The sequence below is a fragment of the Pinus tabuliformis genome, chromosome X, assembly GCF_031772625.1.
Source record: "Pinus tabuliformis cultivar Carrire ecotype Pingquan chromosome X, CPIR1, whole genome shotgun sequence".
Lineage (NCBI taxonomy): Eukaryota > Viridiplantae > Streptophyta > Pinopsida > Pinales > Pinaceae > Pinus > Pinus tabuliformis.
The window spans coordinates 251,944,092-252,016,180 of NC_142308.1; the positions used below are offsets into that span (position 1 = coordinate 251,944,092).

Consider the following 72,089-nt stretch of genomic DNA (forward strand, 5'->3'; position numbering starts at 1 on the left):
AGATGGGTTTTCTAATCTTCAAGGTGGCTTTCATCAGAAAATCTAAATGCATGAGTGGCTAAAGTGTTGAGAACACCCAAATTTTGAGCAGGGAAATGATGGGACTGAGCATGAAGATACTACTTCGTGTGAGTTTTTTTTTGAAAGACTTGGTGTGAAAATGATCCATCGACCTTCTTTGAAATAAGGATGCCAGGAAAAGGCAGGATCCCATTGATTTCACATTCCATAGTAAGCCTTATGGAGCTAGACTGATTATTAAGATGCTGGAGAAAGAGATCAAACTTATCTTGACCATGAGGCCAGATGATGTAGGTTTCATCCACAAATATCTTCCAAAGCTTTGGTTTGTATTAAGTTGAGGACAAAGGTTTGGATTCAAATTCCTCGATGAACATATTAGCTACAATAGGGGAAAGGGGGGAGCCCATGGAAACACCACACGTTTGTTCATATAATTCCCCTTCAAAGCCGAAGAAAGTAGAGGTAAGACAAATCTCAACCAATTTAGTAGTATCAAGATTCGTGATACAATTGATGACCTCAATGGTCTCATTGATGGGGATATTATTGTAAAGGGATACTATGTATAAACTCACAAGAAAATATCCAGGTTCAAACCTTATACCCTTTAACTCATTGACAAACGATGAAGAGTCTTTGACAAAGGAATTTGTAAGGCCAACAAGGGGTTTTAGATTTTGGGCTAGATACTTTGCCAGAAGATAGGCTGACCCTCCTATAGCGTTGATAATGGGTCTTAGGGGAGCCCCCTGCTTATGGATCTTGGGAAGACCATAGATCCTGGGAGTGATAGGGTTATTCTCGATGAGTTTATGGCTCAAGGAGCTAACAATGCTATTGGATTTTATTACTAGAGCCACATTTGTAGAGATCTTCTTTAAGGGATTTTTATTGAGTTTTCTATAGTTCCGTTGTTACAAAGGTGGTCCAACATTTTTTTTCGGCAATCTTCCTTTTCTAAGATAACCATAGCTCCACATTTGTCTACTTTGAGAATAAAAATGTCCTTGTTATTGTTCAAAGATTTGAGGGCATTGAATTCAAGATTTCTAATGTTTCTCTTAGGGGGCTTTGCCTTTCTAAGGACAACTTCATAGTCTTGTTTGATGATATCCTTAGTGTTGTCTGGTAAACCCCTAATTCAAAATTTGATGTCACAAATAATATCATGAACATGAAATTTTCTAGGAGCAAGGGCGAAATTTAATCCTTTCTCCAGAAGGCTGAAGACAGGAGGGTCAAAAACAGAAGCTAGAAAGATTAACCACCCTATTATTACAAGAAGAGGTATAAAACTTATTATCATTATTATTATTACCATTAGTATTATTATTATTAATAACTACATTATTATTATTATTATTATCAACAATTTTATTATTATTGTTATTATTATAGTAATCTTTACTATTATTATGATTAATGTTAATGTTATTACTAAGAGGACCGTAATCTAAGAGGGGCATATTGGACCTCAATGACCAACAATCAACTGTGGGATTACCAAGGGGGTTAATACCATGGTTTATCCCGGTGAATCCTCCCCCCTAGTTGAAGAAACCATCACTCGCTAAAGAATGGAATGAGGGGTTCATAGGGAAATGAATAATGGAGGAAGGGTAACAATTCAGGTGGAGGAATGAGTCAAATGACTGAGCCGAACGATCAAAACAAGGAGGGTAAGTAGAGGATTGCGTATCAGCATCAGTAGATATGCTGGAGGGAAGAGGGATCTAAGGAATGGTAACAACGATGGAATCTGAGTGAGGATGAGAGGGAAAGGTTAAGGAAATATCCCCGAAACATGAAGAGCTCAAACAAGAGACTTCTCGAGAGGTAGCCGCGCTGGAGAAATCTATCTTCCAAATGTGAATAGAAGAGAGAGGAGGTATAATAAGCGAAGACATGGAATACGTAGCATCTATGCAACCATCATCAAATCTTGAAATATCATTGCGTCTCGGTTGACATAGAAAATATGAAACCACTTTTTCGTTCATTGGGGAAGACCAAGATCCAGTGTTTGGAAGAGCGATGTTGTTGAACCATGAACGAAGCACATATAATTGACTGCCATCGACTCTACTACATGATGAATAACCTGAAAAATCTGAAAGACTCCCAGGAGAAGAGGATCTTTTTTCAAGCTTGAGAAACTTTATGGATTTCTTATTCTTCCAAATTTCTTCAAGGTGAAGAGAATTTAAACATGAACAATCTTCGATCCTCGCCCAAAGAGTTGTGGACATCACATGATAAAGCTACAGGTTAAAGAGAACAACTTTCGGGAAAGAAAATCAAGACCTTTTCTAACCCTGTAAATCTCAGACCAAACTAGGGCTAAACTCGCATTTAAAAATACATGATAGTTTCTGGAATTATTAAGCCAATGTTTGATTTGAGAAAACGAAGGAACGATAGATGAATCTCTACATCGTTTAAGGAATGACATATCTGAATTCATCTTGGGAACTTGCAAGCGCACCCTTTCAAATAGATGAACCTTTATCGCAATGACCCTCCTGTGCAGGGTTGTAATAATTAAATTTAGGCTTTTGCGATCCATATAATGAAAAGTAAGAAAAAAACGGTAAAAATCACATCATAAGAGTTTTGTCGATGCGTTTCGAACCATCTAGCGTGGTTCATCGTCAGGAAAATATGAAGAACCAGATCTTGGCATCAAGTTAAATAGATGAAAATAATTTTTTTTAGCCATTATAATATAACAATTAGATTTGACTTAATATAAGGAAATAATTGTTAGAATATAGATGTTAATATTGAATTAAGGAAAATAATTAATGAAAAGGAAAATTTTAATGATATGAATATCGAAAAAAATTAAAATATTTAGGTCAAACCTAAAAAATGAAACCAATAAAACAATTAATAAAATCAATATAATAATATAATAAAATAAAAAGAATATTTACGTAAAAGTTAAATAATCAAAACAATTATTTCTAAAAACTTAAAAATAAATAAAAATAATAAATGGTCAATCTTAAATAAAAATATTTTGGTCAAACCTAAATAATCAAAACACTAAAATAAAAATAATTTTTGAGTCAAACTTAGATAATCGAAACAATTAATTCTAAAAACGTAAAAATAAAGAAAAATAATAAATGGTCAAACTTAAAAAAGAAGATAATAATAATAATAAATTAATTAAATTAGATAAATAACTAGATAAATAAACCAATAAAGAAGAAAATAAAGTAATTAATCGTTTATTAGTAGTCAAGATAAAAATACAAATAAATAATAAAAAAATTAAGAAATCAGAAATCTCTCTCTCTCTCTCTTTATATATATATGAAATAAATAAAAACTTAAGAAGAAATAACAGGGATCCAACAACTGCTAATTTTGCAGCCATCGTCTCTATTCAGATTGCTTGACCTCCTTTCAATCTCTATAGCTTCCCTAAACTTACAGTGATGGAAATTATCTATCTTAGCAATGACTCGGGTGTCTTCAAAGAAAATGTGGTGTTTTGTCTTTTCTGCATGTTCTACTAATACTGAGGAGCGGGTCCTCCCATGTTTGATGTCTTCTGCATGTTCTTGAATCCTCTGATTTATTGAGTGGTTAGTTTCACCAACATAGGGTGTCCCGCATGAACAAGGGATTACATAAACACCTTTCATATTCTTAGGGTCCACTGGGTCTTTTACATATATTAGGGAACTTTGAATGGTGTTAAGGGGCTCAAAGGTTGAGGGAACCTTGTTCTTTCTTAGGATCCTTGCAATCTTGTCAATGGTCCCTTATATAAAAGGAAGGTGTACCCCAGAAAACCGATCATTGGGTTTTTTTTTAATCTTGGAACCCTTGCCAACTTTAAGGAAAGCCTTAAGACATTGGAGCTTATTATAACCATTATTTTTGAAAACCTTGAGGAGATGGGTTTTCTCATATTCAAGGTGACTTTCATCAGAAACTATAAATGCATGAGTGGCTAAAATGTTGAGAACACCCAACTTTTGAGCAAGGAAATGATGGGACTTAGCGTGAAGATACTGCTTCGTGTCAGCTTTATTCTGAAAGACATGGTTTGAGAATGATCCATTGTCCTTCTTTGAAATAAGGATGTCAGGAAAGGCAAGATCCCATTGATTTCACATTCCATATTAAACTTTATGGAGCTAGACTGATTATTAAGATGCTCGAGAAATAGATCCAACTTATCCCGACCATGAAGCCATATGACGCAGGTGTCATCCACAAATATCTTACAAATATTTGATTTGTATTGAGTTGAGGAAAAATATTTGGATTCAAAGTCCTCCATGAATATATTAGCTATAACAAGAGAAAGGTGGGAGCCCATGGAAACACCACATGTTTGTTCATAGAATTCCCCTTCAAAGCTGAAGAAAGTAGAGGTAAGACAAATATCAACCAATTTAGCAGTATTAGGATCCATGATGCAGTTGATGACCTCAATGGCCTCATTGATGGGGATATTAATGTAAAGGGAGACCACATTGAAACTCACAAGAAAATCTCCAAGGTCAAACCTTATACCCTTTAACTCATTGACAAACAATGAAGAGTCTTTCACAAAGGACTCTGTAAGGACAAGAAGTGGTTTTAGCTTTTGGGTTAAATAGTTTACTAGAAGATATGTTGGACCTCATATAGTGTTTAAAATGGGTCTCTGGGGAAGACCATAGTTCCTGGGAGTGATAGGGTTACTCTCAATGAGTTTATGGCTCAAGGAGCTAACATGCTACTGGATTTTATAGCTAAAGCCACTTTTTTAGAGATATTCTTTAAGGGATTATTATTGAGTTTTTTGTAGCTTCCACTATTACAAAGGTGGTCCAACATTTTTCTCTGGTAATCTTCCTTATCTAAGATAACCACAACTCCACCCTTGTCTGCTTTGAGAATAACAATGTCCTTGTTATTGTTCAAATATTTGAGGGCATCGAATTCAAGCTTGCTAATGTTGCTCTTAGGGGGATTTTCCTTTCTAAGGAAAACTACATAATCTTGTCTGATGATATCCTTAGTGTTGTCTGGTAAACCCCTAATCCCAAATTCAATGTCACAAATAATCTCATCAACATGAATTTTTCTAGGAGCAAGGGAAAAATTTAATCCTTTCTCTAGAAGACTGAAGACAAGAGGGTCAAAAGAGAAGCTAGAAAGATTAACCACCCTATTATTACAAGAAGAGGGATAAAACTTATTATCATTATTATTATTACCATTAATATTATTATTTTTTTTTTCTAGTTTAAGACTAACCTAAGTACCCACGGGGGATTTGAACCAGTGACCTATCGCAAGGAGTGCCTTAACAGCGCACCCATTCACCGTCAATCCAAAGCCCCGTGGGCACCATTAATATTATTATTAATAATAACTACATCTTCATTATTATTATTATTATTATTATTAATATTAGTATCAATATTATTATTATTATTATTAACAACAACCATATTATTATTATTAACAATATTAGTATTATTGTTATTATCAACAATTTTATTATTATTGTTTTTTCCCCTGAGAAGAATCGTAATTTTCTATTATATGTGGAAAATTACATGCTATAGATGCCTGTGGCATATGCTGTATGTGTGACCGTAGTCATCAAAAAATATATAAGTCTGTACATGATTACCCATTTAGGGTGGACCTTCAAAGTTCAGTAAAAGTTATACAAAAAATTTACAAAATTTCAAAATTGCTTTGCTATAGATTTTCTGCTAGGTTATGCATCATATAATCTATGATAAAATTAGGGCTTGTCGGCCCATTGCTGCATCTAATCTATATATGGCCTATGGTAGTACTGATAGGCCTCTTCCTGTCTTTGTTCCTGAATCAGCCATTCACCCCTAGGTTGATGCGCTACCTCTTTTGAAAGCTGATCTGCAATTTTGTTGCGCTCCCTGTAAATATGAATACATGTAATCTGATCAAATTGTGGTTTTAAAAATAATGCATCATCCAAAATGTTCTTGAGTGAATGTACATGACATGCAGATGTCCAATTGAACCAATTGATAAAAATATTAGAATCCCCAAAGATCTGAATGTGTCTATAGTTATGATTCAATGCAAAATATAATAGATGACGAAGCGAGATTGATCCGGATTTAAACAGGAACACAACAAATTATATAGATAACTGTAAACACAGAGATGTAGCGGAAATAATACTTCATTTCATTAATGTAAAATACTGAAATATGCTTACAAACAGGAATGGAAATAAACCAGCTAGGGCGATGGTAGTTTATTTTTGAGAAGAGATGTGGTGGCTACATGCCTCTAAACTGTCTTACAATGAGGCTCAAGGGCCTTTTTATTATTGAACAATAAGAGCAAACCCCAAACAACCAAAACCCTAACCCGAGGAGATGTAACACCAAGAGTTTATGGGCCCCATTGGGGTGAGTTGGACAGCCAACTTCCCAAGGTCGCGACTTGGTCATATTATCTCCATTTGATGCACATGATAGGCCGTTGGAAAGATCTCTCCGAGGACTACGACAGAAAAGACGATTTTTTTATAAAAAATCGCTATCGGTAGATTTCCCAAAAAACGTTGTTTAGGGCCTCAAAACGGCTCCGGAAGTTTAGGACCCAAAAAACTGCTAAAAATAGTAAACTGTGCTATAATTAGGAAACTGAAAAACTGAAAGAAGCAATGGTGGGGGTCCAAGTGGAATTAGAAAGTGGCCACCGATATCCACCTGGATCATTCCTCCCTCGTTAGGAAGTAATGGTCCCCATTGCGTTGAGTTCCTCCATGAGATGAGGGAACTTTTGCTGAACTTGGTCCCTGGTGAGCCACTTGCCCTGGTGAAGGAGTTGGCCTGCTTTGATAACTCGATACAGTTGGATATTCTGCTGGCAAGTGTGCTTGATTTATGTGTCCATAATTCGATCAGTTGCAGCTTGTTCCATGCAATCTGGATTTAACTCTGTGGGTGTGAGCTGTTCTGCAATGTCGGATGTGTCTAGTAATGGTGGAAAGTATGGTTGAAGGCGGTCCACATTGAACACTGGGTGCAGGCCAAGGAATGGGGGAATGCTGAGATCAAATGCATTCTCTCCCACAACCTTGGTAATGGTGTAAGGACCATATCAGAGTGGTCTGAGTTTTCGATAGGCTCTGGTAAGGCGTTCCTTTTGCAAATGCAACCAGACTTTTTCGCCCACCTGAAACTTGTGTGGCACTTGATGTTGATCATGTCACTGCTTGTTCTTGGCATTTGATTTCTCCAGAATGTCATGGACTTGATGGTGAATATGTTGGATGTGCTAAATGAAGCTGTTTTCCTTATCTGTTTCGGACTGGACGTGAGCCGAATCTGCGTGAGTAGCTACAAATGGTGTGGCCACATCAATGGGACATAGTGGCTGGAATCCCAAGCCCACCTAAAAAGGGCTGTGGCCAGTCGAGCTGTGGAGAGCCCGGTTGCAGCTGTGTTGAACATAGGGGAGGCTGTTGTCCCATGTGCGTGGATGCTTTGAGTTTTACATGCACAAAATGTGTACGATCATCCCGTTGACAATCTCTGTCTGGCCATCAGTTTAAGGATGGAAGGCTATGGACTTAGTGAGTTTGGTGTCCAGCATCGACCATGGACTGGACCAAAATGTACTGAGGAACTTACTGTCCCGATCTAAGATGATATACTATGGGATCCCAAAGTGTACCCACACTCGTTCAAAGAAGAGTTTAGCAGTGGCTTCTGCTGTGATATCCTTCTTGCAGGCCGCCATAATGGCCATCTTCGAGAACCTGTCGACGACCACAAAAACATAGTCATTTCCATGCTTAGTGGAAGGAAGGCCTGACATGTAATCCATGGAGATGGATTCCCAAGGTCGACTAAGGGTAGGCAGTGGGGCATAGAGGCCTTGCTTCTTGATGGTTGGTTTGGCAATGGCGCAAGCAGTGCATGATCTGATGTACTTCCTGACATCCTATCAAAGATTCGGCCAATAGAAATACCTTTACATTACTGCCATCGTTTTTTTGACCTCGAAATGCCCAACAACCCAACTGTAGTGTGCTTCCCAAATCATCTTGGCACGCTCACTTGAAGGAACACAAAGGTGACCCAGGTGGCATAACAGGTCATCCTGGAGGTGAAAATCAGGAACATGCTGACCCTCCAAGAGTGTCTGGTATGTGTGGCCAAATTCCTGGTCGCTTTTGTAGAGCAGTGGCCAGTCAGAAGTCTCCTGCCCACAAGAGTTGAGCACGGTGGTTAATGCCGTGATCAGTGGTCGATTGAGGCAATCTGCAACATTATTGGTGCTGCCCTTCCTATACTTCATATTCAAATGGAACTGTTGTAGGTATGTGGACCACTTCTGATAGCGACCATTCTGTAATTTCCCTTGGGTCTGTATGAACTACAGGGGTCGGTGGTCTGTGTGGATGACCGTTTCCTTCCCCAAAATGTAATGCTTCCATTGTCAGCAGGGCTGCACAATGGATTACATCTCTTTGTCATAAGTGGGATACTTTCAGACTGTGTCTGAAAGTGTCTCATTGTGATATGCCATTGGATGCCCATGTTGAGTAAGGGCTGCCCCAGTAGCATAGTCAGATGCATCTGTCTCGACCTCAAATGGTTGTTGCAAGTCTGGTAATGCAAGAACTAGTGCCGAGCAGAGGCAATCTTTCAACTCTGTGAATGCCTTCTGTTGAGATTCGGACCAAAAGAATTTTTCTTTCGCTCCTCCCTTGGTGACTTGACTCAAGGGCCAAGTGATATGAGAAAATCCCAACATGAACCTACGGTAGAAGTTGGCAAGGCCTAGAAAGCTGCAAAGCTCTATCAGAGTGGTTGGAGATGGCCAATCCCGAATGACTTGGATCTTGGCTAGATCCACATGCACCCCCTGTTCATCAATAATGTATCCCAGATATTGAATCTGGGTCATGCCAAAAGTGCATTTCTCCAAATTGGCACATAACTTGTGTTGCTGCAATGTTTGGAGAACCTGTCGGATGTGGTGGAGGTGCTCTTCCAAACTCTGGTTGAAGATCAGGATGTCATCCAAGTATACCACTACAAATGAGTTGGTGAATCACCACAAGATGTCATCCATTAGCCTCATGAAGGTTGCAGGAGCATTCGTCAATCCGAAAGGCATAACCAACCATTAGAAAAGGCCCTCCTTGGCTTTGAAAGCAGTCTTCCACACATCGGAGGGTTCGATTGGTACCTGGTGATATCCTGACTTCAAATAAATCTTGCTGAAATATTTCCCCCCCTTCAGTTGGTCCAAGAGGTCATCAATCCGTGGGATTGGGTACCTATTACGGACAGTGAACTTTTTCAGCACCCGATAGTCAATATAGAGTCTCGAAGTCCCATCCTTCGTCTGTACCAACACGATCGGGCTCCCACAGGGCGATGAACTCGGACGGATGTGACCTTTTTGCAGCATAAAAATCGTCAGCGTTTTCTTCATTACTTTTCATAAATCAAAATATGATAATAGTGGGAAAATTTATTTCAATAGATTGCTATTGGAGTATGCCCTGGAGGGAACCTTGAATTTCATAGCTTGGAGGGACATGATGGAAGTTGTACTCAATGATAATGGAGTGTTGGAATACACTAAAACTGACACTCGACAACCAATAACATCAGATGCACATTGGTTTTCCCAGTGGAATAATAATACCACAAAATCCAGGAGGATCATCCTAGAGGGTGTGAGAGACCACATAGTCTCGAATTTACATGGAAAGGAGATTCTATTTTCTCTGTGGAAGACCCTCACTGAATTATTCGAAAATAGTAATGATGCCAGGAAATTGGCTTTGAGGGAAAATCTCAGATACATCCTCATGCAAAAATGAGAAACCATTCCACAGTACCTCTAGGTTTAATTAGTGTCAAGATGAGCTTGGAGGACTTTGATAAAATATTCCCTCTTCAAAACTAGTGAGCCTAGCCCTCCTAGGCCTTCCAAAATCCTAGCACAACTAATAGGACCCTGTAAATGAAAGGGATAAATTTCCAAACTGGGAGAGATTGTGGTCTGATTTGGTGCAGGAATAAATTCGACGAAACACTAGAGATGGAGTAACATACAAATTTGAGGAGGAAGATAATTTTTCCTTGGTTATGAAGGGCAAGAAGGCCCAAAGAAAACTAGAGACTAGCCAAAATACACCCAAAATAATGGCAAGAAGAAGGACTTGCGCAAGATAAAATGTTTTCACTGCCATGAAGTTAGGCACTATTCAACAAAGTGTCTGCACAAGAAGTCTAACAAGGAGTAGGAGGTGAAGCACTTGCCTCAGAATTCAAATTAGACTTCACCTTGATTGCATGCATGGCCAACACTTTAATGGAGAGTGTGTGGTATCTAGATTCAAGTGCCTCGTTCCATATGAAAAGATGCAAATAATTCTTTAGTAGCTTAGAGGAGAAGGATCTCTACATGCACATAGAACTTGGGGATGATGGTCGGTATAGTACCAAACGAATTGGTACTGTAACCCTTAAGAGGAAGTCAGGTTCCCATATTCATCTGAAAGATGCTATATATGTACATGGACTGAAGAAGAACCTGATCTCTATAGATGTATTTGTGGATCCAGGCTATGACTATGATGTTGTTTTAAATAAGGGGAAAGCCTTTCTTAGAGATGTATCTACCGAGGAATTGAAACATATTAGAGTTTGAGTGAATAATATCTACAAACTTGAGGTGGAATCTTGTGCTGCACTGAGTAGCAAGGAAAGAGAAGTGCAGAGTTAGGATGTAGGAGAACTCTGACATAGGCACATGGGACAGTTACACCATGGAGCCTTAAAAATCATGTAGAAGATCACCACTGGTATCCCGAAATTCACCCATGACCAACATGATGTCTGCAAGGGATGCATATTGGGGAAATATGTGAAATCCACCTTCCATGGATGAGATAGCAGAGATGGAGCAATCTTGGAGTGAGTCCACTTTGATGTATGTGGACCATTTTCTATAGCCTCTACAAAAAAACATAGGTGTTATGTTATTTTTGTCGATTATTTTTCTAGAAAATGTTGTATCTTCTTCATGTGGAAGAAGGATGAAGTTTTCTAAAAATTTGTTGAATTCAAAGCATTGGTTGAAAAGGAAACTGGTAAAAAACTAAAAGACATGAGAAGTGAAAATGGAGGAGAATTTGTTTCTAACACCTTCAAGGAATTTTGTGCTAAAGAGGGGAAGAAAAAAAGAAAAGTGGGAGCAACAAGAGCCATGCTGCATGATCAGGGGTTACCATTACATCTGTGGACAAAAGCATGTATCACCACCATTTATTTATAGAATGAGAGCCCTCATAGAATACTTGGCATGATCACACCCGAAGAAGATTTCTCTGGGAGGAAGCCAGATGTATCTCATTTTTGAATTTTTGGAGCTATTATGTATTTTCATGTCTCCAAGGATAACAAGAAGAAACTTGATCCGACAACTGAGATCAGAATATTTTTAGGATACATAGAGGCACCACATAGTTATAGGGTGTATTTTCCCTCACTCAGGGTGACGGTAGTGAGGAGATATGTCAAATTTGATGAGGAGAAGGCTATGAGATTCTCTCTAGAGCAAGATTTGAGTATCCCATCAGAGGAGGAGCTTATAGCTCCAAAGGAGGAGCCTCATGCAGAGCTTTAGGAGGTTGTGGAGTAGCCACATGTAGAGGAGAAAACAAGAGGCTGAGTGGAGGCATCCACTCAACCAGAATCTTCCAAAGAGGAGAGGGAGAGAACCAAAGAAGCTGACAGATTGATACAGGATGTATGGGAGCATGTGGGAGCTCCTTTATCTTAGTGCAGGAACAGGAGTTCACTAGACAAATACACAAGGTATATGTCTCTCATGACAAAACTCATTGAGACAAAGCCTTCTTCATTTGAGGAAGAAGTTTCTCAACCAGTGTGGGTTGATGCCATGGTGGAGGAGTATGAATCCAACATGAATAAAAATGTATGGGAGGTGGTGCCGAGGCCAAAGAAAAAGTCAATGGTTGGTTCCATATGGATCTACAAAGTGAAGAATACATCTAATGGGAGCATCAAGAAGTAAAAGACAAAATTTGTGGACAAAGGCTTCTCACAGGTAGAGAGAGTGGACTATGAGGAAACATTTTTCCCAGTGGAAAGATATTCCTCGATTAGGACCATTCTAGCATTGGTTGCGTAGATGGGGTGGAAGATCCACCAGATGGATGTGAAGACCTCCTTTCTCAATGGTATTATTGAGGAGGAAATTTGCATAGAGAAACTAGAGGGATTTGAGACACATGATAGGGAGACACATGTGTGTATACTCAGTAGATCCTTGAATGGTCTCAAATAGGCGCCCCAAGCATGGTATACTCAGATCGACACATATCTTAGTGTATTAGGCTTCACCAAAAGTGAAGCAGATGCCAACCTCTATCACATAGTGGTAGATGGAAAGTTTCTTATCTTGGTACTGTATGTTGATGACTTGATACATACAAGGGATGAGCAATTAATCCACTCTTGCAAGGAGGCCCTTGCAAGAGAATTTAAGATGAAATACATGGGCTTGATGCATTACTTCCTTGGGATGGAAGTATGGTAGGGTGATGGTGAGATATTTGTGAGTTAGGGGAAGTATGCCTCTGAAATACTTCAGATATTTCACATGGAGAACTTCAAGCCTATGGACACACCTCTAGCTAAAAATTGGAGGAATGAGAGTGCTTCTTCAGGAGAGACAATAGATGCTATCATCTATAGACAACTTGTGGGATCCTTGATGTATTTGGTGAACGCAAGGCCCGACATATGCTATGTAGTTAATCAGTTATGGGAGCAAAGCATGTGTTGACGTACCTCAGAGGTACAACTGCCTTATGGGTTGTGGTATAGGAGGACAAAGGGAGTGAAGCTCCAAGGCTTCACCGATGCAGATTGGGCAAGGAGTCCATTAGATAGGAAAAGTAAGTTAGGTGCTATTTTCGGTGTTGGGTCTTCAGCTATTTCCCAGTATAGAAGGAAACAAAGTTCTATGGCACAAAGCTCAACAAAGGTTGAATACATGTCTGCAAGTCAAGCAACATGTGAGGCCATATGGATGAGGAAAATACTTGTGGGTATTTTCAGTCAGTAGATGGATCCAACAGTGGTTTATTGTGATAATCAGAGTTGTATCAAAATTTTTGAGAATCCAATATTTCATGGCAAGCTCAAGCACATTGATAACATGTACCATCACTTGCGGGATTATGTGCTGAGGAGAATTATGATGCTCCAATACATTCCAATTGAGGATAAGGATGCAGATATCTTGACAAAGGCATTGTCAAGAGAAGAATTTGAATTCTGTAGGTGTAGGATAGGGGTGGTGCAAAATAACCTTTTTTCTAAGAGGAAGTGTTACAAATTGTAGCAAGAAAGGCTAAATTTAACTTATGCCTTAGTCAAATTTAGTAATTCAATTTTCCACATTAGCAGGATGACTTGGATTGTAGTTAACTTGTGTGGCATGGATTTGTCTACTAGTTTACTCAGTAAATTCAAGTTATAGGCTAGAAGTAGAGTTGTGCATGTAGTGATTGCTAAAATTTAGCAATATAGTTCAGTTATTTTCAATTTGACTCAGTTAACTGAGCTCAAGTACCTAGTTGAGTCAATTGAAGGTCAGTTGAGTAGTAGAACTGTTGTTAACTTAGTGATCTCTCAGTTAAACTAGTCAATCAGCTAAAAATATCCCAGACATGCATGGAATTAGAATTTCCTAATTAAAGTGGTGGAAAAGGCACATTGTAATTATTAATTGTATACTAGTTGAGTGTACAAGCTTGGAAGTTAAGTATGTGAATCATTCCTTGGGAACTACATAAGAGAATAGGAGGATATTCCTATCTCTTAGGTGCTAATTTCCTTAGGAATTGTGCAAGGAAATAGGAGCAAGTTGGGGCCTAAATTGGCTAAGTTTTTGCCAGAGCAGGACAATCAACAGGAGAACATGTTTACAGTGTAGGGTGTGCTTCAATATTGAAGCAAGACACTGTAATAGTTTCTCATTCTCATCAAATTAATGAAAAGCGATGACGAAGTTTTTCCCAGTTGGATTCCTTTGTAAATAATTGTGTTTTTGTGGTGGTTTAATGGTTGCACGTGTTTCTAAATTGTGATTTCCATTATGCAAAATAGTAGAGGAAATTTGTACTCTCTTGTCTTTAGTTCGAATTCATCAGTAGTAGAAAATTTCTATTAATTTCTACAACAACTCACCCTTTTTCCTCGTTTATGGTATACAAGCCATATTAGCCCCTCACACATTTCTCCTTTCTTTGCAACTGTCCCAAATTTTCCAAGAAGTTAAGTCATCAACTATGGAAAATAAAATCAATGATTTATTAAAATTTGAAGAAGAGAGACAAAAAGCTAAAAACAAGTTAAATCAACATCAACAACTAGTAAATCAATGGTTGGATAACAAGTATTTTTTTGACAATGATTTTGAAGTTGGTGACCTAGTTCTAAAATGGGATAAGGCCCATGAGGACAAAGGGGAACACACCAAGATCTATCAGAATTTATGGGTGGGACCCTTCATTATTATAAAAGGGATTAGACCCAACGTATTTCAACTGTAGACTTTGGAATGTCAACCTGAGTTTCTCACAGTCAATGGGAAACTTCTAAAAAGATACTTTTCATCATCTCCTTTGAGAGACTATTGTACATATTCCACTTAAACTTTTATTTGATTTTGTATGTTTGCGTTTTCTCTTTTTCTTTTCTTCAATATGTTTTCCTTGGTTTGGATTCCTTTTGATACTACACTTTCTATTTTATTCCATAGTAAAATCTACTTGATTTTTTTTTTAAAGGAAACTTTTTTAGATCATTTATTAACTCGTGTTAACTACTAAAACAATTCTTCCAATTTGATCTTAATAAACAATTCTTTTGTTCAAGATAACTTCAAATGAGGTCTCAATTGTAGAAATTCTCTTAGCCCACTATTATTGAGGAAGAATTCATGTTTAGAAAAAAAATATCATTTTTTAGATCATTATTAATCCAAAGTTGGAGAGGTAAATGTTTCATGCCATCTTTTTCTCTTAAGGATCAGATTTTCCTCCCTATCTATTAAGTGATCCATTTAAGGGTTAAATCTAATAAGAGTATATTTTATTAGAAAATGATTAACTAGAAGGTAGGAGGTCTCATTACATGCTAAAATACTATGATCATGGGTCCTAACAAAAATGACATTACCCGTGCTGGTCACCAAGCTAGAGTAATGGATTTTGGTCCTAGGCTGAAAGATAAGAGGTCTCATCACAAGACGCCTTGTTCGCTTTTGTTAGTTCATGTGAATGGCATTGTCACCATATGGTTACCAAGCCAGGACAACAATTTTTAGTTAATTGCAAAGAATTTTTTAAGTAAAGTAAATATTTATAATAGCTCTAAATCTATATATAATATATGGTTAAACGATACCCCTACCAAGGCTATGCACACCTACTAACAGTCGTGGCCCTATCTATGGTATTAAAGTTATGATTACACCTACTTTCACAATTTTCTATTTATCTTTCTCAATTTGTTTTCTTTAAATAATTCTTCTGAAAAATTAAGTGGTTTTATTCTAATTTTTGTATTTTTCTGATTCTGTCTAATGAAGATAATGATGGACATTTATATTATTTTTAATGCTAAACTAAAGATACTATTCCTCAGCATGTTGTGCATGTCTATATTACATATGACTTTTATACCTTTCATTTTCTGATTTCAGGAAGAGAAAATTGGGTTGACCCAGCAAGTCACCAATTGTTGGCAGGACAACCTACTCCCTTTTATTTTGAAAAAATAAAGGGCCCATCCATGAATTTTTTTTCTAATTTTTTTGTTTTGATTTGATTGGATTGGTATTGGATTGATTTATGCATATTTTCCTTTAATCATCATTTTGATCTCTATGTCGAATTCAAATTTTGTTCATGGTGTGTGTAATATTATATGGCCCATTCTTTCATTCATCAGTAGTGTAAGGATTATCTCCTTTCATTGTTATGATCAATGTAATTTATTATTGCTCCTAATAACAAGAAAATGTTTAAGTTTAAGGGCCACTATAGAATCAAATATTTTGTAGTAGCCCTAATTAAGTTTGTAATGATAATAGGATAATTTGATAAACTATCATATTGACTCTTATGTTAATCCTTTTATCTTCATATGATGTGTGATTTTAAATATTTTAATGTTTGAATCAATGGTGATAACCTAAGGTATATACCCTATATTGGTGGTGTTGTATGTTTTTAAGCATTTCACATACATCATTTATCAGTTCAATCATGTCATGTCCACCGATTAATGGTCCATTGATATCAAATTAAGTATAGGATTTTTGGCGATTTGTTTCATGGATTCACACTTATGGCAAACATTGGTTGCAAGTGACGTGTTATGTTATGATGCCTATTCATTGACTAATCTAGAATAGTCAGTATTGAGTGTTAATCTATGGCAATGCCAACGATCATATGACTTGTTATCCTATTACCACCCCTCATTTCTCATATCCCAAGGTCATTATGGCCTTGACTTGAGCTAGTACTTGACAATTTTTGAATTAAATGCTAAGGTTTTTTGAGAGTGTTCTCCAAAAAACCTCATTTTTTCCATTCTTGTTTTGGTACCGAAGGTTTTGCAACTTAGAGTTTGTATGCTTGTTCTTTTGCGTCTCCCCACACCCTATTTCACTATGTTTCTATCTTTTTTTCGCAACATGCCACTTGTAGTGTGAATCGAGCTCATTGGGGCAGATTTTATTGAAGCTAATGATGAATTTATGGCTTTGTTAATCCAAGTTGGATGGTGGGAATTTTTACAGTTGTTTCATGGACACAAAATACAAAGTAGTTAAAGCTTTCGCTACCTCTTTTAATGGGAGGAGAGCCCATGTGGGTGACTTGGAAATTAAAATCAACATATAATTCATAGCAACAACCACAAACCTTCCTCTAGAAGGTCTAATAATGTCACAGTTCGAAATGTTCCATGGAGGAAGCTTCTCGCTATAAAGGACTATGAGTAACATGTCAAATATGCTTGTATCGTCTTTGAAACCTAAATGACATGATTTGTTGCACTTAATTCGTCAATATATAACCTGTGATGGGCGATATAGAGTAGTGTTTATGTATTATATCATTATTTTAATGGTTTTCCTAGTCCAAAATCTCAACTTACCCTATTATTTGATGAAGAGTTTAATGAAAATTTCACGGGCCTATCAAGCTGACCACAAGAACCTTGAAACTTACTTGTTCCACCATAGTTTGATTTAAACATAATTTGCCTCAATTGGGGGATAAATGGGATTATTTTATTGCTTGTAATGACTATGATAAGCCTATATCAATTATCCTTGCTCAATATTTTGCTACAATGGCCCCTGACCCCTCTCCTTTCAATTCAACTCCATCTCTTGTTGATGAAATCTGACAATACAAATGTGAGGCATATGTCCAAGCATCAGAGTCACCTTGTCCATATGATAGTTAGGTTGAAGTTTCGAAAAATTTAAACTCCCTTCGTGTTACCAGAAGTGTGGCAAAGGCCCACAATTTCAAACCTTCCATAGAGTCTCCTCGACCCAAACCAAAGTCTACCTAGCCTGAACAAGAATAGGAAATTGGTTAAATAAATGACTCTAAACAAAATATCGTTAAGACAAAGCAACTTCAAAGGAGAATTTCTCAATCCAGAAGGACTAGGCATAAAGTCCCCCTGTGGATGTTCCCTTGGTTGATTTAGAAACCAATCCTAAAGGATCATCGAAAAAGAACAAGCCCCAATCTATGGGAGCTCCTCGTTATCACAAAAACATGGTCGAATGTGATAATTCTTCCATGGGTACTTCTCATTCATATGAACTTATTACCAATATGTATTGGCAAAAAAAATAAATGGTTATAATTTCTCATTTGGAATATCAGATCAGTCAATTACTATATTAAAATAATCAGCTGGGGGCCTCATTCCAAGTGAAGAATAAATATAAAGAACAAAATTCATCTAGTGTTGAGGGTAAAACTCAGTCAAAGGACACTCACATTGTGATTAAATCTCTCAATCTAAAATTCACTATTTCCTCAGAATTAAAGGGATCTGATGCAGATAAATAGTGAATTTATTTTGATCTATACATGTGAAGTGTTTCAGGTATGCTTTGTTTCAATCAATCCTCATTTTAGTATTATTATGATATTGAATAATTTTAGTTTTTCTCTGTGATATGTCTTCCACATATGGAAGATAGTCGTCTTGAAATTCACAACCCAGGATACTCTCAATCACCATCTGCCTTCTTTTAGCTGCGTAAGGGAACTCTGTCTTCCACCTGTTTTCATTTCGACTTTATCATTCAATTGAGAGGCCTAGAAAGAAACAATTTTGTTTTATTTTTAGAGTTGACTGTTAAAAAGACAATTCTTAGTATTATTCTAATGTCAAAGGGATGAAGGCCTTTGCATATATAGCCTAAAATATAATGAAAAGAGGGGGGGAGTTTCTGGACAAAGAAATGCTGGCAAAATTTTGACTGTGGGATATTGTTAATACAAGTTCATCGATTTGATTGTATTCAGTTTGGTTCTTTACTTTTATTTTCCATGGTCATGTGAATATCTTATTTATTCTCCTATTATTTACTTTCGAGATCTAGAATATAAATGTTGATTGCCTGATGATTTTATTCCTAAAGCCAACAATTGTCCTTATTGCATTTCTTTTTTGGTGAAGCATTATTTTGATTTATAATTGTTTCATTTGATTGATATTCTTCTTTAGTCACTCATGTCCTAAGAAGTGGTATTGATATAGACATTAGTTCAATTTGAATCTCTGTGGGTGTTTTCCGGATACTGAAGTTGACAAAAAATGTCATTTCCTATTTAAAAATTGATAGTAATGTTGCAGCTGTAGATGATTGTCTCATTCATACCATTACCTTAGCTATAAATTTTATTGATTGTTTTCATAAGGCCAATGATTAAAGTATATGAATTTAAAAGATATCATTTACAATTTTCCCTTTTATCTATCTTGGCCAAGTAATAATTAACATTATATATTAGTTATTATTTGCATTTTCTTCTTGATGTAATACCGAAAGAAAACGTAGTTGATCTGTGTTTGTCTATGAGAATAAGGAATCTATTTTTTACATTTACTTATTCTTTTGTTATTTTCACTAAGAATTAGTTATAGTTCAAGTTATAATTGCATTTAGGAACAAAATTTGATTTTATTTCATAAACATTGTTTGCAAAGTTTATCGATTGTGCATCTTTCCTTTGATCCAGTTACGTTATGCTCTGGCCTAATTGATTTGTAGTAACATAAATTTGTACATTTTGTATCATATCTTGACTCTGTAGCAGTAGTTATTGTACTGTATTTATTAATTCTATGTTCTAAATGAAATATATAAATTAGAGTTATTGTATTGTATTTCTTAATTCTATTTTATAAATGAAATATATAAATTAGAATTACTTAGTATATCATAGTTCATTAATAGTGAAACATATAGTCATTTTCTTTCATACTCATATTCAATTTAGGCTGTTTGATTCCCATTATTCCATTTGTATAGATAACTTCATAATATAATTGTATTTTATTTTAATCATTATTTAGCGTAGAATTATTTTAGATTAGTATAGCATAACCATGGTTTAGATTAGGATTAGCTTTCCAAGGATTCACTTCTTCGCAAGAGTAGAGGATCCAAGGCCAACATAGTCTATAAAACCATCGACGGTAGCCATACCAAATAGCTTGGGCTTTTAAAGAGACTTGGTATGGGCTATTCCTCCCTTATTAACTTAAGTGTACAACACTCGTGCTAACATGATCATATAAAAAACCCTTTAATTCTCTATCCAAGTTGAGAAACATGATTTAACACCATGAAAATGTAAGACTACCCAAGATACACAAGAATTGATCCCATAAATGTGTTCTTTTGGTGTATGGTGCACGATCATTTATGGGCCAACATCTAGGAAAGTGGAATTTGATGAGGGTTTTTTGGCATGAGATGAAACAAAATGATGATAGTGATAGAAATGTTGGGATGGTTATACATAATGACATAAAAGGAAGGTGGGTGAGGGATTAACTAGATAGGTGATGAGAACAATTGAGTTTGAGTGTGGGTTACAAAGAATGAGAGATTGAGTTCCTAGGTCATGGAAGATCACAATCCCATGGCTCTGATACCACAGATAGAAAAAACCCAAATGGAGATAAGCATGTGACCTATTTCATTAATATGAGTGTTGACCTTTGGATTTATATAGACTTATGCAGGAACACAAAATAATACATATATAAGCATAAACAAAGAGATGCAACACAAATAAAACTTCATTTCATTAATATCAAATAACTGAAATATGCGTACATACAAAATGTAAATAAACTAGCTCGAGCGATGGTAACTTATCTCTGAGAAGAGATGTGCTGGCTACATGCCTCTAAACTGTGTTATAATGAGATTCGAAGGCCTATTTATTATTGAGAAATAATGGAAAACAATAAAAATAAAAAAACCTGATCCTAAGAGAAGAAGCGCCAAAACTATGGGCCCCGTTGGGGTAATTGGTACATCAACTTCCTGGGGTTGTAACTTTGGCATACGATCTCTATTTTACCCACACGATACCTCGTTAGAAATATATATCCAAGCATTATAACATTAACCTATACATTTCCATGTATATTCATGTTTTCCCATTAAAAAAATCATCGTTTAGGGCCTCAAAATGCCTCTGGAAGATTAGGACCCAAAAAACTGCGAAAAATAGTAAAATGTGCTATAATTACGGAAACTAAAAGAAATAATGGTACAATGGTGGGGATCCAAGTGGAATAGGCAGGTGACCACCAATATCCACTTGGATGAATCATCCCCCCTTAGGAAGAAATGAACCACATTGTGTTGGGTGCCTCCATGAGATGGGGAAACTTTTGCTTAACTTGGTCCCTAGTGAGCCACTTGCCTTGGTGCAGGAGATGGCCAACTTTGATAACCCGATACAATTGGATATTTTGTTGGAGAGTATTATTGATCTGTGTGTCCATGATATGATCAATGGTGGCTTGTTCCATATAGTCTGGGTTTAGCTCTGTTGGTGTGAGTTGTTCTGCAATGTTAGATGTGTCCAATAATGATGGAAAGTATGACCGAAGGTAGTCCACATTGAACACTGGGCACAGGCCAAGGAATGGGGGAATGTTGAGCTCAAAATAATTGTATCCAAAAATCTTGGTAATGGTGTAAGGCCCATATCAGAGTGGTATGAGCTTTCGATGGGCTCCGGTAAGGCATTTTTTCTGCAAATGCAACCAAACTTTGTCACCCAAATGAAACTTGTGTGGCACTCGATGTTAATCATGTTGTTGCTTGTACTTGTAATTTTACTTCTCCAAGATGTCGTGAACCTACTGAAGGATGTGCTGGATGCATTCAATAAATCTGGTTACTTTATCAGCCTCAGACAATACATGTGTGGATTTTGTCTATGTAGTCGCATGAGGCATGGAAACATCAATCAAACAAAATGGTTGAGATACTAGACCCACTTGAAAGGGATTGCGACCAATCGATTTATGGAGAGATATGTTATAACTGTGCTTCACATAGGGAAGGATCTCATCCCAGGTTCGTGGATTCTTGGAGTTGTACATGCAGAGTATGTGCACTATCATCTTGTTGACGACCTTTGTTTGGCCATCAGTCTGGGATGGAATGTAGTCGACCTGGTGAGCTTGGTATCCAATAATGTCCAAAGGATTGAATAGAATGTGCTCAGGAACTTGTTATTCCAATCTGATATAATGGTTTGCGGGATCCCAAAATGTACCCACACTTGTTCAAAGAAGATTTTGACAACGTCCTTTGATGTGATACTCTTCTTGCAAACCGCCAGTATAACCATCTTAGAAAATCTATCCACGACCACAAATAAGTAGTCATTACCATGCTTGGTATAAGGGAGACCAGAAAAATAGTCCATGGAGATGGATTCCAAAGGTTGGAAGGGAGTAGGAAGAGGAGTGTACATATCTTGCTTCATCATAGTTTACTTAGCGATGGCGCAGGTAGTGCGAGATCTGATATATTTCACAACATCTTGTTGGAGTTTTGGCCCATAAAAGTACTTTTTTAGTATGGCCACAATTTTATCCACACCAAAGTGTCATGTGGCCCAACTGTAGCGCACTTCCAAAATCAGATTGTAACACTCACTTGAAGGAACACAAAGGTGGCCCAGGTAGCATAATAATGCATCTTGGAGGTGGAAATCAGGATCTTTCTTGCCATCCACTAGCATCTGGTATGTGGAGGTGAAATCTGGATAATTTTTGTACAGTTTCCATCATCCACAGGTCTCATGGCCACAAGAATTGAGAATAATAGTGAATGCTACAACTAGGGGTTGACTGAGGCAGTCTGTAACATGATTGGTGCTTCCCTTTTTGTATTTAATGTTCAAGTGGAATTGTTGCAGACATGTAGACCACTTTTTATGGCGATCGTTCTGTAACTTCCATTGTGTATGTATAAATTGAAGAGGTTGGTGATCAATGTGGATGACCGTCTCCTTCCCTAGACTGTAATGCTTCCATTGTTGGAAAGCCTACATGATGGAATACATCTATTTATCATAGGTGGGGTACTTCCAAATTGTATAGGAAAGTGTCTCATTATGATAGGCCACTGGATGCTCGTGGCGGGTGAGGATTGCAATAGGATAGTCAGAGGTGTCTGTCTCAATTTCAAATGGCTGTTGTAGGTCTGGCAATGTGAGTATCGGTGTAGAGCAAAGGCGACGCTTCAACTCAACGTACGACTTCTATTTGGACTCAGACCATGAAAAATTTTCTTTTTCTTTTCCCTTGGTAATCTAACTCAAAGGCTTAGTGATATGTTATAATCCCAACTCGAACCTCTGATAAAAATTTGCAAGGCCCAAAAAGCTATGAAGATCTATTATAGTGTTCGGGGCTGGCCAATCCCGAATGACTTGGATCTTAGTCAGCTCCACATGCACACCTTTCTTATCTATGATGTAATCCATATATTGGACTTGACTCGTGCCAAAGGTGCATTTCTCCAAGTTGGCACATAGTTTGTGTTGCTGTAGGGTTTGAAGGACGTGCCGAATGTGTTGCAAGTGTTCTTCCCAACTCTTGTTGAAGATGAGGATATTGTCCAGATAAACAACCATGAATGAGTTGGCGAAGGGCCACAAGATGTCATCCATTAGCATCATAAATGTAGTAGGGCATTTGTTAACCCGAAGGGAATAACCAACCATTCAAAAAGGCCTTCCTTGGATTTGAAGGCAGTCTTCCATACATCTGTGGGCTCTATTGGAACCTAGTGATAACCAGACTTCAGATCAATCATGTTGAAATAATTTTTTCCCTTGAGTTGGTCCAGAAGGTCATCAATCTGTGGGATTGTATACCTGTTCCTGACAGTGATCTTGTTTAGTGCCCAATAATCAATGCATAGCCTCCAGGTCCCGTCCTTCCTCTCTACAAGTATAATTGGGCTCCCACAAGGTGAGGAACTTGGTCAGATGTGCCCTTTTTGCAGCAACTCATGGATTTGCCGCTTTATCTCTTAATTTTCTAGAATGGAGCAGCGATATATCAACTTGTTGGGTAGACTTGCTGTAGGAGTTAGATCAATCGAATGATTGACCTGACAGTCCAAGGGTACCCTTGTGGGTAAGGTGAATATGTCCCTGTATTCTACCATGACCTTATCCACTTGCTTCTGCTGCATGGAGGAACCCTTCCCCGGGGCCATGGATGTGGCCACGATTTGCCCCTTACTTTGAGAGTGAGTCAGAAAGAAACAAATTTCCCAGTCTAGGAGATGATCTTACTACATTGCTTAACAGAGATCAAGGAGATGGCAATAGGCGGGGATACCTCCGGTTTCCTGTATAACTTATTGCCCAAATAAATAATAACAATGTGAGGTCCTGACTCATACCAAACATGATGCTTCCACAAGTATGGTTGACCTAATAATACATTACAAACTTCAAGAGGAGAAACATCACACAATACCTCATTTATGAAGGGCTTGATGCCGTAGGGAAGGCGTCACTTCTGTTTAATGTTAAGGTCTCATCTTTGGTGAAGCCACTCGATGGTGTATGGCTGTGAGTGTGGTGTGGTTGGTATGCCCAACTGCTTCACGAAATCTACTGAAATAAGATTATTTTGGCTCAGGCTGTCGAAAATGAATTGCAACGACGAACCATTCACCCACATTTGTGAGTGGAAGAGACACTCCCCATCCTATGGATATTCGGGCTCAATATTCTGGATCTTGGTGGTGGAAAAAATGGTGCTGGGATGTGCATCAATAATATGATTTCCTTTTTCATTCCCCTTGTCGGTTTTTGAATTAGATTCGAAACATGCATATGACTCTAAAGGCTTCATTTTAGCCACCAGTGATTGCTTGGCTCGACACTCACTTGTGTTGTGAGTGGGGCTCTTATAGAACTCACACCACCTTCTTGTGTCCTTTTTTTCTTTTGTGGTGTTGTTAATTACTTGTGGCTTCAACGGTTATCCTTGGTCATCCCACCTTGGCTTTGTCCTTTGTTCTGCGGCTTGGAGGTGCCTTTCCCTTGCTTCAGATTCATAGATCCAAAGTCTCACTTATTCTATTTAAACTTCTACTCGATCTTGATAGCGTATCGGTAGGCGACGCCAACCAAGGAGATGCCCAAGAACTCCATCTCGTCCTGGATGTATTTGTGTAGAAAAATATGATACTTGAGTACTAGATCCCACTTAGAATCCTTGATACCTAACTTCGTGCGAAGGGTACGAAAATATTTGTGAACCCTGACACATCTTGGTACCTTCCTTGGCGCAGTGTGGTCCACTTTATGTAGTTATCTTCATAGCTCCTGATAGGGTAATCTTCTTCTTGATGGCATATCGAAAAGAGTTCCAAGTGTGTGCGACTAAAAACTATGAGGGTTACCTCTCATCCTTATGCTCATAGTAGGTTTCCCACTAGTCCTTGACGTGGGGGGAAACTTTTAGGAGTGCAGGAGTAATCTTTTCCCTACTAGAAAAATCATGAACTGAAAAATACTCTTCCAATAGATTTAACCATCTATTTACGACATCTGCATCTATCTGACCTTCAAATATGGGAATGTCAAATTTGACTTGTACCTTTAAGGGAGTGGTGCCTCCAGAGTGGTTACCAGATAAAGATGTGGTGCCTGTGCGCATATGCCGAAGGATATGGGCAAATTTGTCCATCATCACATTCCTCTCTTGCTCGACGACTTCTTCGAGCAATATTTTTATCTCTTGCTCCCTTGTCTTTCTTTTCTTCTGCCATGGGAGCCTGTTAGGGTTTACAAGTCTGGTCTTGCAAAGGTTCAACCAATTCGAGCCCTAACTCCTTATACCTTGACCTCATTGGGGATACGCAAAGAAAAACAGAGAAAGAGTAGACTTTCTCTGAAACCACTGATCCAGACTTATGTAGGAATGAAACATAATGCATATAGAAACATAAACAAAAAGATGCAGAATAAATAAAAATTCATTTAATTAATATCAAAGAACTAAAATATGCTTACATAGAAAATGGAAATAAACTAGCTCGGGCGATGGTAGCTTATCTCTGAGAAGAGATGTCGTCGCTACATGCCTTTGAAATGTGTTACAATGAGGCTAGAAGACCTATTTATTATTGATAAATAATGGAAAACCATAAACATCCAAAAATATAACCCTAGGAGATGAAGCACCAAAGTTATGGGCCCCATGGGGGTAAATTGGTACATCAACTTCCCGGGGTCGTAACTTTGGCATATGATCTCTGCTTGATGTGCACGATACTATGTTAGAAATACTATCCGAGGAATATAACTTTCAACTACAAACATAATTTGAAGACTCATGTTTTCCTGTTTTCCAAAAAACCTTCGTTTAGGGCCACAAAATGGCTCCAAAATTTCAGGACTCGAAAGACTGCTAGAAATAGTAAACTGTGCTACAAATACGAAAATTGAAAGAAATAATGGTAGAATGCTAGGGGTTCAAGTGGAATAGGCGGGTCGTCACTAATATCCACCTGGATCATTCCTCCCCCTTTAGGAAGAAATGGACCCCATTGCGTTGGGTGCCTCCATGAGACGGGGAAACTTCTGCTGAACTTGGTCGCTCGTGAGCCATTTGCCTTGGTGCAGGCACTGGCCAACTTTGACAACCTGATACAGTTGAATCATATGTTGGTGAGTGTTCTTGATCTACGTGTCCATGATTCGATCAATTTTTATTTGTTCTATGAAGTTTGGGTTTAGATTTGTTGGTGTGATTTTTTCTATAATGTCTGATGTGTCCAGTAATGGTGGAAAGTATCGTCGAAGGCTGTCCACATTGAGCACTGGGTGCATGCCAAGGAACGGGGGAATTCTGGGCTCAAAATAATTGTCTCCCATACCCTTAGTAATGGTGTAAGACCCATATCGGAGTGGTCTGAGCTTCCGATGAGCTCCTGTAAGGCGTTATTTATGTAAATACAACCAAGCTTTGTCGCCCACCTGAGACTTGTGTGGCACCCGATGTTGATCTTGTCATTGCTTGTTACTGGAATTGGATTTCTCCAAGATGTCGTGAACCTACTAGAAGATGTGTTGGATGCATTCAATAAATATGGTTTCTTTATCATCCTCAAACAATACATGTGGGTATTTTGTTTGTGTAGTCGCATCAGGCATGGCAACATCAATCAGACACAGTGGTTGAAATCCTAGAGCCACTTGAAAGGGAATGCAACCAGTCGAGCTATGGAGAGCTCTGTTATAACTATGCTGCACATAGGGAAGACTCTCATCCCAGTTTCTTGGATGCTTGAAGTTGTACATACAGAGTATGTGTACTATCATCTTGTTGACGACCTCTGTCTGGCCATCAGTTTGTCTCAATTTCAAATTGTTGTTGCAGGGCTGGAAATGTGAGTACTGGTGCAGAGTAGAGGTGGTGCATCAACTCAACGAATGCCTTCTGTTGGGACTCAGACTAGGAAATTTTTTCTTTCACTTCACCCTTGGTAATTTGACTCAAAGGCCAAGTGATACGGGAGAATCCCAACACGAACCTCCGATAAAAAATTGCAAGGCCCAAAAAGTTGCGAAGTTCTGTTAGAGTGGTCGGGGCTGACCAATCTCGAATGAATTGGGTCTTAGTCAGATACACATGCACGCCTCGCTAATATATGATGTAACCCAGATATTGGACCTGGCTCATGGCAAAGGTGGATTTATCCAAGTTGGCACAAAATTTGTACTGCCGCACAGTTTGAAAGACCTGTTGAATGTGCTGCAAGTGTTCTTCCCAACTCTTGTTGAAGATGAGGATGCTGTCTAGATAAAGAATCATGAAAGAGTTGGTGAAGAGCCACAAGATGTCATCCATTAGCCTCCTAAAATTAGTAGGGGAACTTGTCAACCCAAAGGGCATAACCAACCATTCAAAAGGCCTTCCTTGGATGTGAAGGCGGTCTTCCATACATCTGTGGGCTCTATTGGAACCTGGTGATATCCAGAGTTCAGATCGGTCTTGCTGAAATACTTGGCCCTTGTTAAACACACATGGGTAGCAAGAGAGATATGAAAGATAAAACATGCAGTACAATTTTTATTAACAAATTATTTACATTTATAGTACAATATCTGACCGTTGGGTTCCACATCCCAAGGTCTCTTGGACTCCTTTTGTCCATTTGGCTTCCACACTAACCCATTGAGGATTAGGTGTCCAACATTCCCCCCCTTAATCCGAAGGGTTATGTATGAGTCCAAGAAGAGAGCTGTAATACAAAATGTGCAAAAATGCATGGTAGCACTAGGCTGAATGTGCTCTATGAAATGTTGGTATAAAGGGCGGTGGTTTAAGGATGACCACCAACACTGGAACGCTTAGTGCAGTTCCCGGAACTCTTCCAAAATTGGCAAGAAGCTGAAGTCTTCTGCGAGAGGAAGTGCTTCTATAGTTTTGAAGAGAGAAACCTTCAACCAATAAAGGGAGGTCTCACCTCACATAAAAGGGAGAACTTCAACCTGAAAAGGGAAGTCTCAACCTGTGATGGTTTAAGGATGACCAACAACTCTGGAATGCTTAATGCAATTCCTGGAACTCTTCCAAAACTGGCAAGAAGCTGGAGTCTTCTGCTAGAGGAAGTGTTCTCAATTGTGTTCCTGGAATTCTTCCAAAACTGGCAAGAAGCTAAAGTCTTCTGCTAGAGGAAGTGTCCTAGATTGCCAACTGAAGGCATGTTCACAGGCATCTTTGTCTCTGGCTACAACTCTGAAACTGGTGTGGCAGATTGTGGCTCAGGCTCGCTTGATGTGACTTTGAAGCTTGTAGATGACCATCATTTCCCCCCCTGTCAGATACAAGGTGAGATGATGGAGGAAACTCAACTGCAAGACTGTTCAATATTCTGGAACAAGTTCTGACATGTGTTTGGAATATCTTCTTGGCTGTTGATGCCCATTGCCAAGAAGCGATCCATCCAAGATGAATCTTTGTTCTTGCAGGATGTTTGTTTCTGAAGCATCTATGTGAAGAATGACTGGTTTTATGGTAGTGCTTACATGGATGAAGATCAAAACAGTGATCTTTCAGTGACCGAGTTGGCATTTTACAATCTGTTGTTGTTGTTGCTGTGGAAGAGGGGCAGAATCTGGAACAGCTGGAGGTGAACTGTCATGAGGAGCAGGTGAACTGTCATGAATGAATCCATCACTCTGAAACTAAATATGCTTGGAGTAGTCTGGAATATGAAAGGACAAGTCCTTTTCATATCCAAGACCAGTTCTGTGCTTGTTGTGGACAAGCTGTTCCCAAGGTCTGATGATGGGCTTGGGAAGTGCAGACTGAGTTTCTGCATCTGCATGTACAATTGCTACTTTATTGGGTACTGGATCTGAATGAACTTGAACAATATTGACTTGCTGTTTAAGGGAGTCTGCTTCATTGTTCTGAATAGAAACAGGTTCAGAATGACTCCTTCGTTTTAATTCTTCTTTCTGTAGCTGTGTTTCAAGCTGCAAAAAATCAATTTTCTCTTGTGCATATTGTAGACATGTCTGAATTTCTGAGAGAGAGCCTTTTTTGATTTGGAATGTTTCATGATTAGAGGAATGTATCAGAGTTTTTAAGAACTCTAATATTTTAGTAATTCGAGGCATATTCTTCATTGTCAAAATTACACCCCTTTAAAAGACTGATTACAACTATGACCCAATGAGTAAAAGTAACACCCACTCACAGTACAAAGACACAGAAAAATCCTTTGTAAATGTGCAGCAAATGAATCAAGGAACATAAACTATAATGAGTTTTAAATACAGTTCCACAACTGGGGCAGCAACAACTGCAAACTTGCTTGGATCCTTCAAATACTCCTTCCCTTTTGAATCAGAAATGATGGCTAACAGAACACCATGTCATGGGCATTTAATATCAATGCATACCCATCACAAGTTATAAAGCTGCACTAACTATATTCCATATTACATATAATTTCATTGCATCGAATGTGTATGCACAATATTCAATAGATGCACATACACTATGATCAGTGACTCCAACGCTCAACCTCCAAAAGAGAACGCACAACAGAATTATTTTAATGCATTTTACATGGAAATCAATTAACACATCACCATAAATTGAAGTAGGATTTGAATGCACAGTGAAGGATCTCCCAACCAGACTTCTGCCCAATAGTGTTTTTGACTCCTTCAAAATATACTATTACTCATCAACGTCCATTTTCTCTTGATTGTTTCCTGTTCAGGTAGTCTTCTCGGTCCATAACTCTGGTTGATGATAACATTGAGATGACTACAAGAAACTGTAGCTTTTAAAAACCAGGGAAAATTCCCATTTTATCTCGAATAATTGAATATCATTCACTTATCTCATCCAGCCTCTCCGCAGTGGAATTCTCTTCAACAATCCGAAACTTGCTCTTTCAGATTTGATGAAACAAATTAAAATGCAACTTTCTAACCATAAAAGCTTGTGAAAATTTTTACAATTGCTAAAAAAGTCATGGCATAGATTATGTAAACTTATCATTGAACGAACACGAGGGATCCAACGGAGTTCCCAAGTTTTGTGAAAGAACTAGGCCTGACCAGGCAGAAAGATGCCCGCCAACGACTTCCCATTGAAGAAAATTGGAGGGGCAACAACAGCGAATATGCAGAAGCTAATATGAAACAGGTAACATAGGAAAAACCAGCTAAACCTCAAAGCACTTTCATTACTCATGGCACGGTATAGAGGTTTGTACCCTATCTCATTGGGTTACCTGGACGAGCCGAGGCTTCTCTTTTCTGGGGGAGGAGCTCTTGATATCCGTTCCAGGTCAAATACATCATCAAAAGATCAGATTTCTTTCACCAGGCCGTGCGAGGTCGTCCTTTTCCAGAACAAATCTTTCTAGAATCGCATTAATGGAAGGCGTTCTGGACATGGATAAGGGCTTTATCACCTCCTTGGATAACTCTTATGCTTGCTCATCCAACGTGGCTTTGAGCACGGCAAATTGACTGTAATTAGCGTTTGTGATCACAAACAAACTCCTGTCGGACGGAGGAGACGAAATCAAGAATATTGCCGTCTATTCTCTTCAGATCCGCAACGATATGGCCAGAAAATCCCGGTAATCTTCCGCATCATCTTCACAGGGAGGAGGATTCAAATCTGGCAACATTTTCCGCTCCTGTCGCTCCGGGCTTCTCCATTCCTTGTAAAGCTTGAGATCAAAACCACTTTCCTGCAAGGGTTTCACATCAGACGGGAAATCTTCGCCAGAATTAGCATCATTGTCCACTACTACAGACGACGACGAATCGCAGTCGCTGTGGCACGGAGCGGCATCAAACCCAAACTGCTATACAGGATTGTTTGGCCAATCCTGCACTTCAGAAACCCTGCTTCGCCTGTATTTCTTATAGATATCGTTGCCAGTCCGCAAAGCGTCTTTAGCCCCTCTATTCCGATGAGTTCTAGTGCTAATTTCGACCAACTTTGTTCCCCTGCCGTTCAAATTGAAAGCTTTCTTTGAATCGTCCTGATTTCTTGGACCGCTCGAAGACTCCACGGTGCTGCTATGGCTTGTACTCTGATCGTCGTAGGGAACGATGAAATTTGTCTTCTTATTCTCATTCTTGACGAAAGAATTGATTCATTGGATCGTGCACCAGCCAGGCTGCAGAGGCGGATATCAAGGCTTCTTTGGCGAGCGTGGATTGTAACAGTCAAGATGTACGCATGTTTCACAACACGCAGGTTTCACAACTCAAGATGTACGCATGGAGACCACGCATAAGGAATTCAACGAAGGCTTGGCTAGCAATCCTTCAACGGCAATACGCACCCTTTCAGTTTCCCTGAACAGCTAGAACAAGGCGGAATGGTCGCTGGGAATGCGTAAGCCTTGGCAGATTGGAGCCAACAATTTGGAATATGGACAGACCAGTGTCAGACCAGCGTTATGAATAGATACGTTATGGCCAGAGGCAGCGCTGGTGCGCCAGGGAGCATTATGTCAGGACAGATGCGTTAGTTTATAGGTCAGTACACAGATCTTAGACCAACCACTCTGCAGGGAAAAATCGAGTATTAATTATCACGCATAGAAACGATGGGTCAAAGATGGCAATGCAGGTATTCACCTGCCGCTCTGAGCGTTTTCATGCCAGGCTGAGAATGGCAGCAAAATAATAAATGGCAGCACTGAAATGCATACAAATGCCACAAAACTAGTGGCTCACACAAGATTTTAGCAGGTCAGGAAGGTACCTGCTCTGATACCATGTTAAACACACATGGGTAGAAAGAGAGATATGAAAGATAAAACATGCAGTACAATTTTTATTAACAAATGATTTACATTTATAGTACAATATCTGACCGTTGGGTTCCACATCCCAAGGTCTCTTGGACTCCTTTTGTCCATTCGGCTTCCACACTAACCCATTGAGGATTAGGTGTCAAACAACCCCCTTGAGTTGGTCCATCAGGTCATCAAATTGTGGGATTGGATACCTATTCCTGACAGTGATTTTTTTTAGTTCTCGATATTTATTGTAGATTCTCCAGGTCCCATCCTTTTTTTGTTTAAGTACAATTAGGTTCCCACAAGGCGAAGAACTTGGTCGAATATTCCATTTTTGTAACAACTCGTGGATTTTCCACTTGATCTATTCATTTATTAAAATGGATCGGTGATATATTGACCTATTGGGTAGAGGTTCCCCAGGAGTAAGATCGATCAAATGCTTGAAATAATAGTGCAAGGGTACCCTTGTGGGCGAGGAGAAGTTATACCTATATTCTTCCATGACCTTAATCACCTGCTTCTGCTAACCCTTCTCAGGGGCCATGGATGTGGCCACGATATTCACCTTACTTTGAGAGTAAATCCAAAAGAAAACAAATTTCCCAGTCTGAGAGATGATCTTACTGCATTGGTTAGTAGATATCAAAGAGATGGTGGCAGGTGGGGCTACCTATAATATCATGTATAAATTATTGCCCAAAGAAATAATAACATTGCGAGGCCTTAACTCATACATAGCACGACGCTTCCACAAGTATGGTTGGCCTAATAATACATCACAAACTGCAAGAGGAGAAACATCATGAAATACCTCATCTATGAAGGGCTTGATGTTATAGGGAAGGTGACACTGCTAACTCACACGTAGATCTCATCCTTGGTGAAGCCACCCGATGGTGTATGATTGTGCGTGTGGTGTGGTTGCTAGGCCCAACAACTTCATGAACTCTACTAAAATGAGTTACTTTTGACTCTCATTTTTGATAATGAATGGAAGTGGTGAACCCTTCACCCACATCTTTGAGTGGAAGAGGCGCTCCCCCTCCTCTGAATCTTCAATATTCTAGATCTAGTGGTGGAAATGATGGTGTTTGGCTCCACATTAATAATCTGCTTCCATTTGTCATTTCCCTTATCCACTTCTGACTCAAAGTTGAAACATGCATCTGACTCTGAATCCCTCAGCTCAGCCACCAGTGTCTACTTGGCTCGACACTGAATTGTGTTGTGAGTGGGGCTCTTATGGAACTCACACCACTTTCTTGTGTCCTTCTTTGTCTTTGTGGTGTTGTTCTTTTCTTGCAGCTTTGACGAGTTGTCTTAGGTAACCCCATCTTGGCTTTTTCCTTTATTCTGCGGTTTGGGGGTGCCTTTCCCTTGCTTCAGATTTGCAGATCCAAATTATTGCTTCTTCTGTTTAACCTTATGCTCGATCTTAACAACGTATTGGTAGGCGTCGCCAAGTGAGGAGATGTCCAGGAACTCCATATCGTCTTAGATGTATTTGTGTAGAAAAATGAGGCACTTGAGTACAAGATGCTACTTAGAATAATTGATACCCAACTTTATGTGAAGGGTATGAAAAATATTTGTGAACTCCAACATGTCTTGGTCCCTTCCCCGCCGTAGTGTGGTCCACTTTATGTACTTATCTTCATAGCTTCTGATAGGGTAATACCGCTCCTTTACGACATCTTAGAAATAATTCAAAGTGGGTGTGATTAAAAATAGTGAGGGTTCTTTCTCATCCTTATGCTCATAGTAGGTTTCCTACCAGTCCTTGACATGGGGGGCTAATTTGTGGAGTGAAAAAGTAATATTTTCCCTATTGGAAAAATCATGAACCGAAAAATACCCTTCCAAAAAATTTAACCATCTATCTACGACGTATATATCTATATGGCATTTAAATATGGGAATTCCAAAGTTGACTTGTACCTTGAAGGGAGTGGTGCCTCCAAAGTGGCTGCACGATGAAGATGTGTCACCTCTGGGCATCCACCGAAGGATCTGGGCAAAGTTGTCCACCATCGCGTTCCTATGTCACTTGAGGGCTTCTTCGAGAAATATTTTGAAGGGATATTTTGCTCCCTCATGTCTCTTTTCTTCCGCCATGGGAGGCCGTAGGGGTTTGCAAGGATGGTCTTGCAAAGGTTCAACCAGTTCGAGCCCTAACTCCTTATACCCTGACTTCGTTGGGGAAATGCAAAGAAAAATAGAGAAAGAGAAGACCGTTGTAAAAAAACTCATCTAGAACTATGCAAGAATGCAATAGAATACATACATGAACATAAACACGGAGATGCAACAGAAATAAAACTTCATTTCATTAATATCAAAGAAATCAAATACGCTTACATACAAAATCGAAATAAATTAGCTCAGGCGATGGTAGCTTATTTATGAGAAGATATGTGGAGGATACATGCCTATGAAATATGTTACAATGAGGATTGAAGGCCTAATTATTATTGAGAAACAATTGAAAACCCTAAACATTCAAAACTCTAACCCTAGGAGATGAAGTGCCAAAACTATGGGCTCCGTTGGGGTAAATTGGTACACCAAATTCCTAGGGTCGTAACTTTGGCATATGATCTCCATTTGACATGCACGATACCTTTTTAGAAAGGTCTATCTGAGGACTATAACTTTGGACTACAAAAATCAGATAAAAACTCACATTTTCCCATTAAAAAAAAATGTTGTTTGGGGCCTCAAAACAGCTCTGGAAGTTCAGGAACCGAAAAACTGCATAAAATAGTAAATTGTGCTACAATTACATAAACTGAAAGAAATAATGGTACAATGTTGGGGGTCTAGGTAGAATAGGTGGCTAGCCACCAATATCCACCTGGATTAGTCTCACACCTTTAGGAAGCAATGGACCCCATGGTGTTAAGTGCCTCCATGAGATGGGGAAACTTTTGTTGAACTTGGTCCCTTGTGAGCCACTTGCCTTGGTGCAAGGGTTGGCCAACTTTGACAACCCGATATAGTCGAATCTTTTGCTGGAGAGTGTTCTTGATCTGCGTGTCCATGATCAGATCATTTGTGGTCTTTTCTATGAAGTTTGGGTTTAGCTCTTTTGGTGTGAGTTGTTCTGCAATATCTGATGTGTCCGGTAATGGTGGAAAGTATGGCTGAAGGTGGTCCACATTAAACACTAGGTACATGCCAAGGAATGGGGGAATGTGACATAAAAATAATTGTCTCCCATAGCCTTGGTAATAGTGTAAGGCACATATCACAGTGGTCTAAGCTTCTGATGAGCTTTGGTAAGGTATTATTTTGGAAAATTCAACTAAGCTTTGTTGCCCACCTAAAACTTCCATGGCACCTGATGTTGATGATGTTGCTACTTGTACTTAGTATTAGACTTCTCCAAGATGTCATGAACTTGCTGGCGGATGTGCTAGACACGTTCAATAAATCTGGTTGCTTTATCAGCCTCAGACAATACATGTGTGGATTCTGTCTGTGTAGTCACATGAGGCATGACAACATCAATCTGACACAATGGTTGAAATCCTAGACCCACTTGAAAGGGACTGCAGCGAGTCGAGCTATGGAGAGCTCTGTTATAACTCTGCTGGACATAGGGAAGGCTCTCATCCTAGGTTCATGAATTATTAGAATTGTACATGCGGAGTATGTGCAATATCATCATATTGATGAACTCTATCTGGCCATCATTCTAGGGATGGAATGCAATTGTGGTCATCCAGAGGCCTTGTGGTCACAAGAGTTGAGAACAATAGTCATCGCTGCAATTGGGGGCCAGCTAAGGTAGTTTTCAACATGATTGGTGCTACCCTTTTTGTATTTATTGTTTAAGTGGAATTGTTGCAGATAAGTAGACCAATTTTGATGGTGATCATTCTGCAACTTGAATTGTGTCTATATAAATAAAATACGTCGGTGACCGGTGTGCATGACCATCTCCTTCCCCAAAATGTAATGTTTCCATTGTCGGAAAGCCTACATGATGGAATACATCTCTTTATCATAGGTGGGGTACTTCTGAATTTTATCAGAAAGTGTCTCACTATGATAGGCCACTGGATTCCCTTGTTGGGTGAGGACTACACAAAGAACATAGTTGGAGGTGTCTGTCTGTATTTAAAATAGATGCTACAGGTATGGAAATGTGAGTACTGGTGCAGAGTAGAGGCAATGCTTCAGCTCAAGGAACGCCTTTTGTTGGGACTCAGAGCAGGAAATTTTTTCTTTCAATTTTCCCTTGGTAATATGACTCAAAGGCCAAGTGATATAGAAGAATCCCAACACAAATCTCTGATAAAAAATTGCAAGGCCCAAAAAGCTGCAAATCTTTGTTAGAGTGGTCGAAGATGGCCAATCCCGAATGAATAGGATCATAGTCAGATCCACATGCATGCCTTTCTCATCTATGATGTAACCCAGATATTGGACATGGCTCATGGAAAAGGTTCATTTCTCCAAGTTGGAAAACAGTTTGCACTGCCACAGGGTTTGAAGGGCCTACCGAATGTGTTGCAAGTGTTCTTCCGAACTCTTGCTGAAGATGAGAATCTCATCCAGATAAACAACCATGAATGAGTTGGTGAAGGTCTGCAAGATGCCATTCATTAGCCTCATAAATGTAGTAAGGGCATTTTTCAACCCGAAGGGCATAACCAGCCATTCAAAAAGGCCTTCCTTGTATTTGAAGGTTGTCTTCCATAAATCTATGGGCTCTATTGGAATCGGTGATAGCCAGACTTCAGATTGATCTTGCTAAAATACTTGGCCCCCTTGAGTTGGTCCAGAAGTTCATCAATCTATGGGATTGGATACCTGTTCCTGACAGTGATTTTGTTGAGTGCCCAATAATCAATGCAAAGCCTCCAGGTCCCATCCTTCTTCTGTACAAGTACAATTGGGCTCCCACAAGGCGAGGAATTTGGTCAGATGTTCCAGTTTTGTAAAAAGTCTTGGATTTGATGCTCGATCTCTTCAATTTCTAGAATGGAACGGTGATATATCAGCCCACTGGGTAGAGTTTCTCAGGGAGTCATATTGATTGAATGCTTGACCTGGCAGTGCAAGGGTACCCCTGTGGGCTAGGAGAAGATTTCCCTATATTCTTTCATGACATTATCCACCTACTTCTGCTGTGTGGAGGAACCCTTCCTAGGGGCCATGGATGTGGCCACGATCTTCCCCTTACTTTAAGAGTGAATTAGAGAGAAATTTTTGTCCTGGTCCAGGAAATAATATTACTGCATTGCTTAGCATAGATAAAAGAGGATGCGACAGGTGGGGCTACCTCTAGCATCCTATATAATTTACTGCCCAAAGAAACAATAACAGTGCGAGGCATCAAATCATAGACATCATGACGCTTCCACAGGTATGGTTGGACTAATATTACATCAAAAACTTCAAGAGGAGCAACATCACACAATACTTCATCCTTGAAGTGCTTAATGCTATAAGGAAGGCAACACTGCTAGATGACGTAGACATCTTGTCCTTGGTGAAGCCACCCGATGGTGTACGACTATGAGTGTGGTGTGGTTGGTTAGACCAACCGCTTCGCGACCTCTATTGAAATGAGGTTATTTTGGCTCCCGCTATCGATAACTAATTGCACCAGTGAACCCTTCACCCACATCTATGAGCAGAAGAGATGCTCCCCCTCCTCTGGATCTTTGGGCTCAGTCTTCTGGATCTTGGTGGTTGCAACAGTGGCGTTGGAATCCACATCAATAATATGCTTTCCTTTTTCATTCCCCTTATCAGGTTATGACTCAGAGTCAAAACATGCATCTGACTCTGAAGCCTTCCACTTGGCTACTAGTGACTGCTTGGCTCGAAACTCAATTTTGTTGTGAGTGGGGCTCTTATGGAACTCATACCACTTTTCTATTTCCTTCTTTGTCTTCGTGGTGTTTTTATTTGTTTGCAGCTTCAATGGGTTGTCCTGGGTCACCCCATCTTTGATTTTTCCTTTGTTATATGGTTTGGTAGCGCCTCTCCCTTGCTTAAGATTCAAATATACAAAGTGTCACTTCTTCTCTTTAAACTTTTTCTCGATCTTGACAACGTATCGGTAGGCGACGCCAAGCGAGGAGATTTCCCAGAAATCCATCTCATCTTGGTTGTATTTTTGTAGAAAACCATGGTAGTTGAGTACTAGATGCCACTCAGAATCCTTGATACACAAATTCGTGCGAAGGGTATGAAAAATATTTGTGAACTCCGACATGTCTTGGTCCCTTCCCTACCATAGTGTGGTCCCCTTTTTGTACTTATCTTCATAACTCCCGACATGGTAATACTGCTCCTTGATCTCATGTCGTAAAGAGTTCCAAGTGGGCATGGCTAAAAAAGGTGAGGGTTCCCTCTTTTCCTTTTGCTCATAGTAGGTTTCCGACTAGTCCTTGACGTGGGGGGCAGTTTTGAGGAGTGAAAAAGTAATATTTTCCCTACTGGAAAAATAATGAACCAAAAAATACCCTTCCAACAATTTTAACCATCTATTTACGACGTCTGCATCTATCTGGCCTTCAAATATGGGAATGTCAAAGTTGACTTGTACCTGTGGGAATCTGTCGAAGGATCTGGGCAAAGTTGTCCATCATCGCGTTCCTCTGTCACTCTTGGGATTGTTCGACCAATATTTTGAAGGGATATCCGTCTCCCTATATTTTATTCCATAATGGGAGGCCGTCAGGGTTTGAGAGGTTGGTATTGCAAAGGTTCAACCATTTCGATCCCTAACTCCTTATACCCTCACCTCGCTGGGGACACATATAGAAAAACAAAGAAAGAGCATACCACTCTGAAACCACTGATTCAGAATTATGTAGGAACACAACATAATACAAATATAAATGTAAAAACAAAGATGCAACAAAAATAAAACTTCATTTCATTAATATCAAAGAACTGAAATATGCTTACATACAAAATGGAAATAAACTATGAGAAGAGATGTGGCAGATCTGCAACATGATTGGTGCTGCCATTTTTTTATTTAATGTTCAAGCGGAATTGTTGTAGATATGCAGATCATTTATAATGGAAAGCATTATACATATTCCCTTGTTTCTATATAAACTGAAGAGGTCAATGATCAGTGTGGATGACAATATCCTTCCCCAGAATGTAATGCTTCCATTACCAGAAAGCCTCCACGATGGAATACACCTCTTTATCATAAGTGGGGTACTTCTGAATTGTATCGGAAAGTGTCTAACTATGATAGGCTATTAGATGCCTGTGCTGGGTGAGGACTGCACCAATAGCATAGTCGAAGGTGTTTATATTAATTTCAAATGTATGCTATAGGTCTGGAAATGTGAATACCAGTGTAGAGTAGAGGCGACGCTTCAACTCAATGAATGCCTTCTATTGGGACTCAAACTAGGAAAGTTTTTCTTTCACTACGCCCTTGGTATTATGACTCAAAGGCCAAGTGATATGGGAGAATCACAACAGGAACCTTCGATAAAAAGATTGCAAGGCCCAAAAAGTTTCGAAGCTCTGTTAGAGTGGTCGGGGCTGGCCAATCACAAAGGACTTGGATCTTAGTCAGATCCACATGCATGCCTCGCTCATCTATGATGTAACCCATATATTGGACCTGGCTCATGCCAAAAGTGCATTTATCCAAGTTGGCACACAATTTATGCTGCCACAGGGTTTGAATGACCTGACAAATGTGTTGTAAGTGTCATTCCCAACTCTTGCTAAAGATGAGGATGTCATCCAGATTAGCAATCATGAATGAGTTGGTTAAGGGGCGAAAGATGTCATCCATTAGCCTCATAAAAGTAGAAGGGGAATTTATCAACCTGAAGGGCATAACCAACCATTCAAAAAGTCCTTCCTTGGATTTGAAGGTGGTCTTGCATACATCTGTAGGTTCTATTGGAGCCTGTTGATAGCTAGACTTTAGATATATCTTGCTAAAATACTTGCCCCCCCTTGAGTTGCTCCAGAATGTCATCATTTCGTGGGATTGGAGACCTGTTCCTAACAATTATTTTTGTTTAGTGACTGATAATCAATGAAAAGCCTCCAAGTCCCATCATTTTTCTATACAAGTATAATTGGGCTTCGACAAGGTGAGGAGATTAATCAGATGTACCCTTTTTTTAGAAACTCATAGATTTTCCGCTTGATCTCTTCATTTTCCAGAATGGAGCGATGATATATTGGCCCATTGGGTGGAGGTGCTTTGAGAGTTATATCGACTGAATTCTTATCTCGATAATGCAAGGGTACCCCTGTAGGTGAGAATAATATGTCCCTTTATTATTCCACAAACTTATTCACCTGATTCTACTATGTGGAGGAACCCTTCCCGGGGGTCATGGATGTGGCCACGATATTCCCCTTACTTTGAGAGAGAACCAGAAAGAAAAAAATTTCCTGGTCTAGGAGATGGTCTTATTGCATTTCTTAGTAGAGATCAAAGAGATGGTAGCAGGTGGGGCTACCTTTGGTATCTTGTATAACTTATTTCCCAAATAAATAATAATAGTGTTAGGCCTCGACTCATACAAAACCTGATGCTTACACAAGTATGGTTGGCCTAATAAGACATCACAAACTTCAAGAGGAGCAACATCACACAATACCTCATCCATGAATGGCTTGAAGCTGTAGGGAAGGCGACACTGTTGGCTGACACAAATATCTCATCCTTGGTGAAGCCACCCGATGGTGTATGACTATGGGTGTGGTGTGGTTGGTAGGCCAAAAAACTTCATGACCTCTGCTGAAATGAGGTTCTTTTGGCTCCCGCTGCCAATAATGAATTGCAGTGCCGAACACTTCACCCACATCTATGAGGGGAAGAGACACAATCCCCTTCTTAGGATATTCGGGCTCAATCTTCTGCATCTGACTCTAAAGCCTTCAACTCGACCACTTTTCTCTATCCTTCTTATGGAACTCACACCACTTTCATGTGTCCTTCTTTGTCTTCGTGGTGTTTTTTTTTGCTTGCAGCTTCAATGGGTTGTCTTGGGTTAGCCCTCCTTGGCTTTGTCCTTTGTTCTGTAGTTTTGGGGTGCCTTTCCCTTGCTTCGGATTCACAGATCCAAACTATCACTTCTTCTATTTATACTTCTACTCGATCTTGACAGCGTATCTGTAGGCGATTCCAAGCAAGGAGATGTCCAATAATTCCATCTCATCCTGGATGTATTTGTGTATACAACCATGGTACTTGAGTACTAGATTCCGCTTACAATCGTTGGTACCCAACTTCATACGAAGGGTATGAAAAATATTTGTGAACTTTGACACGTCTTGGTCCCTTCCCTACCATAGTGTGGTCCACTTTATGTACTTCTCTTCATAGATCCTGATAGGGTAATACTGTTGCTTGATGGCATCTCGGAAAGAGTTCCAAGTGGGTGTGGCTGAAAACAGTGAGGGTTCCCTCTCGTCCTTTTTCTCATAGTAGGTTTCCCACTAGTGCTTGACATGGGGGGCAAATTTGAGGAGTGAAAAAGTAATCTTTTCCCTACTAGAAAAATCATGAATCGAAAAATAACCTTCCAATAGATTTAACCATCTATCTACAAGGTTTTCACCTATGTGGCCTTCAAATATGGGAATGTCAAAGTTGACTTGTACCTTGAAGGAAAGGTGCCTCTAGAGTGGCTGTTGGATGAATATGCATCGCCTGTGGGCATCTACCGAAGGATCTTAACAAAATTTTCCATCATTGCGTTCCTTTGTCACTCGAGGGCTTCTTCGAGAAATATTTTGAAGGAATCTCTTGCTCTCGCGTCTTTCTTTTCTTTCGCCATGGGAGAACGTTGGGGTTTACGAGGCTAGTCTTGCAAAGGTTCAAAAATTTTGAGCCCTAACTCCTTATACCCTAACCTCATTGGGGACATGCAAAGAAAAATAGAGAAAGAGAAGATAGCTCTGAAACAACTGATCTTAACTTATGCAAGAATGCAATAAAATACAGATATAAACATAAACTCAGAGATGCAGCAGAAATAAAACTTAATTTCATTAATATCAAAGAATTGAAATATGCTTACATACATAATGGAAATAAACTAGTTCAGGCGATGGTAGCTTATATTTGAGAAGAGATGTGGCGACTACATGCCTCTGAAATGTGTTAAAATGAGGCTTGAAGACCTATTTATTATTGAGAAACAATGGAAAACACTAAACATCCAAAAGCCTAACCCTAGGAGATGAAGTGCCAAAACTATGGGCTCGATTAGGGTAATTGGTACATCAACGTCCCAAGGTCATAAATTTGGCATATGATCTCCATTTTCCATGCACGATACCTCGTTAGAGCCATATGTTTTGACTACAAACATTAAAAGAGCCATACATTTTCTTGTTTTCCAAAAAAACGTCGTTTAGGGCCTCAAAATGGCTCCAGAAGTTTAGGACCCAAAAAAATTCCAAAAATAGTAAACTGTGCTACAATTATGGAAACTGAAAGAAATAATGGTACAATGGTGGTGGTACAAGTGGAATAAGTGGATGACCACCAATATACATCTAGATTAGTCCTCCCCCCTTAAGAAGAAATGGACCCCATTGCGTTGGGTGCCTCCATGACATGGGTAAAATTATACTGAACTTGGTCCCTGGTGAGCGACTTACCTTGGTGTAGGAGTTGGCAAGCTTTGACAACCTGACACAGTTGGATCTTCTACTGGTTAGTGTTCCTTATCTGCATGTCCATGATATGATCAGCTTTAGCATATTCAATGTAGTCTAGGTTTAGCTCTATTGGTGTGAGTTGTTCTGCAATGTATGACGTGTCCAATAATCATGGAATGTATGGCCGAAAGCGGTCAACATTGAACATTGGGTGTAGGCAAAGGAATGGGGTATTTATGAGCTCAAAAGAATTATCTTTGACATCCTTGGTAATGGTGTAAGGCCCATAACAATGTGGTTTGAGCTTCTGATGGGCTCCGGTATGGTGTTCTTTCTGCAAATGGAACCAAACTCTGTCACCCACCTGAAACCTATGTGGCACCCAATGTTGATCATGTCGATGCTTGTACTTGGCATTGGAATTCTCCAAGATGTCGTGAAACTCTTGGTGGATGTGCTAGATGTGTTCAATATATCTAGTTTCTTTATCAGCCTCTGACAGTACATGTGTGGATTCTGTCCATGTAGTTGAATGAGGCATGGAAACATAAATAAGACACAATGGTTGAAATCCTAGACCCACTTGAAAGGGACTACGACCAGTCGATCTATGGAGAGATCTATTATAACTGTGATGCACATACAAAAGGCTCTCATCCTAGGTTCATGGATGCTTGGAGTTGTACATACGGAGTATGTGCAATATCATCCTATTGACAACCTCTGTCTGACCATTAGTTTGGGGATGGAGTGCAGTTGACTTTGTGACCTTGATGTCCAATAGTGTCCACAGGCTTGACCTGAATTTGCTTAGGAATATCCTATCACAATCTGATGTAATGGTTAGTGGGATTCCAAAATGTACCCACACTCGCTCAAAGAATAATTTGGGAGCGTCCTCTACGGTGATACTCTCCTTGCAGGCTGCCAATATATCCATCTTAGAAAATCTCTCCATGAACACAAATAAATAGTCATTACCATGCTTGGTAGAAGGGAGTCCAGACAGATAGTCCATGGAGATGGATTCCCAAGGTTGGCTGGGAGTAGGCAGAGGAGTGTACAAACCTTTCTTCTTGATATTTGGATTAGAAATGGCACAGTTAGTAGAAGATCTGATATATTTCCCAACATCCTATCGGAGTTTTGGCTAATAAAAGTTCTTTTGTAGTACGACCACAATTTTATCCACACCAAAGTGTCCTGTGACCCGACTCTAGTGTGCCTCCCAAATTAGCTTGGCACACTTGCTTGAAGGAACAGAAATGTAGCCCAGGTAGCATAATAATGTTCCCTGAAGGTGGAAACTAGGAACTTACTTGTGGTCCACTAGCATCTGGTATATGTAAGCAAACTCTGAATCATTTTTGTAAAGTTGTGTTCATCCAGAGGTCTCATGGCCACAAGAGCTGAGAACAATAGTTAATGCTGCAATGGTGGGTTGGGTGAGCAGTCTGCAACATAATTGGTGCTACCCTTTTTATATTTAATGTTCTAGTGGAATTGTTGTAGATACGTAGACCACTTATGATTGTGATCATTCTGCAACTTCCCTTGTGTCTATATAAACTGAAGAGATCAGTGATCAGTGTGGATGATCGTCTCCTTCCCCATAATGTAATGCTTTCATCTCCAGCAAATCTGCATGATGAAATACATCTCTTTGTGATAGGTGGGGTACTTCCGAATTGTATCGTAAAGTGTCTCACTATGATAGGCCACTGGATGCCCTTGCTGGGTGGGAACTACACAAATAGCATAGTCAGAGGCATCTGTCTCAATTTCAAATGGTTGCTGTAGGTCTGGAAATGTGATTACCGATGTAGAGTAGAGACAATAGTTCAACTCAATGAACACCTTCTATTGGGTTTCAGATTAGGAAATTTTTTCTTTCGCTTTGCCCTTTGTAATCTGACTCAAAGGCTAAGTGATATGGGAGAATCCCAACATGAACCTATGATGAAAATTTGCAAGGCCCAAAAATCTATGAAGCTCTGCTAGAGTGGTCAGGGCGAGAAAATCCCAAATGACTTGGATCTTAGTCAGATACACATGCATGCCTCGCTCATCTATGAACCCAAATATTGGACCTGGTTCACGCCAAAGGTGAATTTATCCAAGTTGGCACACAGTTTGTGTTGCTACAGGGTTTGAAGTACCTGTCGAATGTGTTGCAAGTGTTCTTCCAAACTCTTGCTAAAGATGAGGATGTCATCTAGATAAACAACCACAAATGAGTTGGTGAAGGGCGTCAAGATGTCATCCATTAGCCTTATAAAAGTAACAAGGGCATTTTTCAGCTTGAAGGTAATAACCAACCATTCAAAAAGGCCTTCCTTGGATTTGAAGTCGGTCTTCCATACATATGTGGGCGCTTTTGGATCCTGGTGATATCAAAAGTTTAGATTGATCTTGTTGAAATACTTGGCCCCGTTGAGTTGGTCCAGAAGGTCATCAGTCTATGGGATTGGATACCTGTTCCTGACAGTGATTTTGTTTAGTCCTCGATAATCAATGTAGAGCCTCCAAGTCCCATCCTTCTTTTGTACAAGTACAATCAAGCTCCCACAAGGTTAGGAACTTTGTCAGATGTTCCTTTTTTGTAGCAACTCCTAGATTTTCTTCTTGATCTCTTCATATTCCAGAATGGAGCGGTGATATATTAGCCTGTTTTGTAGAGGTGCTCTAGGATTTAGATCAATTGAATGCTTGACCTAGTAGTGAAAGTGTACCCCTGTGTGTGAGGAGAGGATGTCCCTATATTCTTCCATGAGCTTATCTACCTGCTTCTACTGTGTGGAGAAACCCTTCCTAGGGGCCATGGATGTGGCCACGATCTTCTCGTTACTTTGAGAGAGAATTAGAAAGAAAAAAAATTCCTGATTTGGCAGATGATCTTACTCCATTTCTTAGTAGAGATCAAAGAGATGGTGGCAGGCATGGCTATCTCCGGTATCCTGTATAAATTATTACCCAAAGAAATAATAACAATGTGAGGCTTTGACTCATACACAACATGATGATGTAGAGAAGGTGACACTTCTGGCTGATGTGAAGATATCCTCCTTGGTGAAGCCACCCGATGGTGTACAATTGCGGGTGTGGTGTCATTGGTAGGCCCAACCTCTTCACGACCTCCGCTGAAATGAGGTTCTTTTGGCTCCTCCTGTTGATAATGAATTGTAGTGGCGAACTCTTCACCCACATCTGTGAGTGGAAGAGATGCTCCCCCTCCTCTGGATCTTTTGGCTCAGTCTTATGGATCTTCTGGTGGAAACAATTGCACTGGGATTCGCATCAATAATATTCTTCCCTTTGTCATCCCCCTTGTCAGGTTCTGAATCAGAGTTGTAACATGAATCTAACTTTGAAGCCTTAAGCTTGGCCATGAGTGACTTCTTGGCTTGACACTCACTTTTGTTGTGAGTGGGGCTCTTATGGAACTCACACCACTTTCTTGTGTCCTTCTTTGCCTTTGTGGTGTTGTTCTTTTCTTGCGGCTTCGATGGGTTATTCTGGGTCACTCCACCTTGGATTTAGCCTTTGTTGGGGTACCTTTACCTTGCTTTGGATTCATAGATACAAAGTCTCGCTTCTTCTATTTAAACTTCCACTCGATCTTGACAACGTATTAGTAGGTGACACCAAGTGAGGAGATGTCCTGGAACTCCATCTCGTCCTGGATGTATTTGTGTAAACAACCACGGTACTTGAGTACTAGATTCCGTTCAAAATCCTTCATACCAAATTTCATGTGAAGGGTATGAAAAATATTTGTGAACTCTGACACGTCTTGGTCCCTTCCCTACCGTAGTGTGGTCCACTTTATGTACTTATCTTCATAGCTCCCGATAGGGTAATACTACTCCTTGATGGCGTCTCGGAAAGAGTTCCAAGGGGGTATGACTAAAAATAGTGAGGGTTCCCTCTCGTCCTTCTGCTCATAGTAGGCTTCAAACTAGTCCTTGATGTGGGGGGAAACTTTAAGGAGTGAAAAAGTAATCTTTTCCCTACTAGAAAAATCATGAACCAAAAAATACCCTTCCAACAGATTTAACCATATATATATACGACATTTGCATATATCTAGCCTTCAAATATGGGAATTTCAAATTTGACTTGTACCTTGAAGGGATTTGTGCCTATAGAGTGGCTGTTGGTTGAAGATGGGTCGTCTATGGGCATCCGTCGAAGGATTTTGGAAAAGTTGTCCATCATCGCATTTCTTTATTGCACGAGGGATTCTTCGAGAAATATTTTGAAGGGATCTCCTACTCCCTATCTTTCTTTTCTTCCACCATGGGAGGTCGTCGAGTTTTGTGAGGTTGGTCTTGCAAAGGTTCAACTACTTCGAGCCCTAACTCCTTATACCTTGACCTTGTTGGGGACATGTAAAGAAAAGTAGAGAAAGAGTAGACCACTCTGAAACCACTGATCCAGAATTATGCATGAACACAAGAAAATACATATATAAACATAAACATAGAGATGCAACAGAAATAAAAATTCATTTCATTAATATTAGATAACTAAAATATGCTTACATATAGAATGGAAATAAACTAGCTCGGGCGATTGTAGCTTATCTCTGAGAAGAGATGTGGCAGCTACATACCTCTGAACTGTGTTACATTAAGGTTTGAAGGCCTATTTATTATTGAGAAACAATGGAAAACCGTAAACATCCAAAAACCTAACCCTAGGAGATGAAGCACCAAAACTATGGGCCCTGTTGGGGTAAATTTGTACATCAACTTCCCGGGGTCGTAACTTTGGCATATGATTTCCATTTGACGTGCACGATACCTCGTTAGAAATATCTATCCGAGGACTATAAATTTTGATTGCAAAAATCAATTAGGACCTCAAGTTTTCCCATTTTCCAAAAAAAATCGTTTAGGGCCTCAAAATGGCTCCGGAAGTTCAGGACCCGAAAAACTGCCAAAAATAGTAAACTATGCTACAATTATGGAAACTAAAAGAAATAATGGTACAATGGTGGGGTTCCAAGTGGAATAGGTAGGTGGCCACTGATATCCACTTGGAGTAGTCCTACCCCCTTAAGAAGTAATGGACCCCATTGCATTGAGTGCCTCCATGAGATGGGTAAACTTTTGCTGAACTTGGTCCTTGGTGAGCCACTTGCCTTGGTACAAGAGCTGACCAACTTTGACAATCCAAAACAATTAGATCTTTTTTTGGTGAGTGTTATTGATTTGTGTGTCCATGATTGGATCAGTTCTGTCCTATTCCATGCAGTATGGGTTTAACTCTGTTGGTGTGAGTTGTTCTCCAGCGTTTGATGTGTCCCGTAATGGTGGAAAGTATGGCCGAAGGCGGTCCACATCGAACACTCGGTGCAGTCCAAGGAATTGGGGAATGATGAGCTCAAAATAATTGTGTCCTGCAACCTTGGTAATGGTGTAAGGCCCATATCAGAATGGTCTGAGCTTCTGATGGGATCTGGTAAGGCATTCTTTCTGCAAATGCAACCAAACTTTGTCGCCCACCTAAAACTTGTGTGGCACTCGATGTTGATCATTTTGCTGCTTGTAATTGGAATTAGAATTCTCCAAGATGTCATTAACTTGCTGTTGGATGTTCTGGATGCATTTAATAAATTTGGTTTCTTTATCATCTTCGGGCAGTACATGTGTAGATTCTATCTCTGTAGTCGCATGACACATGGAACATCAATCAAACATAATGGTTGAAATCATAGACCCATTTGAAAGGGACTGCGACTAGTTGAGATATGGAGAGCTCTGTTATAACTGTGATTTACATAGGGAAGACTCTCTTCCCAAGTTCGTGGATGCTTGGAGTTGTACATGCAAAGTATGTGCACTATCATCCTATTGATGACCTCTGTCTAGCCATTAGTATGGATATGGAATTCAATCGACTTGGTAAGCTTGGTGTTCAATAGTGTCTAGAGGCTTGACCATAATTTTCTCAAGAACCTTCTATGCCAATCTCATAAAATGGTTTATGGGATCCCGAAATGTACCCACACTCGTTCAAAGAATATTTTGGCAGTGTCCCCCACTGTGATACTATTCTTGTAGGCCGCCAATATAGCCATCTTAGAAAATATGTCCATGACCACAAATACACAGTCATTACCATGCTTGGTAGAAGGGAGGCCAGACAAATAGTCCATGGAGATGGATTCACAAGGTTGGCTAGGTGTAGGCAGAGGAGTATTCAGGCGTTGCTTCTTGATAGTTGGATTGGCGATGGCGCAGGAAATGTAGGAGCTGATATATTTCCCAACATCCTGTCGAAGTTTTGGCCAATAAAAGTACTTTTTTAGCATGACCACAATTTTATCCACACCGAAGTGTCCTATGACCCGACTGTAGTGTGCCTCACAAATCGGTTTGGCACGCCTACTTGAAGGAACACAATAGTGGCCTAGGTAGCATAATAATGCATCCTGGAGGTGAAAATCAGGAACTTGCTTTCCATCCACTAACATCTAGTATGTGGAGGCAAAATTTGAATCATTTATATATAGTTTTGGTCATCCAGAGGTCTCGTGGCCACAAGAGTTGAGAATAATAGTCAGTGCTACAACTGGGGGCTGATTGAGGTCTACAACATTATTGGTGTTGCCCTTTTTATATTTAATATTCAAGTAGAATTGTTGCAGATATGTAAACCACTTTTGATGGTGATTGTTCTGTAACTTCCCATATGTATGTATAAATTGAAGAGGTCGGTGATCTGTGTGGATGAATGTATCCTTCCCCAAAATGTAAGGCATACATTTCCAGCAAACCTGCGTGATGGAATACATCTCTTTATCATAGGTGCGATACTTTCGAATAGTATCAGAAAGTGTCTCACTATGATAGGCTATTGGATGCCTGTCCTGGGTGAGGACTGCACCAATTTCGTAGTTGGATGCATATGTATCAATTTAAAATGGTTGTTGCAGGTCTGGAAATGTGAGTATTGGTGCAGAGTAGAGGCAATGCTTCAACTCAATGAATTCCTTTTGTTCAGACTCAAATTAGGAAAACTTTGCTTTCACTCCGCCCTTGGTAATCTGACTCAAAGGCCAAGTGATATGGGATAATACCAACACGAACCTCCGATAAAAAATTACAAATCCCAAAAAGCTGCGGAGCTCTGTTAGAGTGATTAGGGCTGGCCAATCCCAAATGACTTGGTTCTTAGTAGGATCCACATGTATGCCTCGCTCATCTATGATGTAACCCAAATATTGCACTTGGATCATGCCAAAGGTGCATTTCTCCAAGTTGGCACATAGTTTGTGTTGTGACAAGGTTAGAAGGACCTACCAAATGTGTTGCAAGTGTTCTTCCCAACTTTTCCTGAAGATGGGGGTATTTTCCAGATAAAAAACCACAAATGAGTTGGTGAAGGGCCGTAAGATGTCATCCATTAGCATCATAAAAGTAGCAGGGGAATTTGTCAACCCGAAGGGCATAAACAACCTTTCAAAAAGGCCTTCCTTGGATTTGAAGGTGATCTTTCATACATTTGTGGGCTCCATTGGAACTTGGTGATAGCCATACTTCAGATCGATCTTGCTGAAATACTTGGCCCCCTTGAGCTAGTCTAGAAGGTCATCAATTTGTGGGATTCGATACTTGTTCCTGACAATGATTTTTTTTACTACCCGATAATCAATGCAAAGCCTCCACGTCTCATCCTTCTTCTGTAAAAGTACAATGGGGCTCCCACAAGGTGATGAACTTGGTCAGATGTTCCCTTTTTGTGGCAACTCCTGGATTTACCGCTTTATCTCTTCACTTTCCAGAATGGAGTGACAATGTATCAAATCTTTGGGTAGAGGTGCTTCGGGAGTTAGATGGAGTGAATGCTTGACTTGATGGTGCAAGGGTACCCCTGTGGGTGAGGAGAAGATGTCCCTGTATTATTCCAAAACCTTATCCACCTGCTTCTGCTGTGTGGAGGAACCCTTCCCCAGGGCCATGGATGTGGCCACGATCATCCCCTTACTTTGAGAGCGAATAAGAAAGAAAAAAAATTTCCCAGTGTGAGAGATGATCTTATTGCATTTCTTAACAGAGATCAAAGAGATGGAGACAAATGGGGATACCTCCATTATCGTGTATAACTTATTTCTCAAATAAATAATAATAGTACGAGGCCTTGACTCATACACAACATGATGCTTCCACAAGTATGGTTGGCCTAATAATACATCACAAACTTCAAGAGGAGAAACATCACACAATACCTCATCCATGAAGGGATTGATACTGTAGGGAAGGTGACACTGTTGGCTGATGTGAAGATGTTGTCCTTGGTGAAGCCACCCGATGGTGTACGACTTTGGGTGTGGTGTGGTTGGTAGGCCCAAACACTTTACAAACTATACTGAAATGAGGTTAATTTGTCTCCTGTTGTCGACAATGAATTGCAATGGCAAACCCTTCACCCACATCTATGAGTGGAAGAGATTCTCCCCCTCCTCTGGATCTTCGAGCTCAATCTTCTGGATCTTCGTGGTGGAAACAATGGTGCTGGGATCCACATCAATAATATCCTTCCCTTTGTCATTACCCTTGTCAGGTTTTGAATCAGAGTCAGAACATGCATCCGACTCTGAAGCCTTTAGCTCGACCACTAATGACTGCTTGGTTCGACACTCACTTGTCTTTATGGTGTTGTTCTTTCCTTGCGGCTTTGACTGGTTGTCTTGGGTCACCCTGTCTTGGATTTTTCCTTTGTTCCATGGTTTGGGGGCCCCTTTCCCTTGCTTTGAATTTTTAGATCCAAAGTATCGCTTCTTTTGTTTAAACTTCTACTCGATATTGACAACGAATCGGTAGGTAGCTCCAAGCGAGGAGATGTCTAGGAACTCCATTTCATCCTAGATGATTTGTGCAGACAAACACGATACTTAATTAATAGATTCCACTTAGAATCATTGATACCCAACTTCGTGTGAAGGGTATGAAAAATATTTGTGATCTCTGACACGTCTTGGTCCCTTCCCTGCCACAGTGTGGTCCACTTTATGTACTTATCTTCATAGCTCCCAACGGGGTAATACTACTCCTTGATGGTTCCTCGGAAGGATTTCCAAGTGGGTGCGACTAAAAACAATGAGGGTTCCCTCTCTTCCTTCTACTCATAGTATGTTTCCCACTAGTCCTTGATGTGGGGGTCGACTTTGAGGAGTGAAAATGTAATATTGTCCCTACTGGAAAAATCATGAACTAGAAAATACCCTTCCAATAGATTTAACCATCTATCTACGATGCCTACATCTATCTAGATATCAAATATGGTAATGCCAAAGTTGACTTGTACCTTGAAGGGAGTGGAGCCTCCATAGTGGTTTCCAGATGAGATGTGTCACATGTGGGCATCCACTGAAGTATATGGGAAAAGTTTTCCATCATCCCGTTGCTTTTTTATTCCACCATGGGAGGCTGATAGGGTTTGTGAGGTTGATCTTGCAAAGGTTCAACCAGTTTGAGCCCTAACTACTTATACCCTGACCTCGTCGGAGACATGCAAAGAAAAACAGAGGAAGAGCAGACCGCTCTGAAACCACTGATCCAGACTTATGTAGGAACATAACATAATATAGATATAAACATAAACACATAGATGCAATAGAAATACAAATTCATTTCATTAATATTAAAGAACTCAAATGTGCTTACATACAAAATGGAAATAAACTAGCTCAGGTGATTGTAGCTTATCTTTGAGAAGAGATGTGGTGGCTACATGCCTTTGAACTGTGTTACAATGAGGCTCAAAGGCCTATTTATTATTGAGAAACAATGGAAAACCCTAAACTTCCAAAAATCTAACCCTAAGAGATGAAGTGCCAAAATTATGGGCCACGTTGGGGTGAATTGGTACATCAACTTCCTACGGACCACCCGCGCATGACACCTCATTAGAAATATCTATCCAAGGAATATAAATTTAGACTACAAATGTCAAATAAACTCTCAAATATGCCCATTTTCTAAAAAAATGTCGTTTAGGGCCTCAAAACGACTTCGAAAGTTTAGGACTCAGAAAAATGCCAAAAATAGTAAATTGTGCTACAATTATGGAAACTGAAAGAAATAATGGTACAATGGTGGGGGTCCAAGTGGAATAGGCGGGTGGCCACCAATATCCACCTGGATCATGGATTCATATTCCAAGAGGTCTCTTGGACTCCTAATTATTGTTCCTATTCACTTGTGACTTCTCATAGTCCTTCTCAAGTGTACATAATAACATACCCTAAGGGATTAAGTTTCCATTACCTACGACTCTTCATATTCACCTACCTATTCATATTTATCCTAAATTAATTATTTTCAAAATACCATAATGACAAGGATTAGGTATCTTACATATCTTTGACTAACAAATTTCATAAGGTAATACAAGTTCTTTCACCAACACACCAAATGAGAAGATCCCAAAATCTTCCCTTAAATAGAATAATTTTCAGCTACAATTGTGACATGACCTCTATAAATGCAATCTCTATGATTTGAAAATTTGTATATCAATTTGCTATACTTTTGTACCAAGAAAATAAGATCTAGATTAACGTAGAATATTTTTATATCCACTATTAGAATTGACACTAGCAATCTCCTTCAACTCCACGTATTGTAGTGAGTAGTCATTGTGATTGAAAATATACAATCTTATTCAATAAAAATACATTTTTCTTTCTAGAATGTATTCGCACCTCTTGATGCATGGAACAATTGAAATTTCATTTCAGAACCCTATTATCATTTACAACAACAAATCCATGGTTGATATCTTTGTTGTACAATTGCTCTCTACTTGGGAAGGTTGTTCCTTCAACCACTTTTAATCCATTGAAAAGAATTTCATAGAGCATTCAAAACCTAACATTTCAAAACATATTTTCGATGACAAATATGCAACCAAATATTAATATAATTAGATTAAACTATATATAAATTAATTAAATTCAATATAGACAAACTTTATTCTACAGTAAGAATATAATCCATGTAATAAATAAATATAAATGAACATAAACTAATATAAATATCATAAGTTATATACCATTTCTACATATTTTTTTACGAATGTTACAAAATAATATCATAACTTTTTAGCTTTAATTTGAATACATATATATAAATTTAATACATGTAATAATGATAATAATTTATCTTCTATATGGATGATAAAGATGTGCGATAATTATTTTCTAATAATAGCCATTTATCATAATTACCATTGTGAGAAGCATTCTACACACATGATGGATTAGGCTTGCTTCACATGTAACAAATTGATGATGATGAATATAACTTTAGGAGAATCACACCACTTGATGATGGGTACAAGAATACCCAAAAATCAACAATTTTACATGACTGCTTGAAAGGAAATATAGATATGATTTATGAATATTTGAGTAGGGACAAAGCTAGAGTATAAGAAAGGGGTTGGTTGAATGTTGCTCATAATCCTCCTTGATGAGAATACTATGATAAAGAGTGTTAGTTGATCCTTTTTTGAGTTTCCCAAGACAATAATACTATAGTAAAGGAAACATTGTTTAACTGTTTAGTGTGCCACCCTTAACTAGAATACTATGCTTGAGGAAGGGTTGGTTGTCCCTTTTTTGGGCTCCCCCTTAATGAGAATACTATGTTCAAGGAATGATCAACTAACCTTTCGTTGGATTTTGTTGTAGCCTATTAAAAATTTCCTAATAAAGTGTTCTTTCTAGTGTTCAAATAATGAGGGGTTCTAAGCTCATAGGGTGTTTGCATAAAGTTGATGGTCTTAAAAGTGGAAATGGCGTCATCAGAAACACGCTTTTTCAATAATGTGCACATGTTCATAGGAACACACACAAGTTCTTGGATTGATTGTTTCAACATTCCCTGAATCACCATTATGGATGCCAAAGAGTTGTTCATAGGAACATACACGCATTCTTAGAAACAAGAATTCACACATGCTCTTTTTGGGTAAATTTTTTCACGCATTAGGAACTTGTGTGCTTTCCTTTTGAGAATTTTTACCCAACAAGAAAGTATGCATTCTATTGGGTGTTTTATAAAATTCCTTGTGATTGGTCTAAGGCACTGTGGCCAAGGGTTTTGGTTGGGGTATGGGACTAAGTTTATGGGTTAGGGGAATACAGGACCTAGGATGAAGGGAGTCCAAACATAGGGGTAATTGGTGTGAAGTTTCCTAGGTCTAGGAATAGGGCCTTAGGGTATAGGGAATAGGGCCTTAGGGTAGATGGAATAGGGAAGGAATATGGCCTTAGGGAAGAAGGTTTAGGGGAAAAGGTTACGAGGTCTCCCTCTCTCTCTCTCTGCCCCCTCGCTCCCTCTCCCTCTCCCCCCCCGCTCCCGCTCCCTCTCCCTAACCCCCTATTTATAATTCCCTCCCATTGTCTCTCTCTCCTTTTGTTCCTGTCACCCTCACTCACTTCCTGTCTTGCCCTCCCCATCTCTCTTTACCTCTTGCTCCCCCCCTCCCTCTCCCTCTCCCTCTCCCCCTCCCTCTCCCTATCCCTCTCCCTAACTCCCTCTCTCTACTTCCTTCCCCTTATATCTCTCTCTCCTTTTTTTCCTCTCTCACTCACCCACTTCTTATTTCTCCCTCCCTATCTCTCTCTCTCTCTCTCTCTCTCTCTCTCTCTCTCTCTCTCTCTCTCTCTCTAATATCCCCTATCTCTTTGGATCTCTCTCCCTTACTCTATGTCATTATCAAACCCCATTTCTCCCTCCCTCTATTTTTTCATCTCATGCTCAAGCTCTCTCTCACTCTCCCTCCCTCCCACACTTTCTGTCCCCTCTCCCCCTTGTTTCTCTCTCTCTTTCCCTCCTCTCTCACCTCTACCCTTATATCCCCTTTTCTACATATATCCTTATATCTATCTATCTCTCCATCTTCCCATCTCTCCTTCACTCCATCTCTCTCTTCTCCCTCCTATATCCCTCTCTCTAAACCTTTCTCTCTCTCAAACTCTCTTTCCATATCTATTCCTCCCTCCCTTAGTACCTCCTTCACTACCACCTCCTCCTCCATCACTCCCTCTCTCTTTATCTATCTATCTAATACCCCTCCCCTCTCTCCCTCTTTCTTTTTCCTCACATCCATATTTCTTACCTTATCCCTCTCTCCCTCCCTCCATCTCTCTCTTCCTCTTTCACCCTCCTTCCCTCTCCCTCTCCTATCTCTTTGTTTCTCTCTTTCTCCCACCACTTCCTCTATTCTTCTTGTTCAGTCCGCCCCCCTTCTCCCTCTTTCTTCCTATCCACCTCTCCCTCTTTTTCCTCCCCCCCCGCTTTCTCCCTCTTTCTTCCTCTCCACCTCTCCCTCTTTTTCCTTTCTCCCCCCCACTCCCTCTCCATCTTCCCCTCTGTTGTACCTTGGAAGACAACCTCTAACTAAGGAGAAGTCAGTTCCCAAGACATTCATTTAAAACTGTGATTAAATAAGTTGGATGTCCCATTGTTTTAAAACCCCAAAAATTATAATTATAAATACGTCATCTCTTAATCTCCTATGGGAAAAACAATTATTCAAAGAGGCCTTCTGGTGATGAATACAATTTTAATGAAAGAGAAGTGAGAAAGGATAGTGGAAAGTATTCAACACATGCTTCTTAATGTAGAATATTTGTTTTCAACTTTAGGGGAAACATGAAATTAGCATGGAATTAGATAGAGAAAAGAGAAGCACATAATTAAGGTACTTTTAACTTTAACTCACATGAATTTGAGTTTGTAGAACTATAAAATTAAAGGCCATTAACTTCATTATTCTTTTCTATGAAGAAAAACCTTAAATGAAAATATTAGGAAACACATTTTGTACTCAACATGTGTCTGGAATCACTTCAAACTCTTTATTCAAATCCACATAAAGATTGAGAATACATGTAGTTTTTGCTTTAGAGGTCCAAAACTCAAAACTATCACTTATCTTTCCGAGTTCATTTTATACAAAATTTCAAAAACACAGTTAAGAACTGTCAAATGCAAAAACTGCTAACTTCCTAAACTACTTTGGAATTAATACTTTTTCGAACATTACATTTTGAAAAGAGATAAAATAAATACATAATTTCGAAAACATCTAAGAAGAAAACTGCTGCATGATAGGTGGCACTGCTTCATTTGGTAATCTGAGACTTTGGTGCAAATGAAGGTCGAACTTCTGCACTTGTTGCTATCGATGACATCCATTCCCTTCTTTTTTCCTAGATGGCTGTATCTAAACTGAGACTCTTGACAAACCTAGTGTGTGCCATTATGAAGTTGGTGATTCTGCTGTATGTTGGTTTGTCCACAAAAAGAGTTCTCATTAACCATAAAAGCTGGAAATCCCTGTGCAAATAATTGACAATTGTTTCTCCCTTCAACACTGTTGTTCTTTCATGAGTTGAACCAATTTTTATTTTAGCCTCCACCATCAAAGTTTCATAAGTCTCCCAGGGTAATAGATTTCCTTGCTGGTCCCAACATGAAGGCAAAGCTGCTCTTGTTTTTTTTTTATTTATCAAAATCAGTATTGAATTTCATTAAAACTTCTTTTACCTCTGTTTTCTTCCTATACAGGTTCTTCACAATCATTTTATTAATCTCTAAAAGTTACTCAGTCCTGTCTTCAACTCTTAATTCCCTTAACTACTGTGAAGATCTTGAGTTAAGGAAATCATTCATTTTCTTTGCAAACCAACCTCATTGCTGTAATTTTTTCTTAATAGAAGTGATGAAGCTTTCCAGGGCTTTGATAATGATATTCTCCTCTTCTATTATAGACAATGATTCCCAAATGTTCCTCACAATATGAATGATATCATTCCATAAAATTTCTCTAGCCTGAACAAGGGACATATTTCCCTTCACCTTCTCCTTTAGCTCTTTAATTTCTTGAGAAGCAACTTGAAAATCATTTATGTAATTTCCAACATTCTTCTTGGACATTTCCAAGTATCTTTCAGTGGATTTTATAATCATCAAGGCACTTTCATAATCCCTTTGAATTTTCTTCATCTCATTCTAAAAAATCTACAACTCAGTCATAACTCTAGTTAACTTATTAACTGCGTCTTTAGAATTTGATTGTACTACAATAATACAAACATGAGAATCAATTTTCTGTTGCAAAACATAATTTATTTCCTTCAACTTGGTGATTTCATCATTCCTCTGTACAAGTTCATTAATTAATGCTTCTTTTTGTTTATCCTCCTGTGCTACATCTGAAGCCATTGGATGCTCTATGGAGGGTATCTTCAGTTTCTTCCTCAGCACCTGGATTTCTGTCTCAACTCCCTGCAAAAACTTTTGAACAACACTTCTATCTTCGGGATTGAACCCAATTTTAGCAATCAATTTGTTTAACTCTTGATTTTGAGTGGTTAGAGCTCTTGAATTTGATTTTTCTAATTTTAACTGATTAACTAATTTTTCTAGTAAAGTTTCAGCTCTGCTAGCATACAAGGAATTATTTTTCAAATCACTATAAATCAGTTCACTAGTATTCCTATGTAGGTTGATTTTATCAGGCAGTGGGATCTCTCTAGCATCTACTATGAAGTTGAGAGCCTTGAAACCTGATGAAGAAGACATAGTCAAAGAAGAAGGGTGAGAGAAAGCTAGTTTGAGCTGATTTCTCTCCAAATCCATAACAGAAAGCAGTCTAGTTTGGTAATATGAAATAAAATGATCCTCCATTTGGGACTCCATGCTTTATTTAACCTTCCTATTCTTTTCTTCAATCTAAGAATACAACTGTTTTATCATTGAAACAAAGTTCTGGCCAATCTCTTCTGGAATAGGACAAGATGGTGTACAAATAACTTCTCCTAATTGTAATTGAAAACATAAAGTAGATGATGAACTGCCCCCATCAGATAGTTTAACTATTTTAGTAATTCTGTCTGTTTTCTCCTCCAAGTCAATGTCATCTTCACTGCCTTTCTTTAAATTCTTCTCACATGGATGAGGACTTTCAATCTCCACCCCTCTTGATAAACTGATTTGTCCTCCATTTACTGTATTCTCGCTATCTGGTCTAGCTTCATGTACATAGGGAGCATAAGAATTTTCCACTCTCCTATTTGAAATGATATTGTGAGGGTCATATGCCCATTTCTCACCCAGATGCAAATTCATACTTTCAAGAAATTTTTTCACTTCTCCTATAGTTTGCCTATTATTAACAACAAAAGGTCCCACTATCCTTGGTAATTTAAATAGGTGCCCCTTCTTTGCTGGAAAAAAATGTACTTGGTCCACATTTAAACTTTGCCTAATGAATTCCAATGAAAACAATCCCATAGGCACAAATGTAGGAAGCCAGTAGGGGGAAACTTCTGCTCCATATAATCTAATTTCTACATAATATTCAAATATAGACCAATCACCTACTTTAACATCTTTGCTGAGCTGAAGAAAATACTGAGCCTTTGGTAATATTCAAGGTGAAGGAGAACTGTTTATGATTGAATAAGAAACTGATAAAAAATAAGTAACAAAGTGCGTCAAGCCCTCAATATTTGCATTACTTCTTACCACATCAGTCCAAAATATCACTGACTATTTTTTCTTGTTAGGTTCCATGATATTCAATCCCAAGTGAATGAATATTTTAACACGAGTATATAGGAATAGATAAATAATCAGAGAAGAAAATTTGAAACATCCAGTGAGGGAAAAATCTATCTATTGAGAATTAGCCATCTTCTCCCAGAAATAAGGTATGTCAAAAACTATTTCAGGGCTCATTTTTAGTCTGAAAATCCCTAGGATAGTCATGTCAATAATATTTGTATCTTCCATTCCTAAGATTTTGGCCAAAATTTGAAGAATAGGTCTAACCTCCTCGGAAAAAGTATCCAAAGGAAAATGAGTAGCCTCCATCGGAAAATGCTTCCCAATAGGAATTAAAAAGAAAGTCAATTGAGCATAATTATATGTAGATAAGTCTTGAAAGGTAGAAAACAAAGTTTCTTCTAAGAAAGGAGTGTAAGAACTTGAGGAAGGAAAACATAATGCTTTCTGAATCAAAAGGGAAGACAGTTGGAAAATATTTTCACCCAATTTGTTCATAACAAAACATTTTTGAGGATAGAGGGTAGAGACCAGCCAATATATGAATTCTGGGCACACATGGTTTTGAGGAATCATGGCAGCTACAACACCTGACCTTACAATAATAACATATACACAAAACTCAACTTGGTTAAGAATAACATGCTGGCAAATTTCTATGTAATTAATTGAGGAAACTGGGTCAAATATATCTGTTTCAATGTCCCTCAATAGAATATGGGAATAAGAACCTACTAAAATGGATTTCTTCGACATTTTTATAATCTTGGATGTTTAGAGATTCGAGCAAATACCTGAGTAATGGTGGGTAATGCTAACTAGATTTGCAACTTGTACAATTGGATCCATGAAAAAAAGAGCAGAGGACAATGGTAAATGAAATGAGTAAAGTAACGATATTTTATAGAGGAAACAAAACAATGGGTGGGAAAAACGGAATTAAATGTGAATGTGGGAAATTTGAATGATGACATAGTGACAATATGGTTGATGAGTTGGCGGATGACATGGACGATGAGGTGGTGGAGGGGTATGATGAAAAGTGGTGATAGAGCAATGGTGTCAATGGCTAGATGTCGCCCATGATCGCTTGGTGAAATAACCGTGTTTGCCTGTCGACGTAATATGGGGTAGACTACTGTACGGAAAAAATATGATGGAGTCCCCTGGTAACCATTGAAGCCATTGATCTACGGTCAACCAAGACCTGGAATTTTTTTTACCGAGGCACTTAAAGAGCTAATCGTCGGGCATGTAGTGTCGTTGGGTTTTCTCCATCCGATGGGACTCGCCTATATCTTCCATTGCACCCAAAAACTTGAACAACATTTAATCATTTGCCAACTTTGATGTATAAGGATCCACCTGTATTTAACGTTAATTCTGCATAAGATTTAATTAGCGCAGCTTAATCCACCTTTAAAACTAAATCAAAATTTTGCCTTTTGTTTTTCTTTTGGTTTTGATTTTTTTGGATATATATAAATTTTATTTGAACACATAGAAAAGTAAAGTGATCTACAACACCCTCTTTCCTTCCATATCTCTCTATCCCTCCTACCTTTCTCTCTCTTCCCATGTCCCTCTCACCCCCACTCAATTTTTCCTCTCTCTCTCTCTCTCTAAGCCTTCCTCCCATTCTCTCTCTCTTATCCCTTCCCTTTCTCCCCACTGCCCCTCTCTATATATTACCTTTACCCTTCTATCCTCCTTGCCCTATCTCTCCCCTTCATACCCTTTCTTTGTCCATCATCCTCTCCTTCCATTATAAGGGAGGAGAGTGGCAAATGAGGCAGAGAGTTAGGGGGATAATGGCATGTATAAAATCAATGCAATTTTGCAACTCGTAATATGAACGATATAAGAACTAGTTTATTTTAATATAGACACATAATTTCTCTACTTATTTTGTAGTGGAACATGAACAAAAATAAATACAAAAACACACAATTTCAACAGCACAATTTTTCTAGGGAACCCAACTGGGAAAACCCTCTTCTTTCTTGGAAATATTATTGAAGAAGAATGAGCAATCAATCTCTTACAATACAATATAGTTTCAATATAAAATACAATTATCTTCCTACTTGAACTAAGCATGAAACAAACTGCAAGACCCATAATCCTTATGCTTTCTTTCCTTTCTTGGATGAGCTCTCAAATACTTGCACAAATCCTAGGAAATAAGCCCCAATTTCCTACTAACCGAGATGCTCCTATTTCTTAGGAATTAGCCCCTATTTCCTAGTGCATTCCCAAGGCAATTCTTCCTATATAAAATCTTGCACACAAGCTCCTTCTTGTTCTTGTCACTCTTACAAGCTCACACACAATACTTGTGCTCAAGAAGAATGATTACAATTTTTCCTTTTCTCTTCCTTATAAACAATTCAAATGGCTAAATTTGGCAAGTCAATATTTTAGGAATTGAACTAGTGATTGAGTTGTTAACTGAGTTGAAGTGGCTCATGCAACTTGTACTAAGTCTTGATCTAGAATTAGAGACTTGTCACTTTTCCTTTTCCAAGTTAACTCACATTAAAAGAAAATGAACTTGACCTTCCACATTTTCACATTAGTTAACTGATTCATAACTCATCCTAATTTGTAGAGAATCATCCTAAATCATAGGAATTCATCCTAACTTATAAGAATTAGCTCCTAAATTATAGGAATTTATTCCTAACTTATAGGAATTGGTTCCTAAATTATAGGAACTCAAGCATGCTAAGGAAGAACTCATTGAGGTCCCTATGATTAAGGCACAAATCAAGGAACTCTTTCTCGCTATCATTTTCAACATGGAAGGTAGGGGGAGGGAGAGAATGGGAGAGAGAAAGACATGGAAGAGAGAGAATGGTTTTGAGGGAAGGAGGGAGATATGGGTAGAGGGAAATATGGAGGACGAGGAGGGGGGATAAAGAACAAGTGATAAGTGAGTGAGTGAGAGAGATAAAGGGGCACGAGGAAGAGAGAAGGGGGGATAGAGAGGGGGGAGAGGAAGAGAGAGGGAAGGAGGAAGGGGATATAGGGAAGGTGGGAAATATAGAGAAAAGGATGGAGGGAGGGGGAAGAGATAAAGTGAAGGAGGTAGGGAGAGGGAGAGACGATGGGGGAGAAAGGGAGGGAGAGAGAGGGTGGGGGAGAGAGGGAGGGAGAGAGAGAGTGGGGGAGGGAGGGAGAGAGAGGGTGGGGGAGGGAGGGAGAGAGAGGGGGGGGGGAGGGAGGGAGGGTGGAAGGGAGGGGGAGGGAGGGAGGGTGGAAGGGAGGGGGAGGGTGGGAGGGATGGTGGGAGAGAGAGGGTGGGAGAGAGAGGGTGGGGGAGGGAGGGATGGTGGGAGAGATAGAGTGGGGGAGAAAAGGAGGGAGAGAGAGGGTTTGGGAGAGAGGGAGGTAGAGGGAATGGGGAGAGAGAGACAAAAAGATATATATATATATATATATATATATATATAGATATAAGGGGTCAAAAGGGATGATGGAGAGAGAGAGAGAGGGTGTTGGCTTAGGGAGTCCTGACCTAGGTTCAGAGTTAGTTTCGCCAACCAAAAAAACCCTATAATGTTGGCCCTTTTGGCAACAACCAACGTAGTGTAGGCTGCAGTCTAACCCAAAGTAGTATTGGGGGATGCAAGAACCAAGTTTCTGCATCCAGAGACTAGTGTGATGTCTTCCAGCACCTTAGAGCTACCTCCATGCAAATCAATAGACTTTTAGGGATCGTTACTATAACTAAGTTAAAGCTTCCTTCAGACCTTCGCGAAGGTACATGATCAGTCCTTCCGGACCTTAAAAAGTCGTTTTACCTACTTTCGCGCATCAACAACCAACCCTAGATCGAAGTTCGTGTAGATCTACTTAATTCATTAGAAAACATAAGAGAAATATCCTGTAACTTCGTGGAAGTGTCTAAGTCTTCATTTCATACATTATTAAGATAGGATCAATAAATTCACGTAGCATTCAATCATTATTTCACAAAACATATCACTAATTGACAGCATATAACATAAACATATACAATGGAAATACTCAAAAATTCTTCACAAAGTTGTCTTTATTGATCTTCAATTCACTAATTACAGACTCTTCTTACCTTGCAAGCACAACTACAGGGGTCCACGCACTCAGTTGCAGACTCTACCCAGGCCTCCTGCACACTCAGCTGTAGGAGCCTCCCTTTCTCTACCTAAGCGTAGGAAGAAGAGCCTTCCTGCCTTAGCCATTTGCTCAAGACCACAAAAACTCTTCAACGTACTCTAATCTCTATCCAACGTTATCTTTAAGAATTGATAAGACTCAATTATTTATAGTTTTTCTAATACAATACCATGGCCCCCGACTCATGGGTGAGTCTTCAAAACTGACCAAAAACAAGGGACTAAATCCCCTTTGACTCTATCTATCTGTGCGCTCCACATCCACATTTCGTGGAGACTTTACATATTTTACAAACTTTCCTACAAAAAATGACTAGTTTATTCAATTCTACCCCTAGGGACCCCATCCCAACAAGCCCCCAACACAAATATCATGACTCGCCCTCGATTCACTCTGCTGGTTGTTCCACTTTCTGGCGGAGTTCTCTAAATGCCTTGGTCAATGCTTGAAGCTCTATGATACTCTGTTCTGCTGCTTGTTGTACATCCTAGACTAGTTTCTCAGTGGTTGGCCCTTCTACTGCAAGTTACGTAGTCCTCTTGGTCTGCTACATGGCCTTCATCTTCTCATGAATGTTCTGTGAAAGATGGCAGGCCTCCTCTGTCAAGCTGGGCTCCGAGCAAGGATTGCCTTTTCTCCAACTCCTAGATCTACATCAATTTTTCCTTGCCTTCTTGTAAGCACGCGAAGCACTGGACTGGAACCAATGTTCGCGCTGTCGTACTGATTTCATCGTATTGTTGCTGCGCTTCCCTAAGTTTTGTGTTAAACTGTTGCAACGTAGGATCCTCCTGTAGTGTATCCCATAGGCCAATTGCCTGAGTGAATTGCTGGTCGCAACCCTTAACTACGACATCTAGTTGACCCAAGGACACTTTGATAGCGACGCCTCTTTGTTCCCGAACTTCTAGCGGTGTGGTCGGCTACAACTTCAACTATAGCTCAACTATTTGCATTCGAAAATCGAAAGTCACCTTATCGGTTTTCTCCTTTGGTGCACGCACTATAGCAACCAATTTCCTCACTTTGGCTAAAGCCTCTGCATCCTCTGGAATGTTCATCTCAGGCACTAACTTGCAGGCCTTCTCAATTGTTGTTACCAGGTTTTGGCCCTGTGTCCAGAATTCATCCTGTTCCTTCAGCACCTGAGTTTTTTTTGCAAAAAGATGCTTGTTGTTGACTTTAAACTCACTGACAACAGTGAGCGCACACTATTCTCTGATCTTCAACTCGTCTGAGACCCCATGATGCAACACATGAAGGGTCTGAAGCGGCACTACGACAAGGTTCAGTCCCATATCCTTCACTGTTTTGAGCACAACGCGATCCTCATCTGATTCCACACAGACTGACCCCTCTTGCAAAGGAAAGACTCTAAGATCCAGAGTCTTTTCAATCTCTGTTACTGCGTTACTACCCTACGTTAGGCTCACTTGCATGCCACTCACCTTCCCAACATCCGCCTGAACCCTATTTTCCTGGATCTGTAGCTCGTGCAGATCCTTTTGGACGCTCCCTAGCGTCTGCATGTATTGCTGCAGCACCTCCATTGTTGTGTCCCGTATCTTGTCCCCGATCTCATCAAGATCGCCCTCTGTCAGCACCATGGGATTAATATGTGTCTGCTTATCAGACTTGTGTTTCTTTCACTATCCACCCTTCTGTTCCCGACCTAGCCTCTTCAGGATGAAAATAGTGCTTTTCTCATCACTGTCACCTCCTCCCTGCTCTGATAGCCCTTTCTCATCAGTATGATGTGACACAGACTTCTCACTCTCCTCAACATCCTTCTGTTCTCTCTCTACCTGCTCTTTAGTAGTGCGCTCTTCCTCTAGATGAGCCTTCTCTACAGCTGCCTTGTTATCCTCCTTCTTCTTATGCTAGGCCGGGTTGCACACAACTTTCTGAGCGACATCCTTCCGCTTTTGCATAGTAGAGCTTTCTGCGCCTTTTCTGGTTCCTACCTCCAACATTGTAGGTTCGATCCACTCTAGCAGCCAATACCCTATAACTTCTTGCACATCAGTCTAGGACACTAAATAAGGAAACACATGTAGAAATTTTGAATAATATGACACTTATTCATAGAGATTATCCTGATTATACACTATTGCAGAATACATGCATAATACATAACCTCCTCTACGTTGATCATCAATTTTGCAGCATTAAAAACAATGAAACATCAATCACATGCGCACATAAACACAGTATGTAGCCCGGGGAAAGCATACAGCTGAAAATGCCACACTATATGTATATTATAATGATTGAGAACATGTAACAATACATAGTACAATACTCCTCACAAGTACCCAGTACTATCTCCACCTGTTACACACAAACTAGCTCAGATCTGATGCCTCAAATCTCCTCCACTGTTTGCCTGCCTCTACTGCGCAATCCTGCATGAGAATAATGATGAATGGCTGAACCAAACTCGTATTTCCTTGGCTGAACCATGCAATCCTCATTGGCAATACTCAATCCCATTGATTGTGCAAGATCTCATGCACAACTATAGTCACAACTGATAGCAATCTCAACCTCTAACACCTGTCTCCACTGAACTGTCCATGCACTGAGTTAACTGATGTATTTTTTAGTTTCTTTATGAGTTAATAATTAGTGAATTAATTAATAATTAATTCACACAACTCATCACCAGTGTATTACGCAATTAGACTAAATACAACTAGTTCAACTGAACACAACTCCATCAACTCCTCAATCAACTCCACAAAACTCAATCACTTGAGTTCCAACTGAAGTCCACCATGCAATAGCTCAACTGACCCATAGGAAAAGCGTATTTCCTTCTGACAGCTGCATGTGCCACATCCGTAGCTCGAAGTGAAGTGCTCCAAGAGGATAAGATAATGTTTATAGTCCAAATATTATTAAGAGCTAATAATATTCGACTGTTCGATATTTAGACTGGAAATCTAAAAATAGACTCTGCCCATATGTCTAAAAATAGAAGTCCATCTATTTTTACCAACATGACCAATCATCCATAAACAGAATCCTGCAACTCATAGACCATGATCCATATGTCTAAAAATAGACATAGTCTAAAAATAGACATAGTCTAAAAATAGACTTTGCGCCAAAAATAGCCTGCGGGCCCACTTAGTGAAGGCGACTCCTTTCCACTAAGCTCCATCATCTTGTTGCATTTTCAACACTCCCTCTCAACAAGATATGGATTATTTGCAACCCCTATCCTGCAACTCTGGAATGTTCTGCATGCAACACATTTTCCCGGTAACCTTGCTCCAACAACACTTGGAACAAAAACACTCCCAACTGACCACTCTGTTGGGCTAGGAACATACTCGGATGCTGAAGCTCTACCTGCTGCTGACAAGTGCTCCCTCTTTGACATCTGCACTACTACAACATCTCCATGCATCTCACACCATTGCACACTTCTCTGTGCCACCTAGCACTATGCAAAACACTTGTGCCTCTCGCATTGCTGCAGCCTGCTAGCTATGCGTTGTCCTGGGATTCCCTACACTGTCGCTCTCTCTGCCGCTCCATCCGCATCTGTCTCTACCCAATCAGTCAGTTCTTGCTACTCCACATCGGGGCTCCCGTAGCAAGGTCTCATCCAAGACGTTGGGTACCTCAAGGATCCTGCCCCTCCTCCTTGGGACGATCACTCTATATCGCCCCACCTCCTACTTGGAGGTATGGCTGCATGTGATCCCTCAACCCACCTAGCTCAAAGTTTCCCCCTACTGGAGGTCTCTGCATGAGTAGATGTCTCTACTCGATCTCCTCTCGACTTCCCTTGTTGTGGCTGCTCCACAACCTCCTTAAGCTGCTGCACCAATTGTGGCTCCTCCACAATTGTCTGAGACTTCTTCTGGCTCTGCATGTTGAGAGGTAATATACGCTTCCTCTCAACCACCAAGTCTCCATCAGTTGCCTCGCTGCTCAAGGCTTTGCATGCATCTTGAACCTCAAGAGCATACAGGTTCTTGACCCGTGAACCAATCTGCTTCACCTGTCTAGTGATGATGTGTCTAAGGAAAACCTTTCCCTTACTGAAGACTACATCATAGCCTCTGTCTTCCAACATCGTGATCGACACCAAGTTTCTCTCCAGTCCTGGTACATACTTGACATCGGTCAAGGTAAAGCAAGCTCCATGTTCCCTCTGAAAAATAACCGTGCCTACACCTGAGACACTATACTTCTCATCATTACCCATCGCTATGAGTATCTGGAGATCTTTCTCCTCCAAAGTACTGAACATACTCTTGTCACCGGTCATGTGGAAAGAAGCTCCACTGTCAAGAAACCAACCACTTCCCACCATGGATGAAACCATGCATGCGAAGAGTGTGAAATCCAACTCAAATTGTGAAGCAAGTGCCTCACCTTCAGATCCTTCCCCGAATCCCTTCTTGGATTTCCTCCGTGGACAATTTACAGCATAATGGCCCACCTCATGACAACGAAAGCATCACAATTTCGACTTGTCACCCTTCTTCCCATCATTGGAAGAACTGGATTGGGAAAGAGAACCCTTATCCTTCCCCTTCTTTGCTTTGGCAGCCAAAGCACAATTTTCTTCATCAGATGCCTTTGATGAAGATCCGTCCCTGGTATTCCGCCTGATTTCCTCTTGCACAATATCAGACCAAAGTCTCTCCCATCCTGGGAATTTCTCCTGACCATTGACAAAGTACTGATAGGAATGCCAACTCTTCGGAAGACCAAGGAGAGCCAAGCTCACCCAGTCCTCATCATTGACAGTCACCCCCACACTTCCCAGCTCATCCCGATATTGGGTGAACTTCGTGAGATACTTGGGCATACTGTCTCCATTCTCACACTTAATGTTTTTGAGTTTATCCTTGAGCGCCAACTTCCTCTGGTCACTCTTGCTTTGGAATAAATCTGTCAACGCTTTCCACATCAAGTATGGAGAAGCCTTTCCATGCAGGCTGGATACAATATGATCCTTCACGCCCTCCAACAGAATCCTTCGACACTTTGCTGTCTTCTTTTGCCAAGCCTCAACGTGAGCAGCATCAGTAGGCTTTGGGACCTCAGCATCTATGAACACCTTCAACCCATTATCATCTAACACCGCCTCCATCCTGTCTTTCCATGCAATATAATTTGAGTTGCCCTCAAGGGCATACTCCAATCACAATCCGTTGAAAGATATTGCAACTTTGACACCAAGAAAACATTGTTGCAAATTCGAATTCCACCAGCTCAAAACTCAACCGCTTTTGATCTAAAATTCGTGAGAAAAAAGTATTTCTCGTACAGAGATTGACTGTATGGGCATTCACCGGATATCTCACCTTCCAAAAGAAGGATGAATCCAGAGGCTACCTGGCTCGATTACAGACTCTGCCCGAAGAAATAAAATGTAAACACTTTTTGAATAATAGATCTGATGATCAACTGCTCTGATACCATGTAGAAACTTTGAATAATATGACACTTATTCACAGATATTATCCTGATTATACACTATTGCGGAATACATGCATAATACATAACCTCCTCTACGTTGATCATCATTTTGCAGCATTTAAAACAAAAACATCAATTGCATGCGTACATAAACACAGTATGTAACCCGGGGAAAGCATACGGCTGAAAACCCCACACTATCTGTATATTATAATGATTGAGAACATGTAATAGTACATAGTACAATACTCCTCGCAAGTACTCAGTACTATCTCCACCTGTTACACACAAACTAGCTCAGATCTGATGCCTCAAATCTCCTCCACTGTTTGCCTGCCTCTACTGCGCAATCCTGCATGAGAATAATGATGAATGGCTGAACCATACTCGTATTTCCTTGGCTAAACCACGCAATCCTCATTGGCAATACTCAATCCCATTGATTGTGCAAGATCTCATGCACAACTATAGTCACGACTGATAGCAATCTCGACCTCTAACACCTGTCTCCATTGAACTGTCCATGCACTGAGTTAACTGATGTATTCTTTAGTTTCTTTATGAGTTAATAATTAGTGAATTAATTAATAATTAATTCACATAACTCATCACTAGTTTATTATGTAGTTAGACTAAATACAACTAGTTCAACTGAACACAACTCCATCAACTCCTCAATCAACTCCACAAAACTCAATCACTTGAGTTCCAACTGAAGTCCACCATGCAATAGCTCAACTGACCCATAGGAAAAGTGTATTTCCTTCTGAGAGTTGCATGTGCCACATCCGTAGTTCGAACTGAAGTGCTCCAAGAGGATAAGATAATGTTTATAGTCCAAATATTATTAAGAGCTAATAATATTCGACTGTTCTATATCTAGACTAGCAGTCTAAAAATAGACTCCGCCCATATGTCTAAAAATAGAAGTCCATCTATTTTTACCAACATGACCAATCATCCATAAACAACATCCTGCAACTCATAGACCATGATCCATATGTCTAAAAATAGAATTTGCGCCAAAAATAGCCTGTGGGCCCACTTAGTGAAGGCGACTCCTTTCCACTAAGCTCCATCATCTTGTTGCATTTTCAACAACACATGCCAAGTTCCTTCTGAGTCCTTTTGCATGAGGATTGAGATGTTGTGAAATTCAGGTTGGGGACAACCTTGGTCCTTGATTGATCACCATATGAAGTTCCATCTCCATTAGGACCCAAAAAATCTTCGTTTCTTTGATGCGTGTCACATACTTCGTAGACCAGAGTGAGGTGAACCGTGTTGCCTCAGGCAAATCATTCTTGTGAGGAGGAAATTAGCTATCCTCCAACAACTTCTACACAAATAATACAATAGACAAGAGAACCCAAGCATAATGAAATGAATTGCTTTCTTCTTGGGCTTCTCAGCAGTTCGTGAGGAACTTCTGGAAGATATACTTGGACCAATTATACTTCATGCCCTTCATGCACTGTGCAACAAGTGACACTACCGATGCTAGAAATTTGTCTTCGCGTCGCTTCGTCATGATCTTTCTTGCGAGGATTTGGGTAGCGAATTGGAATGGCTGGTCTTGAATGGACATGATAGAGTATCCTTGCGAATTTTCCACAAGACCATATTCCTTCTTCATCTTATCAGCGAGCTCCTTTTCCCCAGTTTTCCCTCCAAACTCCTTGGCAGAGTCCACTCCTTTGTAGGGTAACTTCGTTATCTTGTGGATCAACATGTCTGTTATTGGAATAGGCTGCCCCAATCACGAGATACCATCTTGCAATAGCGTGAGGAGATAGCGCACACAAATTGTATTGATAGGTGAGCGGTGATAATGCGGTACTAAAAGCATGTTCAACAACCCCGACTGCTCAACGCCGCAGACCCACTTCATGGGTTCTAACTGTGTAACTCCAGTTTCATCATAGTATATCTTCTTCATATACTTATGGGTCACTAGATGCATAAATTTTTCATGATCTGTGAGGTCCCAGTCCTCCATTTTCAACAACGGGATGCGCGTGAGCTTAAGACCTTCAAAGGTGATCTGCTTCGGTAGTAGGGGAGTGGATACTCCAAATTTTCCTAAATCAGGATCCTTGGTCACTTTAGTTTTTCCTTTCCACAGAGGGATGTACTCAGGTAGCATAGAGATAGGCTTGATCCCCTTAGCTTCAACTTCTTTGACACCTTGGTACTCTTCCTCGTCTAAGTCCACCAATTTTTTTGGTTGCTTGTCCTTTTTCTACTTCAGCTATGCCTCTATATGCTTCCTTGGTGAAATTCGCACCGACACCGACTTCTTATGTTTTTCTTTTGCAGCTGATTTATTTTCATTCATGGCAGGCTTCTTTTATTTTGTCACAGTTTGTTTCGGCCTAGGCGACCTCAGCACCATGGGAACAACAGGCGTAGCCTCCATAATAGGTACTCTAGGACTTGGTGCGTCAGACACAACTACTTCGAAACTGATAGCTTCAACAGGGTTGGTAGCAGTCATCTTCTCAATGTATAGCTCTTGAGCTGTTGCATAATAGTTTGCAAATGAGGGATGCATCACAAATTCTTCCTAGAACGCCCGATTCATATGCGTCAGACAGTAAAATGCGAAGCAACTCTTAGAATGCAAAGTGTTATTTGTTGGACCAGCATGTGTAATTTATAGGAGGATTTGAATTCAATTCTGACTGTTCCCCCCAAATTATGATAATAAATGTTGTTTTGGCGGTAGATCTTCGAAGATTTTTTCCTTAATTATCGCCTCCCCAATCTTAACCGGTTTATGGCCATCAAATCATGAATAGTAACTCCAACGATCATTTTCTTGCTGGGCTGCGTGGAACCCTCCTCCATGGCGCAATGTCTTGAGCGCAACTTCAACTGGTGCACCCTCATCAATTTTCGAGCAACCTGCTTGCTGCATTATCCTCCACATTGGGCAATGTAGTTTAGAGTCACGCACTCCCTTGCAACTTCTTGGAGCACTAAGACTGTCATGTTTCCATATAGTCATAGCACAGGATACCCCGTATATAGCTTTAGCCTTCTCCCATTCACTCTTCTCGGGAATGGATCTCCATTCATCTTCGCAAGCTGAACTGCGCCACCATCTATAATTTCCTTAACAATATATGGTCCTAGCCAATTCATCTGGAATTTACCCAGAAATTTAGTGAACTTACTATCATATAACAACAAAAGATCATTTACCTTGAATGTGTGAATCTTGATATGGTGACCATGTCATGCTTTTTCGCA

General features: G+C 39.7%; 1 pseudogene; it reads right to left on the reverse strand.

Moving 5' to 3' along the window:
• Positions 1-30,713: 30,713 nt before the first annotated feature.
• Positions 30,714-58,244, reverse strand: LOC149139325 (uncharacterized; annotated as a pseudogene).
• Between the last annotated feature and the right edge of the window lie 13,845 nt (positions 58,245-72,089).